The 72,089-nt window shown below is 39.0% G+C and overlaps 3 non-coding genes across 3 annotated transcripts; 2 read left to right on the plus strand and 1 right to left on the minus strand.

The window, feature by feature from the left end:
- Positions 1-21,832: 21,832 nt before the first annotated feature.
- LOC130959781 (small nucleolar RNA R71) lies at positions 21,833-21,939 on the plus strand. Its single transcript, XR_009078847.1, has one exon. It is a non-coding gene; the product is annotated as a small nucleolar RNA R71 (small nucleolar RNA).
- An 18,284-nt stretch (positions 21,940-40,223) lies between these two features.
- On the minus strand, positions 40,224-40,327 carry LOC130959197 (small nucleolar RNA R71). Its single transcript, XR_009078293.1, has one exon. It is a non-coding gene; the product is annotated as a small nucleolar RNA R71 (small nucleolar RNA).
- An 11,861-nt stretch (positions 40,328-52,188) lies between these two features.
- On the plus strand, positions 52,189-52,292 carry LOC130959630 (small nucleolar RNA R71). Its single transcript, XR_009078702.1, has one exon. It is a non-coding gene; the product is annotated as a small nucleolar RNA R71 (small nucleolar RNA).
- The last annotated feature ends 19,797 nt before the right edge of the window (positions 52,293-72,089 follow it).

The following is a 72,089-nucleotide window of genomic DNA, read 5'->3' on the forward strand; positions in this document are numbered from 1 at the left end:
TCCGAATAAAGTATGGACTATTATATATTGCCGGAAAGCTCTGGATGTCTACTTTCCAACGCCGTTGAGAGCGCGCCATTTGGAGTTCTGTAGCTCCAGAAAATCCATTTTGAGTGCAGGGAGGTCAGATTCCAACAGCATTAGCAGTCCTTTTGTCAGCCCTTTTCAGAGTTTTGCTCAAGTCCCTCAATTTCAGCCAGAAATTACCTGAAATCACAGAAAAACACACAAACTCTTAGTAAAGTCTAGAAATATGAATTTAACATAAAAACTAATGAAAACATCCCTAAAAGTAACTAGATCATACTAAAAACTACCTAAAAACAATGCCAAAAAGCGTATAAATTATCCGCTCATCACAACAACAAACTTAAATTGTTGCTTGTCCCCAAGCAACTGAAAATCAATTAGGATAAAAAGAAGAGAATATACTATAAATTTCAGAATATCAATGAATATTAATTATAATTAGATGAGCGGGACTTGTAGCTTTTTGCTTCTAAACAGTTTTGGCATCTCACTTTTTCCTTTGAAGTTTAGAATGATTGGCTTCTCTAGGAACTTACAATTTCAGATAGTGTTATTGATTCTCCTAGTTAAGTATGTTGATTCTTGAACACAGCTACTTTTGAGTCTTGGCCGTGGCCCTAAGCACTTTGTTTTCCAATATTACCACCGGATACATAAATGCCACAGACACATAACTGGGTGAACCTTTTCAGATTGTGACTCAGCTTTGCTAGAGTCCCTAGTTAGTGGTGTCCAGAGCTCTTAAGCACACTCTTTTGCTTTGGATCCTTTTTACCCTTGCCTTTTGGTTTTAAGGGCTATTGGCTTTTTCTGCTTGCTTTTTCTCTTTTTTTTTTCAAAATATTTTTTTTTCGTCAATTAATTTTTTTAATTTTTTTCGCCAATCACTGCTTTTTCTTGCTTCAAGAATCAAATTTATGATTTTTCAGATCATCAATAACATTTCTCTTTGTTCATCATTCTTTCAAGAGCCAACAATTTTAACATTCATAAACAACAAGATCAAAAATATGCACTGTTTAAGCATTCATTCAGAAAGCAAGAAGTATTGTCACCACATCAATATAATTAAACTAAATTCAAAGATAAATTTGAAATTCATGTACTTCTTGTTCTTTTGAATTAAAACATTTTTCTTTTAAGAGAGGTGAAGGATTCATGGAATTATTCATAATCTTTAAGGCATAGTTACTACATACTAATGATCATGAAGTAGAGACACAAAATATAGATAAACATGAAGGAAAAAAACCGAAAAAACAGAGAAAATAAGAACAAGGAATGAGTCCACCTGAGTGAGGGTGGCGCCTTCTTGAAGATCCAATGGTGCTTTTTGAGCTCCTTTATGTCTCTTCCTTGCTTCTGTTGCATGATCCCTAGTGATTTTGGTGTTCCTATCCTTAGTTGCTTCCAATAATTATGTGGAGGAACATGTATCCCCTGAGGTATCTCAGGGATTTCTTGAAGAGGGAATTTCTCATGCTTTCTTGATGTGCAGTCAAATGCTCTTTTACTGAGCTATGGACCCTTTACATGAAACTTTCCATCTCCCATGACTTGGAGGTGGAAGCTTTTTGTCTTTCCTTTTTCTCTTTTTTTTTCTTCTTTTTTTTTTTTGAGGTTTCTCTGAATTGTTGATTTTAGTTTCTCTTGACTTCCTCTTCAGAGTCCTTTCAAGTTCATGGTCTGCTTCAATAAGAATGTTCTTGTCCTTGCTCCTGCTCATATAGGGAAGAAGAGAACAAGAAAAGAAAGAGGAATCTTCTATGTCACAGTAAAGAGGTTCCTTATTGTTAGTAGAAGAAGAAAGGAATAAAAGTGGAGAATCCAATCACAATGGTGAGAATAGAGGCAGTGATTGGAGATGAAGAGAGGTGAAGAGAAGTGTTAGTAAATAAATAAAATAAATAGAAAGAGATGAGGGGGAGAGAAATTCGAAAATAATTTTGAAAAATGGGTTAGTAATTTTCGAAAATTAAAACTAAAATTTGAAACAATTAATTAATTAAAAAGAATTTTTGAAAAAGAGGGAGGTATTTTCGAAAATTAGAGAGGGAAAAGTAGTTAGGTGGTTTTGAAAAAGATAACACACAAACAAAAAGTTAATTAGTTAGTTGAAAAAAGACATTAAAATCAATTTTGAAAAGATAAGAAGATAAGAAGTTAGAAAAGATATTTTAAAATTTTTTTGAAAAAGATAAAATTTTGAAAAAAATATGATATAAAAGATATGATTTAAAAAGATATGGTTTTGAAAAGATAAGATTGAAATTAGTTTTGAAAAAGATTTGAATTTTAAAATCACAATTAATGACTTGACTCACAAGAAATCACAAGATATGATTCTAGAACTTAAAATTTGAATCTTTCTTAACAAGAAAGTAACAAACTTGAAATTTTTGAATCAAAACATTAATTTTTGATGCAATTTTCGAAAATATGATGTAAAGATAAGAAAAAGATTTTGAAAATATTTTGAAAAAGATTTTTGAAATTTTCGAAAATGATAAAAAAATGGAAAAGATATGATTTTTGAAAAAGATTTTAAAAAGATAAGATATTTTTTTTATTTTTGAATTTTTTTTTGATGAGAGAGAAAAACACTAAAAATACTCAATGCATGAAAATTTTGGATCAAAACACATGATGCATGCAAGAACACTATGAATGTCAAGATGAACACCAAGAACACTTTGAAGATCATGATGAACATCAAGAACATATTTTTGAAAAATTTTCAATGTAAAGAAAACATGTAAGACACCAAACTTAGAAATTTTTCATGTTTAGACTCTATGAATGCAAGAATGCATATGAAAAACACCATACAACACAAAACAAGAAAATATGAAGATCAAACAAGAAAGTTCATCAAGAACAACTTGAAGATCATGATGAACACTATGAATGCAGGAATTTTTCGAAAATTTTAGGCACGAAAAAGATGAACATGCAATTGACACCAAACTTATGACTTGACACAAGACTCAAACAAGAAACACAAAATATTTTGATTTTTATGATTTTCTAATTTTTTTTGTATTTTATTTGATTTTTTTCGTAAAATATATAGGAAAAATAAAATAAGAAATTCAAAATTTTTAATATGAATTCCAGGAATCTTCGCAATGTTAGTTTAAAGCTCCAGTCTAGGAATTAGACATGGCTTAATAGCCAGCCAAGCTTTTGTGAAAGCCCCGGTCCAAAACACTAGACATGGCCAATGGCCAGCCAAGCTTTAGCATACAGCTAATAATCAAATTAGCTTGCCTCTATGAAGATGGTTTTGAAGCCTCAGTCCAAAGAATTTAGACATGGCTTTACAGCCAGCCAGGCTTCAACATGCTTCATGAAACTCTAGAATTCATATTAAAAATTTTTTTGAATAATTTTCGAAAATAGGGAGAAGATTTTGAAAAGATTTTCGAAATTTTTTTTTAATAAAATAAAAATTACCTAATCTGAGCAACAAGATGAACCGTCAGTTGTCCATACTCGAACAATCCCCGGCAACGGCGCCAAAAACTTGGTGGACGCAATTGTGATTCATTCTTTTCACTTCAACAATCCCAGGTAATGGCTCCAAAAACTTGGTGTCAATGCCATGGTTCACAACTTCGCACAACTAACCAGCAAGTGCACTGGGTCATCCAAGTAATACCTTACGTGAGTAAGGGTCGATCCCACGGAGATTGTTGGTATGAAGCAAGCTATGGTCATCTTGTAAATCTCAGTCAGTCTTATCCATGTGGTTATGGGAGATTAGATAATTAAAAGATAAATAAAATATGATAGAAATACTTATGTAATTCAATGGTGGGAATTTCAGATAGGCGTATGAAGATGCTGTGCTCCTCTTGAATCTCTGCTTTCCTGCTGCTTTCATCTAATTCTTCTTACTCCTTTCCATGGCAAGCTGTTTGTAGGGCATCACCGTTGTCAATGGCTACATCCCATCCTCTCAGTGAAAAAGGTCCAAATGCTCTGTCACAGCACGGCTAATCATCTGTCGGTTCTCAATCAGGTTGGAATAGAATCCCTTGATTCTTTTGCGTTTGTCATCACGCCCAGCCTTCAGGAGTTTGAAGCTCGTCACAGTCATTCAATCCCAGAATCCTACTCGGAATACCATAGACAAGGTTTAGACTTTTCGGATTCTCAAGAATGCTGCCATCAATTCTAGCTTATACCACGAAGATTCTGTTGGGGAATCTAAGAGATATGCGCCCGGCCTATGGTAGAACGGAAGTGGTTGTCAGTCACGCGCGTTCATAGGTGAGAATGATGATGAGTGTCACGGATCATCACATTCATCAAGGTGAAGTGCAACGTATATCTTGGATTAAGAATAAAATTGATTTGGATAGAAAATAATAGTAATTGCATTGAAACTTGAGGTACAGCAGAGCTCCACACCCTTAATCTATGGTGTGTAGAAACTCCACCGTTGAAAATACATAAGTGAGAGAGGTTCAGGCATGGCCGAATGGCCAGCCCCCAAAATGTGGTCACTGGATCAAAATACAATCTAGGGATCAAAACCAAGATGATAATATGATAGTAAAGAGTTCTATTTATAATAAACTAGCTACTAGGGTTTACAGAGGTAAGTAATTAATGCATAAATCCACTTCCGGGGCCCACTTGGTGTATGTTTGGGCTGAGCTTGGTCTATCCACGAGCTGAGGCTTTTCTTGGAGTTGAACTCCAAGTTATAACGTGTTTTGGGCGTTCAACTCCGGATCATGACGTGTTTCTGGCGTTTAACTCCAGACAGCAGCATGTACTTGGCGTTCAACGCCAAGTTACGTCGTCAATATCCGAATAAAGTATGGACTATTATATATTGCTGGAAAGCTCTGGATGTCTACTTTCCACGTTGTTGAGAGCGCGCCATTTGGAGTTCTGTAGCTCCAGAAAATCTATTTTGAGTGCAGGGAGGTCAGATTCCAACAGCATTAGCAGTCCTTTTGTCAGCCCTTTTCAGAGTTTTGCTCAAGTCCCTCAATTTCAGCCAGAAATTACCTGAAATCACAGAAAAACACACAAACTCCTAGTAAAGTCTAGAAATATGAATTTAACATAAAAACTAATGAAAACATCCCTAAAAGTAACTAGATCATACTAAAAACTACCTAAAAACAATGCCAAAAAGCGTATAAATTATCCGCTCATCACAACACCAAACTTAAATTGTTGCTTGTCCCCAAGCAACTGAAAATCAATTAGGATAAAAAGAAGAGAATATACTATAAATTCCAGAATATCAATGAATATTAATTATAATTAGATGAGCGGGACTTGTAGCTTTTTGCTTCTGAACAGTTTTGGCATCTCACTTTTTCCTTTGAAGTTTAGAATGATTGGCTTCTCTAGGAACTTACAATTTCAGATAGTGTTATTGATTCTCCTAGTTAAGTATGTTGATTCTTGAACACAGCTACTTTTTGAGTCTTGGCCGTGGCCCTAAGCACTTTGTTTTCCAGTATTACCACCGGATACATAAATGCCACAGACACATAACTGGGTGAACCTTTTCAGATTGTGACTCAGCTTTGCTAGAGTCCCTAGTTAGTGGTGTCCAGAGCTCTTAAGCACACTCTTTTGCTTTGGATCCTTTTTACCCTTGCCTTTTGGTTTTAAGGGCTATTGGCTTTTTCTGCTTGCTTTTTCTCTTTTTTTTTTCAAAATATTTTTTTTTCGTCAATTAATTTTTTTAATTTTTTTCGCCAATCATTGCTTTTTCTTGCTTCAAGAATCAAATTTATGATTTTTCAGATCATCAATAACATTTCTCTTTGTTCATCATTCTTTCAAGAGCCAACAATTTTAACATTCATAAACAACAAGATCAAAAATATGCACTGTTTAAGCATTCATTCAGAAAGCAAGAAGTATTGTCACCACATCAATATAATTAAACTAAATTCAAAGATAAATTCGAAATTCATGTACTTCTTGTTCTTTTGAATTAAAACATTTTTCTTTTAAGAGAGGTGAAGGATTCATGGAATTATTCATAATCTTTAAGGCATAGTTACTACATACTAATGATCATGAAGTAGAGACACAAAATATAGATAAACATGAAGGAAAAAAACCGAAAAAACAGAGAAAATAAGAACAAGGAATGAGTCTACCTGAGTGAGGGTGGCACCTTCTTGAAGATCCAATGGTGCTTTTTGAGCTCCTTTATGTCTCTTCCTTGCTTCTGTTGCATGATCCCTAGTGATTTTGGTGTTCCTATCCTTAGTTGCTTCCAATAATTATGTGGAGGAACATGTATCCCCTGAGGTATCTCAGGATTTCTTGAAGAGGGAATTTCTCATGCTTTCTTGATGTGCAGTCAAATGCTCTTCTACTGAGCTATGGACCCTTTACATGAAACTTTCCATCTCCCATGACTTGGAGGTGGAAGCTTTTTTTCTTTCCTTTTTCTCTTTTTTTTTTTCTTCTTTTTTTTTTTGAGGTTTCTCTGAATTGTTGATTTTTAGTTTCTCTTGACTTCCTCTTCAGAGTCCTTTCAGGTTCATGATCTGCTTCAATAAGAATGTTCTTGTCCTTGCTCCTGCTCATATAGGGAAGAAGAGAACAAGAAAAGAAAGAGGAATCCTCTATGTCACAGTAAAGAGGTTCCTTATTGTTAGTAGAAGAAGAAAGGAATAAAAGTGGAGAATCCAATCACAATGGTGAGAATAGAGGCAGTGATTGGAGATGAAGAGAGGTGAAGAGAAGTGTTAGTAAATAAATAAAATAAATAGAAAGAGATGAGGGGGAGAGAAATTCGAAAATAATTTTGAAAAATGGGTTAGTAATTTTCGAAAATTAAAACTAAAATTTGAAACAATTAATTAATTAAAAAGAATTTTGAAAAAGAGGGAGGTATTTTCGAAAATTAGAGAGGGAAAAGTAGTTAGGTGGTTTTGAAAAAGATAAGAAACAAACAAAAAGTTAATTAGTTAGTTGAAAAAAGATATTAAAATCAATTTTGAAAAGATAAGAAGATAAGAAGTTAGAAAAGATATTTTAAAATTTTTTTGAAAAAGATAAAATTTTGAAAAAATATGATATAAAAGATATGATTTAAAAAGATATGGTTTTGAAAAGATAAGATTGAAATTAGTTTTGAAAAAGATTTGAATTTTAAAATCACAATTAATGACTTGACTCACAAGAAATCACAAGATATGATTCTAGAACTTAAAATTTGAATCTTTCTTAACAAGAAAGTAACAAACTTGAAATTTTTGAATCAATACATTAATTTTTGATGCAATTTTCGAAAATATGATGTAAAGATAAGAAAAAGATTTTGAAAATATTTTGAAAAAGATTTTTGAAATTTTCGAAAATGATAAAAAAATGGAAAAGATATGATTTTTGAAAAAGATTTTAAAAAGATAAGATTTAAAAAGATAAGATATTTTTTTATTTTTGAATTTTTTTTATGAGAGAGAAAAACACTAAAAATACTCAATGCATGACACATGATGCATGCAAGAACACTATGAATGTCAAGATGAACACCAAGAACACTTTGAAGATCATGATGAACATCAAGAACATATTTTTGAAAAATTTTCAAGAAAAGAAAACATGCAAGACACCAAACTTAGAAATTTTTCATGTTTAGACTCTATGAATGCAAGAATGCATATGAAAAACACCATACAACACAAAACAAGAAAATATGAAGATCAAACAAGAAAGTTCATCAAGAACAACTTGAAGATCATGATGAACACTATGAATGCAGGAATTTTTCGAAAATTTTATGCACGAAAAAAGATGAACATGCAATTGACACCAAACTTATGACTCGACACAAGACTCAAACAAGAAACACAAAATATTTTTGATTTTTATGATTTTCTAATTTTTTTTGTATTTTATTTGATTTTTTTCGTAAAATATATAGGAAAAATAAAATAAGAAATTCAAAATTTTTAATATGAATTCCAGGAATCTTCGCAATGTTAGTTTAAAGCTCCAGTCTAGGAATTAGACATGGCTTAATAGCCAGCCAAGCTTTTGTGAAAGCCCCGGTCCAAAACACTAGACATGGCCAATGGCCAGCCAAGCTTTAGCATACAGCTAATAATCAAATTAGCTTGCCTCTATGAAGATGGTTTTGAAGCCTCAGTCCAAAAGAATTTAGACATGGCTTTACAGCCAGCCAGGCTTCAACATGCTTCATGAAACTCTAGAATTCATATTAAAAAATTTTTTGAATAATTTTCGAAAATAGGGAGAAGATTTTGAAAAGATTTTCGAAATTTTTTTTAATAAAATAAAAATTACCTAATCTGAGCAACAAGATGAACCGTCAGTTGTCCATACTCGAACAATCCCCGGCAACGGCGCCAAAAACTTGGTAGACGCAATTGTGATTCATTCTTTTCACTTCAACAATCCCAGGTAATGGCTCCAAAAACTTGGTGTCAATGCCATGGTTCACAACTTCGCACAACTAACCAGCAAGTGCACTGGGTCGTCCAAGTAATACCTTACGTGAGTAAGGGTCGATCCCACGGAGATTGTTGGTATGAAGCAAGCTATGGTCATCTTGTAAATCTCAGTCAGTCTTATCCATGTGGTTATGGGAGATTAGATAATTAAAAGATAAATAAAATAGGATAGAAATACTTATGTAATTCAATGGTGGGAATTTCAGATAGGCGTATGAAGATGGTGTGCTCCTCTTGAATCTCTGCTTTCCTGCTGCTTTCATCCAATTCTTCTTACTCCTTTCCATGGCAAGCTGTTTGTAGGGCATCACCGTTGTCAATGGCTACATCCCATCCTCTCAGTGAAAAAGGTCCAAATGCTCTGTCACGGCACGGCTAATCATCTGTCGGTTCTCAATCAGGTTGGAATAGAATCCCTTGATTCTTTTGCGTTTGTCATCACGCCCAGCCTTCAGGAGTTTGAAGCTCGTCACAGTCATTCAATCCCAGAATCCTACTCGGAATACCATAGACAAGGTTTAGACTTTCCGGATTCTCAAGAATGCTGCCATCAATTCTAGCTTATACCACGAAGATTCTGTTGGAGAATCTAAGAGATATGCGCCCGGCCTAAGGTAGAACGGAAGTGGTTGTCAGTCACGCGCGTTCATAGGTGAGAATGATGATGAGTGTCACGGATCATCACATTCATCAAGGTGAAGTGCAACGTATATCTTGGATTAAGAATAAAATTGATTTGGATAGAAAATAATAGTAATTGCATTGAAACTTGAGGTACAGCAGAGCTCCACACCCTTAATCTATGGTGTGTAGAAACTCCACCGTTGAAAATACATAAGTGAGAGAGGTTCAGGCATGGCCGAATGGCCAGCCCGCAAAATGTGGTCACTGGATCAAAATACAATCTAGGGATCAAAACCAAGATGATAATATGATAGTAAAGAGTTCTATTTATAATAAACTAGCTACTAGGGTTTACAGAAGTAAGTAATTGACGCATAAATCCACTTCCGGGGCCCAGTTGGTGTATGTTTGGGCTGAGCTTGGTCTATCCATGAGCTGAGGCTTTTCTTGGAGTTGAACTCCAAGTTATAACGTGTTTTGGGCGTTCAACTCCGGATCATGACGTGTTTCTGGCGTTTAACTCCAGACAGCAGCATGTACTTGGCGTTCAACGCCAAGTTACGTCGTCAATTTCCGAATAAAGTATGGACTATTATATATTGCTGGAAAGCTCTGGATGTCTACTTTCCAACGCCGTTGAGAGCGCGCCATGTGGAGTTCTGTAGCTCTAGAAAATCCATTTTGAGTGCAGGGAGGTCAGATTCCAACAGCATCAGCAGTCCTTTTGTCAGCCCTTTTCAGAGTTTTGCTCAAGTCCCTCAATTTCAGCCAGAAATTACCTGAAATCACAGAAAAACACACAAACTCCTAGTAAAGTCCAGAAATGTGAATTTAACATAAAAACTAATGAAAACATCCCTAAAAGTAATTAGATCATACTAAAAACTACCTAAAAACAATGCCAAAAAGCGTATAAATTATCCGCTCATCATATAGCAAGCATCACCAAGTAATAATAATCACATAATTATTAATAATAATATCTGTCATACAAAAGATTTCAAATAAAACTCACATACAAATCCTATCCCTCTGTATAAAATAAAAATGTTAAGCAATAAGAGCGAGGGAACTTCTATGAAAGTAACTTAACTCATAAGTAAATTCTATAATCTCCCGCAGCTTCAAACTGGGTCTTCAAACCTGCGTCACTGAAAAGGGTGGAAGATTTTTGGGTGAGAACAAACCACACGTTCTCAGTAGGGAATGGGAATGCCATAAAAGTAATGATTAACATGCAAATAATTAACATACTCAAGGAAACTATATTTTTATCAAACCTTTTTGAAAATACTATTCTTGGTTTTACTTTAACTAACTATTTACCTCTTTCAAAAATCTAAGCTCAAAACAAATTCCAAAATATAAAACTGGTCACTTTAAACATTTTTCAACCACATAATTAATTTTCAATCACAACGTCAATTCTTACTCATCATCATACATTCACCAACTAATAGCACTAACAAAAGATTCAATTCAGCACACAAACAAGTCACAGCAAGGCAAACAGCACAATCACAGGGAAGTACAACGAGCAAACCCAATCAAATGCAAATGCACACACAAGGATGATGCATGTCTAGCCCTAGTGCAGGTAATGAGCTCATTTGTCGGTTACATACCCGCTCCCGACGTTACCCAGCAACCTCTGTCTGGGTAAGGCTTTCCTGTTGGCTATACCCCTGTGTACAGGAAATAACCCCTCTGCCACCACAGGGTCCACTGCACGCAGGAAATAACACATCAGCCACTGCAGGGATGTATGCCGAACCATCTTCTGTATACAGGAAATAACCCCTCTGCCACTACAGAAATGGAACAGGTGGTCACGGTACTCTGTAGCAGGAAATAACCTCTCTGCCTTACAGAATTAAAATATGGATCTGTACCGCAGGAAAGCGTTCTCAGTGGTTGCACCACCATCTATCTGACTGCCTTCATGCAGCAGATCATTACACAAATATCTCAGAAGTTGCCATAATGCAACAAATGAATATACACATCTCTTGGGTTGCCTCAAGCAACAAATAACCTTTCAACAGGTCCTCTGCTTTTTATTCTCTTTTATAATCATAAATACGCAAGCGGGACAAAACCCACGCCCTTGCCAATAATTTCATAAACTGAATATCTTTCCTCAAAAGAATCAGTGTAATTATCATCATAAGTTATCATTCTCATTATTCATTTCTAGTTCATATTCTTACACAATATCTCTCTCTTTCTTTATTCAATCATGTTGTACAAACCTTATGACTTCCACTTTTACAACCTCTTAACTCAAACCAATTTTAAAACCACTTTCTAGTTTAATTTTATTTCAAAAGACTCAAGAAAATCATTTATTTTAGATTCGCTAAATACTTTTCAAAACATCACCCTCTTACTAAAAGTCTTTTTCAAGTTTACTAACTTCCCAAAGACTCAAAAACCATCTCTCTTTATCATTCAAGTTCAAATATTATATAATCATTAAACTTCTAAAAAGTAATCCTTTATTTCAAACCCAAAACATAATTCTTTTCATATTAATTCAATCTCAAAACGTGGTTTCTTTCTTAAATAATTTATTTTTGAAGTATAAACCTTTCTTTGATAAACCGAATTCAAAATAAAATAATTCTTTTCTTAACTAAATAAAAGTCAAGTAATATAATTTTCCAAATTCAAAGGTTCTAAAATAACTTTTCAAATAAAACCTCATATTTTTTATAAAATTTCGGCAGCACCTCCCCTAAAACTCGGACTTAGCCACCCTGACGGGTTCCCTCTCTCTCAACAATTCAACAATCCTTTCCCAATAATTATCAAATACAAGATTCTCAAGCAACCAGAAAATCCACAATTTATAATATTTAACAAATCAATCATACTCCGCAATTTCTGCTAATCCATCAATCCAATCTCACCATTTCATATTTACTTTTCACTTATCATAAAATCCTTTCAAAATTAACCACAATCAATTCTCCATCCGTTTATCAGCAACTTCCATAACAGATTCTCAATAATCATCTCATCATAATTCAGTTTAAGAACTAACATCCTTTCATTAATTAAAATCAGAATTTTCCATCAACCATTATTGAAAATTAGCCCAGTCCAACGTCACAAAAATTATGAATAATTTCCCGAAAATCAGTCTTTAACCTCATGCAATATCGTTCACTATCAAATTACTAGTTCATTTTCAAAACTACTATTTTACCTTAAAAATTCAGGTTTCAAGAAAATTAATTTAGTAATCAAGTGAACCATTCAAAAGCTACCAACTTGTCATAATCAACTAAAATCGGAGTTTCCAGCAATTCTACAATAATCAGAAAACCAATAACAATTACAACCTCAAATCAAAGTAAATCTCATCAGTTAGTTACTCATGACAACAAAGCCAGTCAATATCACAGCCATAACCCAAACTCAATTCACATCCGCATCCAATTTCGATCATAACTCAGAGCAATCACCACAACTAACTTTTCTCAAATACATTACAATCGATAATTAACTCATCATAATTTAATTTAATAAGTAACATTAGCATTTACAACCACATTTCAACCAATTTGAACTCGTCACAAGTCTATGTCACAGCCATTCCATTATATTAGAATTCCAATTCAGCATCAAACAATTCAAAATACTTCATCCAAGATCAGAATTTTCAACAAATCCACTATCGTTACACTATATCAAATAACCAGCACATCATTCAATTCAATATAAATCCATCAAAGATCAGAATTTTCAGTCAGTTTGCAACCATCAAGCAAACCAGCCTATGGCAACCAGCTCAACATAATCAAATAACAGGAATCTCAGTAATTCCAAACAATTAGAAAATCGGTAATAGTCACAGCCTCAAATCAAAATCAATATCACCAGTTTAATCACCGTTCACAACCACATTTAATTCGAATCATAACTCAGAAAAATCACAATAGCTAACCATTCTCAAACACATTTCAAGTCATTCTTGTCAATTAAGAAATTCTTAACTATTATTAACCATTTGCACTTATCCAATAACTTTGTAGGCATTCTAAATTAAAAACGTTAAATCCCCTACCTCGACTAGCCGAAATTCGATAATCAAACGCAACAAAGCCTTCTTTTATTTTTAATTCGCAGTGGCAACAACAACCTTGAACCGAACCAATAGCAGCGGCATTTTTGATCACTTCTCAGCAGCAGCAGTGGCATGAACTAATCGATTCAGAACCAGAATAGTACTATTGACAAGCACCAGCGACCTCGGTGGCAGCTGCGGCGGTGTAGAGTAACTTAAAGTGACAATTTTCTTTAATACAAATAATCTCAACGACAGGCTTCACAATAGAGACAAATTGGGCGACAAGGAAGAATTAAAAACAAGGTGAAGCTTACCAAAATAGTAGTTGTTCTAACGGTGGTTTCCTGGGCAGCTCGAATGTTGGTTCCCGGTGGCAGAAAGCTCCGGCAACTTGCAGAATTCAGAGGCAGAGGCAGAACAGGAGCTAAAGATGAGTAGTGACATGGATAAATTGCTTCAGAATCAGAACAGTATCCTCGGCAAGCTCTAACAACCTTCCCGGCGACAGCTACGGCGGCGCGGTGGTTCGGCGACGGCGCTACAGCCCTTGTCGAGCTTTGGCGTCATCAACGGTGATGCATCTCAGTACCATTGCGTTCTGTTCAGCGACGGCCAAGCCTCCTTCCCAGCGACGGCGTTTGGGTTCCCTTCCTCACCGGCGGCTCTGATGGCAATAGCAAGGCAGAGCAACGGCAGTAAACCCTAGTGGCAGCAGCGATGGTCAGCGGCGCTCCTTGGATGACTACGCGTGCGATGGGTCCAACCGCGGTGGGGACAGCCGAGACGACGGCGACCGTAGCGGCTCAACGACCCCTCGGGAGCTCCGCCTCCTTTCTCGCACGATGACGGCAACTGCTCAGGGGAGACGACGACGCAGGCAAGATGCGGCGGTGGCGGCGAGCTGGACAGCGCAGAGTGCGGCAGTCCGGTGGTCACGTCACGGCGGCAGCGGAGCAGCATCTCTTCCCTCTGCCTGTTTCTTTCTCAGTTGTGTGTGATGTTTACGTTTAGGAAATGAAAGAGGGGAAACTAGGGGTGCGGCTGAGTGTGGTGAGGGAGTGAGGGTTAGGGTTTCCAATTTGGGAAATTAGGGTTAGAAATTAGGGATTTTATAAAGAAATATGGATAGATATGAATAGATATTTTGATAAAATTGGAGGGTAGAGTAATTTTAAAATCAAATATACTCTCTAAAAAATATTTAGGAACATTATTTATCAACATATTGCTAAGTTAAATCAATTATTTCTAATTTACATTATAAAATGAACAAGTTAATTATATTTTGTAAAGTACAATTTAAATTCAAATATCAATTTTCTAGATTAAATCTTACAAATCTCTATTAGTTTTCTATCTCTAAAACTTTAATTTCAATTTATAAAATAACCAATTATAATAAAAATTGTACATAAATATTATTTGACGTAAACTTAAAGTATTTATAAAAATTAATCTAATCATTTCTAATAAATTAATTTCTAAGAGTTCAAATTAATAACATAATTTATTCAAAATAGAATTTATTTAAATTAAATTATACAATTATTCTAATTAATTTAAACTTCAATTATCATGAAACTCTATTTAATCACCTTTAGCAAAATAATTTTCTTAAAATAAATCACAAATAACTAATTATTTGATTTTCAAAAACTAGGGTTGTTACAGTATATATGTGAATATTATGAATATGTTTACTTTTTGCCTCTTTGTTAGTTTTTAGTTTGTTCTCTTTATTTGTTACTATTTTTTTTGTTTTTGCCCTCTCTTGCTATCATGAATTCTCACTTTGGCTATGAGTGTAGTTACAATTATGTTGTAGGTGATGAGAACTATAATGAGAATGTGTATCAAGAATGGGATAATCAAAGGTGGGAAGAGCCATATGCTTATGATCAATCCTCATGGCAACAACCTCCACCAATGCACTATGAAGAAGAGCCATTCTATGATGCATACCAATCTAATGGCTATGGTGAATCCCCTTGTGACTTTCAAGAACCACCACCATATGCCTATGATTCATGTCCTCAACATAGCCCTCAACCATACTCACAAGCCTCTTTTCACCAAATACCTCCATGTGACCTTAATCCATATCCACCATACCAACCACCTTTTGAACCATATGAGCCATACATGGAACCACAATTCCAAGATTACTACTCCCAATAACCACTTCAATACACACCACCACCTTACCAAGAAGAACCACCTTCCTATAATGAACCCTTTCTCCAAGACAATGAACCCTCCCATCCACCCCAATCTCCAATGGATGACATCATTGATGTTCTTGTGCAAGGACAAGAGAAGATGACAAGGGATGTGCAATAATTCATGACCGCCTTGGACGAGGTGGTAAACCGGCTAGCATCCCAACTTTTGGACACTCAAGGAACTCCCATGGCTACATGCGGAGAATCAAAAGAAGAACATAGCATGAAGGAGAGATTGGAAACTCCTATGGAAAAGGAGGAATGCTACTTTGTGTTAGAACAATTGGAGGAACCTATGACCATTGAAGAAAAGGAAGAAGTGGTTGAAGACTTAGGAGATGCGGAACCTCCATGGGAACCTAGAGTTGAACAAAACCCCTCCAAGAAGATTGAAGTTGATGTTGAGGAGGAATGTGCACAACCTCCAAGGCATATTCCATATGAAGACTTGGAAGGAATGGAGCAAGAGTTGAGTTCCCGTGGTGATGAAGATCATACATCCAATCTTCTTGGTGGTGAATCTTGTGAACTTGAAGAACCTTCTCCCAATGAATTTAAAAGTGATGTGGAGGTAGATTTCTCTCAACCTCCCATTTATGACTTGAGTGATGGAGAAGAGTTAGATGAAGTTGATGAACAAAGGATTGAGAATGAAGAAGTTTATGAAGAGGTGGAGATTGACAAAGAAGCAAACAAGGGAGTAGAGCTTGCAAGCACATTGGAGATACCTCTCCCCAAGCCACCACCATCTATTCTCTCATTCAAGTGGGTAAATTCCTTATACTTAAGCTTTGTTATTCCCCTTGAATATGGTTTGCTTGAGACAGATGGTCAACTTAGAAAAATTAGTGGCTTTAAGAGTAAAAAGAAGATGGTTAGTGGTTGGAAGCATCATTCTAGGTTCATTATGGTCACATGTCCAAAGCTTGATAGCAAAGGTTGGTGTATAACTAGAGTACATAGGTCTAGGATGATGTTTGGTCATTTCTGTGAGAACTCACTTTGTTCACCACCCACATGGACTAATGATAATCAACTTGGAGATGGGTGTGAAAATAAAGTGTGGGATCCCGGATTACAAGAAGAGGATCAACATTGGGAACCCATGGTTTGTGAAGAACCCCATCAAAGCTTGGAGATATTGATCTTAAATGATGGAGCTTATTGGAAGTCCAAGCATTGGTGGAAGTTCCAAGATGAGTACAAGCACAAGCCACCTTGATGAGGAGCTCCCCATAAGTCCAACTTAAGGACAATAAATAAAAGTGCTAGGTGGGAGACACCCCACCATGGTAAAATCCTTTCATTTTCTCTTTTGTACAAATTGGTAGAATTAGTTTAATTTCATGTTTTGTTTAGTTGGTTGAGTTTAATTGGTAGTTTAGTATGTTAAATAAGGTTTATGGTGTTTTGGTAGCTGTTTGAAGGTTTAGAATGCTTGGATTGGTGCAAAAAAATATAGCAAAATTTTTTTTGAAAAAACAGAGCACCATCCACGCGTGCGCGCAGTACACGCGTACGCGTGCATCAAGCGTTTTGGACCATCCACGTGAGCGCGCCATGCGGGCGTACACGTGGATTGAAAAGTTCCACCCTCCATGCATTTTTCCAGAGAGTTGTGCCTGCGCCGCGCCAACGTTGTGCCTTTGGCACAAACCTATTTGCGCGCTCACGCACATGATGCGTATGCGCCACTCTCGGAATAAGCCATCAACGCGGACGCACTCTGTACGCGTACGCGTCGTGTCCATTACACCACCATCCACGCTCGCGCGCCATGCGTGCGTACGCGCAGATTTCCTTCCTTCACCACATTTCGTTTCTTCTCCTCTTTCTATTTCTTTCCTTCTCCTTTCTTCTTCCCTCCTCCTACCCCTCATCCAACAATTCCAAACACCATCGATAACCATTTATTTTAGTTAGTTATTAGTTAGTTAGTTAGCTAATTAGTTAGTTAGTTAGTCGATTAGTTAGTTTTAGTTAGTTTTCATTTCATTTTTTTCTTTTTCATTGTAAGTGTTGGATTGTTATTCTTGTTTACCATTAATTGCTGTTGAGTACTGAAAAGGGATGTTATCTTCACATCATTATGTTTACAATCTTTGTTGGATTCTATTGTTGAGGTTATATTTTGTTACTTGGTTTTAAGTTCTTCATGCTTACCTTTCGAAAAATACGAAGTGATGAGAATTGCCTTTGAGATTGTAACTCTTTTGAATTGCATGTTGTAGCTAGCCACCATGTGATTTGAACTCTCTCTTTGAGTGGGCAATTTCTTGATGGATGTTGTGTATTTACCTTAATGCATTGTATTTCTTGATTCTATGCATCCATATATGTTTGACTTGAATGCTTCCATGCTTCTCTAATGCTTGTTTTACCTTACAAGCTTACTTAAAGCATCTCAAGCACACTAGGATAAGTGAAGTGCATGCTTCTTTTGTGACATAACTTTTATGCTAATGTGTGTTCTAAACCGCACAATTTAGAATTCACACACTTATTTGTCACTAATGTCACACTAATTCACTCACCTCATTCTAGTGAATTACCTCATTCCAACAATGTATGCTTCCTTGCTTTTGTTTTCTCATCTTATGGTGTTATATTTTTGTTTTTCATGAACAATGCACCACAAGCAAACATGGAAGCGGAAGGAAGAACACGCAGCAATCCGGAGATTCGCCGTACCCCCTTGCTCATCTTTAAGTGCACCGAGGACGGTGCAAACTTTTAAGTGTGGGGAGGTCGTCCGACCAGTCGGCGATTTTGGGTGACAAATTTCTAATCCCAACACTTTTGCATTTCATTCTAGGATTTTATGGTTTTTACTTGCATTTTCTTATTTTTGCATATGTATACACAATAAGCTTAGTCAAAATAATAAAATTTTTCGAGAAAATTATCTATAGGGCACCAATTGATTTGAGTGAAAACTTTTCATAGAACTTGCTTGAATCATATATATTGTGGAACATGAATTTTGAGCTAAGAACACAAGCTTGCGAGATTCGAGCCTAATGGTGTGGTTACATCTTATAACCACTTATTTTCCTTCTTGTGTGCATTATTCTCTTTCTATGATTGTAATCTTTGATTTGTTTGATTCTTTATGTCCATTATTTTGTGTATTCATGCATTTGTATGATTGAGGCCATCATTTCACTGGCTCACTTATCCAAATAGCCCTACTTTTCATCTTCCATTGTTAGCCAATTTGAGCCTACGCTTAACCCACTTGTTCTTATTTTAGCACATTACAAGCCTTTAAGTGAAAAACAATAATTGTTCCTTATTTGGATCTTTGATTAGCTTAGGCTAGTGTGTGTGAGTATCATTCAAGTGTGGGAACCTTGGGACATTGGGTGAATAAAAGGGGTGCATTTTGTATTGTTATTGAAAATATTGGGAATTGGGTACATACTCATGTATTGATCAAATGTAAAACCTTATGCATTGAGGTTCTTGTATATAGAAAGAAAAAAATGAGAAAAAACAAAAGAAAAAGAAAAGAAAAATAATATGGAAAAGAAAAAAATAGAAAAAGAAAGAAAAAAGAAGAAAAATAATAAAAAAGGGACAAAATGCCCTAAAGCAAAGCTCAATAAGATCAATGCATATGCGTTGTGAAATGAAAAAAAGAAAATGCATGAGTATGTGAAAAAGTGAGTAGAATGGGTAGTTAGGTTAGAAATTAAATTGTATAGGATGTCATAGGTTAGGTGGGAAGTCTAAGCTTATCAAAGATTCAAACTTCAAGCTCACTTGACCATATATGCATCCTTGCTTGACCCTAACCCCATTACAACCTAAGGAAAAGACCTCATGATAGATGTATGCATGCATGAAATATATGTTGATTGTTAGAAGAAGAACAAATCTTGGAAAGCATGATTAGGGGAGAATTGAGAGAATCGACCCCAAACACTTGAGCGAATAGAGTGCAAATACATCCGGTGAGGGTTTGATGCTCAATTACATGTTTCCACCTATGATCATCTCTTCTCACGCAAGTTTGTAAAAATATTTAATAACTCAATTCAATTGTGGATTAGACTTGCTAGTCCTTAGCCCTTGTACATATATGCTTCTTGGGAATTGATTTATTTTGACCAAGCAATTGCATTCATTTAGATAGTTGCATATAGGTAGATTGCATTTAGTTAGTTTCCATTGAATAAACGCCATACCCTTACTTCATTCTTGGTTTAAGCATGAGGACATGCTTGGTTTAAGTGTGGGGAGGTTGATAAACCTCATTTTTAGGGTTTATCTTGTATTGAATTTAGAGTATTTTGATGACCTTTTCTCACATTTAGCCTATGAATTAGCATGGTTTTGTAATCTCTCCCGTATTTGTGCTTAAGTGTAAAAACATGCTTTTTAAGCCTTATTTTGATGAATTCTAATTCCTCTTTGATTCCATAAGATGCCTTGATGTATTTGCTAGTAATTCCAGGATTGAAATAGGCTAGGCATGGATCAAAGGGAGCAAGGAAGGAAGCATACAAGTAGAGAGAAGCATAAAAAGTCAAAGAAATGAAATCAGCCAAGCACGCGCACGCGCACAAGGCGCTCGCGCGCACATTGCAGAATCGGCCAGGGACGCGCACGCGTACCGTGCGCGCACGCGTCGAAGTCCGCACATGACTTCATTAAAGCAGCACGTGCCTGGCGATCTTGGGGAGTTTCTGAACCAACTTTGGCGCCAAAATGCACTAAAAGGACCAAGGATAGAAGGGGAAGGCAATCAATCTTCATTTAGCATCATTAGGATTAGGATTAATTAGTTTTAGAGAGAGAAGCTCTCACTTCTCTCTAGAATTAGGCTTAGGTTTAGGTTAATCTCTCTTCTTAGATCTAGGTTTAATTCATGCTTTAATTCACATTTCTTTTATCAAGTCTTAATCTTCTCCTCTTCCTCTTTCTAGTTATGTACTTTAATTCTTGTAATTCTTCATTTTGTTTTGGATAGGTTGTTGTTCCTTTGTTTTCTTTCAATAATGCAATTTGAGGTAATTCATGATAATTGTGATTTCCTTGAATTGTTGTTGTTAATTCTTTTCAATAATTGTTATTAGATTCTATTCTTGTTGTCAATTTGCTTTGCTTTTCTTTTGTGCCTTCCAAGTGTTTGATGAAATGCTTGGTTGGATTTTAGTGTAGATTTTGTTCCTCTTGGCCTAGGTAGAGTGATTAGTGAGTCTTGAGTTATCTAATTCCTTTGTTGATTGATAATTGGAGATTACTAATTGATTTGACTGCCTCTAAAGCTAGTCATTCCTTTAGGAGTTGATTAGGACTTGAGGAATCAAATTGATTCATCCACTTGACTTTCCTCCATGATTAGAGGTTAACTAAGTGGGAGCAATGGACAATTTGTTATCACAATTGAGGAGGATAACTAGGATAGGACTTCTAGTTCTCATATCTTGCCAAGAGCTTTGTTAGTTGTTAGTTTATTTCCTTTGCCATTTATAATTCTTGTCTATAATCTCAAAAACCCCAAAATAACTCACAACCAATAACAAGACACTTCATTATAATTCCTAGGGAGAACAACCCGAGGTTTGAATACTTCGGTTTATAAAATTAGGGGTTTGTTACTTGTGACAAACAATCTTTTGTATGAAAGGATTATTGTTGGTTTAGAAACTATACTTGCAACGATAATTCATTTGTAAAATTCTATACCATCAAAAATCCAATCATCAAATGCCGCCATCAATTCTAGCTTATACCACGAAGATTCTGATTAAGGAATCCAAGAGATATCTACTCAATCTAAGGTAGAACAGAGGTGGTTGTCAGGCACACGTTCATAGTTGAGAATGATGATGAGTGTCACAGATCATCACATTCATCAGGTTTAGGAACAAGTGATATCTTAGAATGGAAGCAAGCATGATTGAATAAAAAACAGTAGTAATTGGCCTTGATAACCTCCATGTGGGTAGGGTCCTTGGGTGTAATTGGGTCTTTGTGGGTAGTGGTTAGCAACCGCCAATGTAGTGTCCTCTTGAATTCGAGGGCACTCATTGGTATAGTGAGTAGTACAAGAACAAACACCATATATCCTTGCTGGTCCTTTGGTCCTAGGAGGTTAAGGTGGGGCATTTATCAAAGCTTAAGGGATTTGTTGCCCTTGGGTGATTTACCTCATCAAAATTGTCATCTCACCAAGGGTCTTAGTCAAAATAGCATCTCCGGAGGGAGAAACCTCGCTCACAGCTTTTGGTTGTGGACTTCTAGCCCTAGAGTGTTGAGTAGAATCCACTAAGTCCGATATAACTTCCCATGCTTCTGTTGCGGTCTTGTTTTTGGTCAATGATCCCCCACTTGCGGCATCCAAGAGAAGCTTATCTTGGTGGTGCATTCCTTGACAGAAATAACTGATCAAAACCAACTCATCTATCCGGTGGTGAGGGAAAGCTTCCAACAACTTCTTAAATCTCTCCCAATATTCATACAAAGTTTCCCCATCTCGTTGCACAATGTAAGAGATCTCTCTTCTCAGCTTGTCTATTTTCTAGGGAGGGTAGAACTTCTCCAAAAATTCTTTTCGCAACAAATCCCAATTGGATCTAACTTCCCCCGGCTGAGTATAAAACCATTCCTTTGCTTTTCCTTCCAAGGAGAAAGGGAAAGTGAAGACCAACACTGCGGCTTCATCCGCCCCATGTCTCCTCGCAGTTGCATATGCAACTTGGAAATTGATGAGCGGATAATTTATACGCTTTTTGGCATTGTTTTTAGGTAGTTTTTAGTAAGTTCAAGCTACTTTTAGGGATGTTTTCATTAATTTTTATGTTAAATTCATATTTCTGGACTTTACTATGAGTTTGTGTGTTTTTCTGTGATTTTAGGTAATTTCTGGTTGAAATTGAGGGACTTGAGCAAAACTCTGAAAAAGGCTGACAAAAGGACTGCTGATGCTGTTGGAATCTGACCTCCCTGCACTCGAAATGAATTTTCTGGAGCTACAGAACTTCAAATGGTGCGCTCTCAACGGCGTTGGAAAGTAGACATCCAGAGCTTTCCAGAAATATATAATAGTCCATACTTTATTCGGGAATTGACAACGTAACGTGGCATTGAACGCCAAGTACATGCTGCTGTCTGGAGTTAAACGCCAGAAAAACGTCATGATCCGGAGTTGAACGCCCAAAACACGTCATAACTTGGAGTTCAACTCCAAGAAAAGCCTCAGCTCGTGGATTAATCAAGCTCAGCCCAATCATACACCAAGTGGGCCCCGGAAGTGGATTTATGCATCAATTACTTACTCATGTAAACCCTAGTAGCTAGTTTATTATAAATAGAACATTTAACTATTGTATTAGACGTCTTTTGACCACGTTTCATCTTTGGTCTCAGTTTTGTTTTATTCTTCATCTTAAGAGGCTATTGATCACGTTTTAGGGGGCTGGCCATTCGGCCATGCTTGAACCTTTCACTTATGTATTTTCAACGGTGGAGTTTCTGCACACCATAGATTAAGGGTGTGGAGCTCTGCTGTACCTCAAGTTTCAATACAATTACTATTACTTTCTATTCAAATTCTCTTTTATTCTTATTCCAAGATATACGTTGCACAACACTTTGATGAATATGATGATCCGTGACACCCATCATCATTCTCACTTATGAACGCGCGTGATTGACAACCACTTCCGGTCTACCTTAGGCCGGGCGCATATCTCTTAGATTCCCCAACAGAATCTTCATGGTATAAGTTAGATAGATGGCGGCATTCATGAGGATCCGGAAAGTCTAACCTTGTCTGTGGTATTCCGAGTAGGATCCTGGGAATCCGGAAAGTCTAACCTTGTCTGTTGTATTCCGAGTAGGATTCCGGTATTGAATGATTGTGACGAGCTTCAAACTCCTGAAGGATGGGCATTAGTGACAGACGCAAAAGAATCAATAGATTCTACTCCAACCTGATTGAGAACCGACAGATGATTAGCCGTGCTGTGACAGAGCATTTGGACCATTTTCACTGAGAGGATGGGATGTAGCTATCAACCAAGGGTGATGCCTCCAGACGATTAGCCGTGCAGTGACAGCGCATAGGACCATTTTCCCGAGAGGATTGAAAGTAGCCATTGATGATGGTGATGCCCTACATACAGCTTGCCATGGAAAGGAGTAAGAAGGATTGGATGAAAGCAATGAGAAAGTAGAGATTCAAGAGGAGCACAACATCTCCATGCACTTATCTGAAACTCCCACTATTAATTTACATGAGTAATTCTATCCCTTTTTATTTTCTATTTTATTATTAATTATTCGAAAATCCATAAATCAATTTAATCTGCCAAACTGAGATTTACAAGGTGACCATAGCTTGCTTCATACCAACAATCTCTGTGGGATCGACCCTTACTCGCGTAAGGTTTATTACTTGGATGACCCAGTACACTTGCTGGCTAGTTGAACGGAGTTGTGAATTCAAATAGAGCCAATTATTAAATTTTATACAAGTACAAAGAGCATGGATCACAATTTCGTCCACCAAGTTTTTGGCGCCGTTGCCGGGGATTGTTCGATTATGGACAACTGACGGTTCATCTTATTGCTCAGATTAGGTAATTTTCTTTTCAAAAATCTTTTTCAAAATTTTTCTTTTATTTTTTGTTTTTCTAAACTTTATTTTCGAAAAAATTAATAAAAAAAAATCCAAAAAAATTTTGAAAATAAAAAAAATCAAAAATATTTTGTGTTTCTTGTTTGAGTCTTGAGTCAATTTTTAAGTTTGGTATCAATTGCATGCTTTAAAAATTTTTCCTTGCATTTTTTCGAAAATTCCATGCATTCATAGTGTTCTTCATGATCTTCAAGTTGTTCTTGATAAGTCTTCTTGTTTGATCTTGATGTTTTCTTGTTTTGTGTCTTTTCTTGTTTTTCATGTGCATCTTTGCATTCATATTTTCCAAGCATTAAAAATTTCTAAGTTTGGTGTCTTGCATATTTTCTTTGCATAAAAATTTTTTCAAAAATATGTTCTTGATGTTCATCATGATCTTCAAAGTGTTCTTGGTGTTCATCTTGAAATTCATAGCATTCTTGCATGCATTCATTGTTTTGATTTAAAAATTTCATGCATTAAGTATTTTTGTTGTTTTTCTCTCTCATAATTAAAAATTCAAAAATAAAAAATATCTTTTCCTTATTTCCCTCCAAATTTTCGAAATTTTGGGTTGACTTGGTCAAAAATTTTTAAAATTAGTTGTTTCTAACAAGTCAAGTCAAAATTTCAATTTTAAAAATCTTATCTTTTCAAAATCTTTTTCAAAAATCATATCTTTTCCATTTTTTTCTATTTTTTGAAAAATTCAAAAATCTTTTTCAAAATATTTTCAAAATCTTTTTCTTATCTTTATATCATATTTTCGAAAATTAGCTAACAATTAATGTGATTGGTTCAAAAATTTGAAGTTTGTTACTTTCTTGTTAAGAAAGGTTCAATCTTTAAGTTCTAGAATCTTATCTTGTAGTTTCTTGTTAGTTAAGTCATTTTAAAAATTAGATCTTTTTATCTTTTATCTTATCTTTTTCAAAAATATTATCTTTTTCAAAATTTGATTTCAAAATATCTCATCTAACTTCTTATCTTCTTATCTTTTTCAAATTTGATTCCAAATCTTTTTCAATCAACTAACTAACTTTTTGTTTGTCTCTTATCTTTTTCAAAACCACCTAACTATTTTTCCCTCTTCAATTTTCGAAAATATCTCTCTCTTTTTCAAAAATTCTTTTTAATTAACTAAATGTTTCATATTTTAATTTTAATTACATTTTATCTCTAAATTTCGAAAATTACTAACCCCTTTTTCAAAATTATTTTCGAAATATCCCTTCTCTTTTCTTCTTCTATTTAATTATTTGATTACTAACACTTCTCTTCACCTCTCTTCGTCTAAATATCCGAACCCATTCTTCTTCACTCTTCTCCCCTTTCTTTTTCTACTAACATAAAGGAATCTCTATACTGTGACATAGAGGATTCCTCTTCTTTTCTTGTTTTCTCCTCTTTCATATGAGCAGGAACAAGGATAAAGGCACTCTTGTTGAAATTGATCCAGAACCTGAAAGGACTCTGAAGAGAAAATTAAGAGAAGCTAAGTTACAACAATCCAGAAACAACCTTTCAGAAATTTTCGAACAAGAGAAGGAGATGGCAGCCAAAAATAATAATAATGCAAGGAGAATGCTTGGTGACTTCACAAAGCCAACGTCCAAATTTGATGGAAGAAGCATCTCCATTCCTGCCATTGGAGCCAATAACTTTGAGCTTAAGCCTCAACTAGTTGCTTTAATGCAACAAAACTGCAAGTTTTATGGACTTCCATCTGAAGATCCTTATCAATTTTTAACTGAGTTCTTGCAGATCTGTGAGACTGTAAAGACGAATGGAGTTGATCCTGAAGTCTACAGACTCATGCTTTTCCCTTTTGCTGTAAGAGACAGAGCTAGAATATGGTTGGATTCACAACCTAAGGATAGCCTGGACTCCTGGGATAAGCTGGTCACTGCCTTCTTGGATAAATTCTTTCCTCCTCAAAAGCTGAGCAAGCTGAGAGTGGATGTTCAAACCTTCAAACAAAAGGATGGTGAATCCCTCTATGAAGCTTGGGAAAGATACAAGCAGCTGACCAAAAGATGTCCATCTGACATGTTTTCAGAATGGACCATATTAGATATATTCTATTATGGTCTCTCTGAATTTTCGAAAATGTCATTGGACCATTCTGCAGGTGGATCCATTCACCTAAAGAAAACACCTGAAGAGGCTCAAGAACTCATTGACATGGTTACAAATAACCAGTTCATGTACACTTCTGAGAGGAATTCCGTGAATAATGGGATACCTCAGAAGAAAGGAGTTCTTGAAATAGATGCTCTGAATGCCATATTGGCTCAGAACAAAGTGTTGACTCAACAGGTCAACATGATCTCTCAAAATCTGAATGGATGGCAACATGCATCCAACAGTACTAGAGAGGCAGTTTCTGAAGAAGCTTATGATCCTGAGAACCCTGCCATGGCAGAGGTTAATTACATGGGTGAACCTTATGGAAACACCTATAACTCATCATGGAGAAATCATCCAAATTTCTCATGAAAGGATCAACAAAAACCTCAACAAGGTTTTAACAATGGTGGACGCAATAGGCTGAGCAATAGCAAGCCATATCCATCATCTTCTCAGCAACAGACAGAGAATTCTGAACAAAACACTTCTAATTTAGCCAATATAGTCTCCGATCTGTCAAAGGCCACTTTCAGTTTCATGAATGAAACAAGATCCTCCATTAGAAATTTGGAGGCACAAGTGGGCCAGCTGAGTAAAAAGTCATTGAAACTCCTCCCAGTATTCTCCCAAGTAATACAGAAGAGAATCCAAAAGGAGAGTGCAAGGCCATTGATGTGATCAATGTGGCCGAATGCACAAGGGAGGAAGAGGACGAAAATCCTAGTGAGGAAGACCTCCTGGGACGTCCCTCAAGCAAGAAGAAGTTTCCTATTAAGGATCCAAAGGAATCTGAGGCTCATATAGAGACCATAGAGATTCCATTAAATCTCCTTCTGCCATTCATGAGCTCTGAAGACTATTCTTCCTCTAAAAAGGATGAAGATGTGACTGGAGAGCAAATTGCTCAATACTTAGGAGCTATCATGAAGCTGAATGCTAAGTTGTTTGGTAATGAGACTTGGGAAAGTGAACCTCCCTTGCTCATTAGTGAACTAGATACTTGGATTCAGAAAACTCTACCTCAAAAGAAACAAGATCCTGGCAAGTTCCTAATACCTTGTACCATAGGCACCATGACCTTTGAAAAGGCTCTATGTGATCTGGGGTCAGGGATAAATCTTATGCCACTCTCTGTAATGGAGAAGCTGGGGATCATTGAGGTACAACCTGCCTTGTTCTCATTACAATTGGCAGACAAGTCATTGAGACAAGCTTATGGAATAGTAGAGGACGTGTTAGTAAAGGTTGAAGGCCTTTACATCCCTGCTGATTTCATAATCTTAGACACTAGGAAGGAAGAGGATGATTGCATCATCCTTGGAAGACCTTTCCTAGCCACAGCAGGATCTGTGATAGATGTCAACAGAGGTGAATTAGTCCTTCAATTGAATGGGGACTACCTTGTGTTTAAGGCACATGGCCATCCCTCTGTGACAAAAGAGAGTAAGCATGAAGAGCTTCTCTCAATTCAGAGTCAAGAAGAGCCCCCACAGTCAAACTCTAAGTTTGGTGTTGGGAGGCCACAACCAAACTCTAAGTTTGGTGTTAAGACCCCATATCCAAACTCTAAGTTTGGTGTTGGGACTATACAACATTGACCTGATCACCTTGTGGCTCCATGAGAGCCACTGTCAAGCTATTGACATTAAAGAAGCGCTTGTTGGGAGGCAACCCAATTTTATTTATCTAATTTTTATTTTATTCTATATTATTGTTATTTTGTGTTTTACTAGGTACATGATCATGAGAAGTCACGAGAAAATCATAAAAATTAAAAACAGAGTTAAAAACAGCAGAAAAAAATTCGCACCTTGGAGGAAGCACAGGCTGGCGTTCAACGCTAGTGAGATGCATCTGGCTGGCGTTCAACGCCAGAACAGAGCATCATTCTGGCACTGAACGCCAGAAACAAGCAATATTCTGGCGCTGAACGCCAGGAATGTGCCCAGAGAAGAAAAGCTGGCGCTGAACGCCAGTAACAAGCATGAAACTGGCGTTCAACGCCAGAAACATGCTTTACATGGGCGTTGAACGCCCAGAATGTGCACCACACGGCGTTTAAGCGCCAGAATGGTGTGCAAAGGCAATTTACATGCCTATTTGGTGCAGGGATGGAATTCCTTGACACCTCAGGATCTGTGGACCCCACAGGATCACCTCAGGATCTGTGGACCCCACAGGATCCCCACCTACCATATTCCCACCTTACCTCCTAATACTAGTTTTTGTGATTACTCTTCCCCATGTCACACTTCCCAAAACCCTTCACCAATCACCTCAATTTCTCTTCCCAATTACCCCCTTCACCACTCACATCCATCCACTCTTCCCCATAAACCCCACCTACCTTCAAAAATTCAAAAACATTTTCCCACCCATTCCCACCCTACATGGCCGAATACACACTACCCCCTCTCCCTATAAATACCCTTCCATTCTACTTCATTTTCACACAACACAAACCCCTCTTCTCCTACTTGGCCGAACCTACATCTCTCCCTCTCTACCAAATTTTCTTCTTCTTCTTCTCTTCTTTCTTCTCTTGCTCGAGGGCGAGCAATATTTTAAGTTTGGTGTGGTAAAAGCATAAGCTTTTTGTTTTTCCATTACCATCAATGGCACCTAAGGCCGGAGTATCCTCTAGAAAAGGAAAAGGGAAGACAAAAGCTTCCACCTCCGAGTCATGGGAGATGGAAAGATTCATCTCCAAGAGCCATCAAGACCACTTCTATGATGTTGTGGCAAAGAAGAAGGTGATCCCTGAGGTCCCTTTCAAGCTCAAGAAAAATGAGTATCCGGAAATCTGACATGAAATCCGAAGAAGAGGTTGGGAAGTCCTAACCAACCCCATGCAACAAGTCGGAATCTTAATGGTTCAAGAGTTCTATGCCAATGCATGGATCACTAGGAACCATGATCAAAGTATGAACCCAAGTCCAAAGAATTATCTCACAATGGTTCGGGGGAAATACTTAGATTTTAGTCCGGAAAATGTGAGGTTGGCGTTTCACTTGCCCATGATGCAAGGAGATGAACGCCCTTACACTAGAAGGGTCAACTTTAATCAAAGGTTGGACCAAGTCCTTACGGACATATGTGTGGAAGGAGCTCAATGGAAGAGAGACTCCAAAGGCAAGCCAGTCCAACTAAGAAGACTGGACCTCAAGCCTGTGGCTAGAGGATGGTTGGAGTTCATTCAACGCTCCATCATTCCCACTAGCAACCGATCTGAAGTTACTGTGGATCGGGCCATCATGATTCATGGCATCATGATTGGAGAGGAAGTAGAAGTTCATGAGGTCATCTCCAATAAAATCTACAAAATAGCCGACAAGCCCTCCAATATGGCACGGCTAGCTTTTCCTCACCTTATTTGCCATCTATGTTACTCAGCTGGAGTTATCATAGAAGGAGACATCCTCATTGAAGAGGATAAGCCCATCACCAAGAAGAGGATGGAGCAAGCAAGAGAGACCCCTCACGGTTCTCAAGAAATGCATGAGGAAGCTCAACATCAAGAAATCCCTGAGATGCCTCAAGGGATGCACTTTCCTCCCAACAACTATTGGGAACAACTCAACACTTCCTTAGAAGATTTGAGCCACAATGTTGAACAATTAAGGGTGGAACATCATGAGCACTCCATCATTCTCCATGAAATAAGAGAAGATCAAAGAGCAATGAGGGAGGAGCAACAAAGGCAAGGAAGGGACATAGAAGAGCTTAAGAACATCATTGGTCCTTCAAGAAGAAGACGCCACTAAAGGTGGATTCATTCCTTGTTCTTTATTTCTTTCTGTTTTCGGTTTTTAATGTTGTGTTTATCTATGTTTTGTGTCTTTACTTCATGATCATTAGTATGTAGTAACTATGTCTTAAAGCTATGAATAAATTCCATTAATCCTTCACCTCTCTTAAAAGAAAAATGTTTTAATTCAAAAGAACAAGAAGTACATGAATTTCGAATTTATCCTTGAATTTAGTTTAATTATATTGATGTGGTGACAATACTTTTGTTTCCTGAATGAATGCTTGAACAGTGCATATGTCTTTTGATCTTGTTGTTTATGAATGTTAAAATTGTTGGCTCTTGAAAGAATGATGAACAAAGAGAAATGTTATTGACAATCTGAAAAATCATGAAATTGATTCTTGAAGCAAGAACAAGCGGTGAAAAAGAAGGCTTGCGAAAAAAAAAATATAGAAAAAAAAAGAGAAAGCAAGCAGAAAAAGCCAATAGCCCTTAAAACCAAAAGGCAAGGGTAAAAAGGATCCAAGGCTTTGAGCATCAATGGATAGGAGGGCCCAAGCAAATAAAATCCAGGCCTAAGCGGCTAAATCAAGCTGTCCCTAACCATGTGCTTGTGTCATGAAGGTCCAAGTGAAAAAGCTTGAGACTGAGTGGTTAAAGTCATGATCCAAAGCAAAAAGAGTGTGCTTAAGAGCTCTGGACACCTCTAACTGGGGACTTTAGCAAAGCTGAGTCACAATCTGAAAAGGTTCACCCAGTTATGTGTCTGTGGCATTTATGTATCCGGTGGTAATACTGGAAAACAAAGTGCTTAGGGCCACGGCCAAGACTCATAAGTAGCTGTGTTCAAGAATCAACATGCTTAACTAGGAAAGTCAATAACACTGTCCAAAATTCTAAGTTCCTAAGAGACGCCAATCACTCTAAACTACAAAGGAAAAAGTGAGATGCCAAAACTGTTCAGAAGCAAAAAGCTACAAGTCCCGCTCATCTAATTATAATTAATATTCATTGATATTCTGGAATTTATAGTATATTCTCTTCTTTTTATCCTAATTGATTTTTAGTTGCTTGGGGACAAGCAACAATTTAAGTTTGGTGTTGTGATGAGCGGATAATTTATACGCTTTTTGGCATTGTTTTTAGGTAGTTTTTAGTAAGTTCAAGCTACTTTTAGGGATGTTTTCATTAATTTTTATGTTAAATTCACATTTCTGGACTTTACTATGATTTTGTGTGTTTTTCTGTGATTTCAGGTAATTTCTGGCTGAAATTGAGGGACTTGAGCAAAACTCTGAAAAAGGCTGACAAAAGGACTGCTGATGCTGTTGGAATCTGACCTCCCTGCACTCGAAATGGATTTTTTGGAGCTACAGAACTCCAAATGACGCGTTCTCAACGGCGTTGGAAAGCAGACATCCAGAGCTTTCCAGCAATATATAATAGTCCATACTTTATTCGAGAATTGACGACGTAACGTGGCGTTGAACGCCAAGTACATGCTGCTGTCTGGAGTTAAACGCTAGAAAAACGTCATGATCCGGAGTTGAACGCCCAAAACACGTCATAACTTGGAGTTCAACTCCAAGAAAAGCCTCAGCTCGTAGATTGATCAAGCTCAGCCCAAGCATACACCAAGTGGGCCCCGGAAGTGGATTTATGCATCAATTACTTACTCATGTAAACCCTAGTAGCTAGTTTATTATAAATAGAACATTTAACTATTGTATTAGACGTCTTTTGACCACGTTTCATCTTTGGTCTCAGTTTTGTTTTATTCTTCATCTTAAGAGGCTATTGATCACGTTTTAGGGGGCTGGCCATTCGGCCATGCCTGAACCTTTCACTTATGTATTTTCAACGGTGGAGTTTCTGCACACCATAGATTAAGCGTGTGGAGCTCTGCTGTACCTCAAGTTTCAATACAATTACTATTACTTTCTATTCAAATTCTCTTTTATTCTTATTCCAAGATATACGTTGCACAACACTTTGATGAATATGATGATCCGTGGCACCCATCATCATTCTCACTTATGAACGCGCGTAACCACTTCCGTTCTACCTTAGGCCGGGCGCATATCTCTTAGATTCCCCAACAGAATCTTCGTGGTATAAGTTAGATAGATGGCGGCATTCATGAGGATCCGAAAAGTCTAACCTTGTCTGTGGTATTCCGAGTAGGATCCTGGGAATCCGGAAAGTCTAACCTTGTTTGTTGTATTCCGAGTAGGATTCCGGTATTGAATGACTGTGACGAGCTTCAAACTCCTGAAGGCTGGGCGTTAGTGACAGACGCAAAAGAATCAATAGATTCTACTCCAACCTGATTGAGAACCGACAGATGATTAGCTGTGCTGTGACAGAGCATTTGGACCATTTTCACTGAGAGGATGGGATGTAGCTATCAACCAAGGGTGATGCCTCCAGACGATTAGCCGTGCAGTGACAGCGCATAGGACCATTTTCCCGAGAGGATTGAAAGTAGCCATTGATGATGGTGATGCCCTACATACAGCTTGCCATGGAAAGAAGTAAGAAGGATTGGATGAAAGCAATGAGAAAGTAGAGATTCAAGAGGAGCACATCATCTCCATGCACTTATCTGAAACTCCCACTATTAATTTACATGAGTAATTCTATCCCTTTTTATTTTCTATTTTATTATTAATTATTTGAAAATCCATAAATCAATTTAATCTGCCTAACTGAGATTTACAAGGTGACCATAGCTTGCTTCATACCAACAATCTCTGTGGGATCGACCCTTACTCGCGTAAGGTTTATTACTTGGACGACCCAGTACACTTGCTGGCTAGTTGAACGGAGTTGTGAATTCAAATAGAACCAATTATTAAATTTTATACAAGTACAAAGAGCATGGATCACAATTTCGTCCACCAAAAATCCTTAAGGTGCTTCTGAGGATCTTCCCCAGGCAATCCATTGTACTTGGGGAGCAACTTGATTGTGCCAGACTTAAGCTCAAAATTCGGATCCAAGGCTGGATATAGAATCTGAAGTGGTTGCAAGGCAAGATCAGGAGCTCTGGCCTCCTTCAAGGTAATCCTTCAAGGTGGGTCCGCCATGACGGTGTCACCTGAGTCACTCAAAGACAGTTCAGTACTCCCCACAGATGAATATAGAGTCTCCTCGTTGATTGGAGAATGATAGTCACGGATAGGTGGTGATAGTGAATGGGAATGGTCCTCAAGGGAGCCCGCTTCACTATTCATGAAAGCTAGCTGGCGTTGAGCTTCCCTTATACGAGTTAAAGTTCTTTCAATTTTCATGTCAAAAGTGGCAAAGCTCGGGTCTGGAAGCGACCGTGTTATTCAAATGAGGAGACAATGAAAGCATGCAATTATAAAAGGCAAAACAAAAGTAGGCAAGTAAGCAAGAACTAACTTAACACTCTATAACTACCAAAACTAACTAAAGAGGGAAAGTAGTATCTACAATTAATGCCAAGTAGTAAACCAAAAATCAACTATTCATACTATTCGCATATTTATACAACCAAAATCATGGCACTCATTGCACTAAAAGTGAAATTCCCCAGCAACAACGTAAAAAATTTGACCGCACCTAATCGTACGAGTTGGGATTTCTCAAAAATAGGACTAACATTGCAAGTATAGACCCAAACCCAACAATTGGTCGCCGATCAATTTGAAAATTTACAAGATGTGTCACAACTCAAAACCAATTTAAAAACCGAGAGTATTTAACTCCCAGGTTGTCTCCCAAGGAATCACTTAAGAGGCAATGAGTGTGCAAATTCCGGTTGTAGAGATCAAGGGGTCGTCAATGAAGAAATGAACATATAAAGCAATAAAAGAATATGCAAAATTGTATTAATTGAACTAATGAAAAAATTAAAGAACCGACTATATAATATAAACAAGTAAAGTATAAAAGAGATTAATATAGCAATGTATGGAAAATTGAAAGCATAGAAAGGGGTCTTGGCTTGGAGTGAGCTGATGGGTGAAAAATTAGAATCCCACACAAAACTCACCGGCAAGTATACCGGGTCGCATCAAGTAGTACTAACTCACAAGAGTGCGGTCGATCCCACAGGGATTGATGGATCAAGCAACTTTAGTGGGTGATTAGTTTAGTCAAGCTAACAATATTGAGTGATAATTGATGCAGCAGAAAGTAAATGACAGTGAATTAAAAGTTCAGAAGAAGTAAATGAGCAGAAACTTAAAGAGCAAGGAATGTAAATTGACAAATTCTTAAATAACCAGAAAGGTAGATTGCAGCAAATGTAAAGGAGATTGGGTGCAGAGAATTTAAAGAAAGCAGTAAAGCAAGCAATTGAATAGATCTTGAGAACAAGTGACAAGAAATTTAAAGTGCAGGAAAATCAAATTCAGATCACAGTAGCTTCAAATGAAAAATGGCAGAAAGTAAAATTGCAGAAGAGAAGATTCAAAAACTGAAATTTCATAAGCCAAATTGAATTCAATACTTGAAATATAAAGTGCAAAAAAATAAAAGTGTATCAAAGAGAGCTTTCTATTATATCCTACTCCTACTCCTATTGCTCTTTAGCAGAGCCAACCTCCTTTTTAAAATGGAACAGATGCCTTTTTTATAGGCTTTTACAAAATTAAAATGAAATTAAAATTAAAAACAAATTACAATTAAATAAAATTCCTATTCTATCTATCTCTTATGCCTTTGAGTGATGATAATGGGCTTTGCTTGCTTTGGATTTGAAGAAGAGTGGATCCGGATGGCTTGGTTTAAGTGGCATGGGTCAAGGTGCATTTGGTTGAATTTTGGTTGGAGGCATGCTCTAGTGGTGTCTTGTTGCTCACTAGCGCTCACTAAGTGAGCACTGTGCTCACTATTTGAGCGCTACTCCTTGGTTCAATGTGTCCCCCTCTTTGAACCTTGGCCAGCGCATGTTTGGTGCCTTGGTGAGTGCTTTTGGTGCTTTAAAGATGCCTATCACCTGTGCTTTAATTTTGTGGCAAATATAGATTATTATATATCGTTGGAAAGCTCTGAATGTTAGCTTTCCAACGCAACTGAAAGTGCATCAATTGGACATTAGTAGCTCAAGTTATGGCCTTTTGAAGAAGGCATGGTCATGCCGTCATAAGGCTTAAAGAAAAGCCCGAAAATGCTCACTAAGTGAGCACAGTGCTCACTTATTTGAGCGCTATTAGAGCGCTCCATTGCTGCCCCTTGGTTCCTTGGTTGAGTGGCACACAAATGCTCACTAGAGTGAGCATAGTGCTCACTAAGTGAGCGCTAGCCTTGTCTTGGCCTTGTTTCCAAGCTTAAGAGCGCCATACTTTATTTTCATGGGCCACACTTTTTAAAGCGTGGCCTAATGTCCAAAGCGTGCTCAATCTTCAAAGCATGCCCAAAATTCCTCTTTTCTTCTTTTTAGCTTATTTTGTGCTTTTTTGCTTCTTTTTTCACTTATTTCCTACAAGATTTATAAAATCAAAAGATCAAAGAAATATACCATTTAAGCACAAAAGCAAGCAATATTAGACATTATTCATCAATTTCTTATTTGAAAAAGCATAGAAAAACATGACATGATGACATGTCATCACAACACCAAACTTAAACCTTGCTTGTCCCCAAGCAAGAAAAGAATCATGCAATAGAGATTGACAATCCAAGGTAAGAAGAATATCAAGTCAATATTCATGGTAGGCTAGTTTTCTATGCATGCTACAATCACAAAAGAAATAAAAATGATTGATGCTTCTATCTAGGTTTATTTATGAAATCTTTTCCTTATATTCATCCTTGAATCAAGCTTTTGATTTTCTTATTAGCTTCTCCTTTTGGGTGCTTTGCCCCATGAGTTGATATCAAAGCTACGACTCTAAATGCTTTGTTTTCAAATATTACCACTTGATACGTAAGCATCACAAGCATTTAATTAGAGGATTTCATTAAGCTCATTTGTTTCTTTTCTTGACTCTCTAATCATTGATGCTCAGAACCTTGAGCTTTGAGGGAGTGCATTTGCACTTGAGCCTAACCTTGACTCTAAGTGTTTTGTTTTCAAGCTTTTTTCTTGATACATAAACACCACAAGTACTTAACAAATTAATTGTCATTGGTACTCAGAGCCTTCAGCTTTCCCATTCTTTCCCTTTTTCTTTTCTTGCCTTATTTGCATTTGCTTCTTTCAAGGTTTTCATGATTTCCAAAGATTTCACAAAATGTTCTAGATGAAAACTTCAATTAAATAAGATCTAATGCAGTTGAGCAACAATTAACAATACTAGCTTTTCAATATTTGTATGCACATGCTAAGTTCTTCTTTAATTCCTTGTTTGTTTATGATCATGATACTTTACTGCTTTGAACTTTACAAAACTCAAGTTGGTAGTTGATGAGCGGATAATTTGTACGCTCTTTGGCATTGTTTTTAGTATGTTTTTGGTAGTTTTAGTTGAGTTCTTAGTATATTTTTATTAGTTTTTAGTTAAAATTCACTTTTCTGGACTTTACTATGAGTTTGTGTGTTTTTCTGTGATTTCAGGTATTTTCTGGCTGAAATTGAGGGACCTGAGCAAAAATCTGATTCAGAGACTGAAAAGGACTGCAGATGCTGTTGGATTCTGACCTCTCTGCACTCGAAGTGGATTTTCTGGAGCTACAGAAGCCCAATTGGCGCGCTCTCAACGGCGTTGGAAAGTAGACTTCATGGGCTTTCCAGCAATATATGATAGTCCATACTTTGCCCAAGATTTGATGGCCCAAACCGGCGTTCAAAGTCACCTCAAGAAATTCCAGCGTTAAACGCCGGAACTGGCACCTAAATGGGAGTTAAACGCCCAAACTGGCACCAAAACTGGCGTTTGACTCCAAGACAAGTCTCTACACGAAAATGCTTCATTGCTCAGCCCAAGCACACACCAAGTGGGCCCGGAAGTGGATTTTTATGTCATTTACTCATCTTTGTACACCTTAGGCTACTAGTTTTCTATAAGTAGGACCTTTTACTATTGTATTAGAGAGCTTTTGATCATGTTTTGATGATTGAACCCACTTTGGGAGGCTGGCCATTCGGCCATGCCTAGACCTTGTTCTTATGTATTTTCAACGGTGGAGTTTCTACACACCATAGATTAAGGTGTGGAGCTCTGCTGTACCTCGAGTATTAATGCAATTACTATTGTTCTTCTATTCAATTCCGCTTGTTCTTGTTCCAAGATATCACCTGTTCTTCAACTTGATGAATGTGATGATCCGTGACACTCATCATCATTCTCACTCATGAACAAGGTGACTGACAACCACTCTTGTTCTACAAGCATATGAGGCTTAGTGAATATCTCTTGGATTTCTGATTGCACGATGCATGGTTGATCGCCTGACAACCGAGTGCTCGCCTGACAAACGAGCCAGCCATTTCGTGAGATCAGAGTCTTCGTGGTATAGGCGAGAACTGATGGCGGCATTCAAGAGAATCCGGAAGGTCTAACCTTGTCTGTGGTATTCTGAGTAGGATTCAATGATTGAATGACTGTGACGTGCTTCAAACTCCTAGCAGGCGGGGCGTTAGTGACAGACGCAAAAGAATCAATGGATTTTATTCCGGCCTGACCGAGAACCGACAGCTGAATTCCGCGTGCTGTGACAGAGCATATGCAATCGTTTTCACTGAGAGGATGGGAGGTAGCCACTGACAACGGTGAAACCCTACACGAGCTTGCCATGGAAAGGAGTAAGAAGGATTGGATGAAGACAGTAGGAAAGCAGAGAGACGGAAGGGAAAGCATCTTCATACACTTATCTGAAGCTCTCACCAATGATATGCATAGGTATCTCTATCTTTATCTTTATGCTTTATTCGTTTATCACTATACCCATTTGAGTCTGCCTGACTGAGATTTACAAGGTGACCATAGCTTGCTTCATACCACCAATCTCCGTGGGATCGACCCTTACTCGCGTAAGGTTTATTACTTGGACGACCCAGTGCACTTGCTGGTTAGTTGTGCGAAGTTGTGTTTATGCCATGGTATTGAGCACCAAGTCTTTGGAGCCATTACTAGGGATTGTTTATGTTTTGAAAAGTATTGATCACAATTTCGTGCACCAAGTTTTTGGCGCCGTTGCCGGGGATTGTTCTTGTGTATGGACAACTGACGGTTCATCTTGTTGCTTAGATTAGGTATTTTTTTTTCGAAATTCTTGAAGATGAATTCTAGAGTTTCATGATGATTGGTTGAAATCTGGCTGGCTGAGAAGTCATGTCTATTCTTATTGGACCGAGGTTTCAACTGATCATCACAATAGCTTGGTGATCTCTATCAATCTTGCTATTGGAGCAATGATCTGCTGAGGTTTGGCTGGCCTTTGGCCATGTCTAGTGTTTTGGACCGAAGCTTTCTTTGAAAGCTTGGCTGGCTGTGAAGCCATGTCTAATTCCTGGACCGGAGTCTTAGACTAGCATTGCACTGATTCCTAGAATTCTCATTAAGAATTTTGATATTTCCACTTAATTTTCGAAAAACACAAAAAAAATTCACAAAATCATAAAAACCAAAAATATTTGAGGTTTCTTGCTTGAGTCTAGTGTCTCATCTTAAGTTTGGTGTCAATTGCATGCATTCATTCATGTGTCTTAAGGATCTTCAAGTAATTCTTGATGATTTCTTACTCTGATCTTTGAATTCTTTTGACTTGAGTGTTTATGTGTCTCATATAGTGTCAGTAGTATACAAACTGCTAAGTTTGGTGTCCTGCATGCATTGTTATTTGATTCTTGTTGCATTTTGATTATAAAAAAATCCAAAAATATTTTTAATTTGTGTCTTTTCAAGTCAATAATACAGAGAATTGAAGATTCAGAACATACTGCAGAGGAATTATACAGAAAAAGCTGGGCATTCAAAAATGCCCAGTGAAGAAGACAGACTGGCGTTTAAACGCCAGCCAGGGTACCTGGTTGGGCGTTTAACGCCCAAAAAGGTAGCATTTTGGGCGTTAAACGCCAGAATGGATACCATTCTGGGCGTTTAACGCCAGGATGGCAAGAGGGGGAAGATTTTGTTTTCAAAATCAATTTTTTTCAAATTTTCAAAGTTTTTTTTTAAAATCAAATCTTTTTCAAATCAAATCTTTTCAATCAAATGTTTTCAAAATCAATTTCTTTCCTTTTTCAAAGATACTTACTAACAATTAATGATTTGATTGAACATTTTAAGTATGTTGCCTTTTCTGTTGAGAGAGGTTTTAATGTTTGAATCATATCTTTTCTTGTTAGGCAAGTCATTAATCTCTAAAATCATATCTTTTAAAATTGTTTTCAAATCAAATCTTTTTTAAAATGTTTTTCAAATCATATCTTCTCAATCACATCTTTTTAAAAAAGCATAACTTTTCAATCATATCTTTTTAATCACATCTTTTTCAAAATAAGTTTTCAATCATATCTTTTTAACTTCTAATTTCAAAATCTTTTTCAAAAATCGCTTGATTTCTTTTCCACTCTTATTTTCGAAAATCAATTAAGTGTTTTTCAAAATGTTTTCAAAATCTTTTACTTAATTTTCGAAAATTACTTCCCTTCTTCTCACATCCTTCTATTTATGGACTAACACTATCCCTTAATGTAAAATTCGAACTCCATCCTCTTTGACAAGTTCGAATTTTCCACTTCTGTCTTCTACCTTTCTTTTTCTTCTGACACCTCAAGGAATCTCTATACTGTGACATAGAGGATTCCACATTGTCTTGTTCTCTTCTCTTTCATATGAGCAGGAGCAGAGACAAAGGCATTCTTGTTGAAGCTGACCCTGAACCTGAAAGGACCTTGAAGCGAAAGCTAAGAGAAGCTAAGGCACAACTCTCTGCAGAGGACCTGACCGAATTCTTCAAAGAAGAAGAAGACATGGCAGCCGAAAACAACAACAATGCCAACAATACAAGGAAGGTGCTGGGTGACTTTACTGCACCTACTCCCGACTTCTATGGGAGAAGCATCTCTATCCCTGCCATTGGAGCAAACAACTTTGAGCTTAAGCCTCAATTAGTTTCTCTAATGCAACAGAATTACAAGTTCCATGGACTTCCAATGGAAGATCCTCATCAGTTTTTAGCTGAATTCTTGCAAATCTGTGACACAGTCAAGACTAATGGGGTTGACCCTGAGGTCTATAGACTGATGCTATTCCCTTTTGCTGTAAGAGACAGAGCTAGAATATGGTTGGACTCACAACCTAAAGAAAGCCTGGACTCTTGGGAAAAGCTAGTCAATGCCTTCTTGGCAAAGTTCTTTCCACCACAAAGATGGAGTAAGCTTAGAGTGGAAGTCCAAACCTTCAGACAGAAGGATGGAGAATCCCTCTATGAAGCTTGGGAAAGATACAAACAATTGATCAGAAAGTGTCCATCTGACATGCTTTCTGAATGGAGCATCATAGGTATTTTCTATGATGGTCTCTCTGAACTGTCCAAGATGTCTTTGGATAGCTCTGCTGGAGGATCTCTTCATCTGAAGAAGACGCCTACAGAGGCTCAAGAGCTAATTGAAATGGTTGCAAATAACCAATTCATGTACACTTCTGAAAGGAATCCTGTGAACAATGGGACTAGTCAGAAGAAAGGAGTTCTTGAGATTGACACTCTGAACGCCATTTTGGCTCAGAATAAAATATTGACCCAACAAGTCAATTTGATTTCTCAAAGTCTGTCTGGAATGCAAAATGCACCAAGCAGTACTAAGGATGCTTCATCTGAGGAAGAAGCTTATGATCCTGAGAACCCTTCAATGGAAGAGGTGAATTACCTAGGAGAATCCTATGGTAACACCTATAATTCTTCATGGAGAAATCACCCAGTTTACCACACCCAAACCTCTCATGGAAGAATCAAGAGAGACCTCAACAAGGTTTCAATAATAATGGTGGAAGAAACAGGTTTAACAATGGCAAACCTTTTCCATCATCTTCTCAGCAACAGACAGAGAATCCTAAGCAGAACCCCTCTGACTTAGCAACCATGGTCCCTGATCTAATTAAAACCACTCAAAGTTTCATGAATGAAACAAGGTCCTCCATTAGAAATTTGGAGGCACAAGTGGGACAGCTGAGCAAGAAAGTTACTGAACTCCCTCCAAGTACTCTCCCAAGCAATACAGAAGAAAATCCAAAAGGAGAGTGCAAGGCCATCAATATGGCCGAATTTGGAGAGGAAGGAGAGGAAGTGGACGCCACTGAGGAAGGTCTCAATGGGCGTGCACTGACCTCCACTGAGTTCCCTAATGAGGAACCATGGGAATCTGAGGCTCAAAATGAGACCATAGAGATTCCATTGGACTTACTTCTGCCTTTCATGAGCTCTGATGAGTATTCTTCTTCTGAAGAGGATGAGTATGTCACTGAAGAGCAAGTTGCTAAATACCTTGGAGCAATCATGAAGCTAAATGACAAGTTATTTGGAAATGAGACTTGGGAGGATGAACCTCCTTTGCTCACCAAAGAATTGGATGACTTGTCTAGGCAGAAATTACCTCAAAAGAGACAAGATCCTGGGAAGTTTTCCATACCTTGTACCATAGGCACTATGACCTTCAAGAAGGCTCTGTGTGACTTAGGGTCAAGTGTAAACCTCATGCCTCTCTCAGTGATGGAGAAGCTAGGGATCTTTGAGGTACAAGCTGCAAGAATCTCACTAGAGATGGCAGACAATTCAAAGAAACAAGCTTATGGACTTGTAGAGAATGTTTTGGTGAAAATTGAAGACCATTACATCCCTACTGATTTCATAATCCTAGAGACTGGGAAATGCATGGATGAAACCATCATCCTTGGCAGACCTTTCCTAGCCACAGCAAAGGCTGTGATTGATGTTGATAGAGGTGAACTGATCATTCAAGTGAATGAAGAATCCTTTGTGTTTAAGGCTCAAGGGTATCCCTCTGTCACCATGGAGAGGAAGCATGAAGAGCTTCTCTCAATTCAGAGTCAAACAGAGCCCCCACAGTCAAACTCTAAGTTTGGTGTTGGGAGGCCACAACCAAACTCTAAGTTTGGTGTTGAACCCCCACATTCAAACTCTAAGTTTGGTGTTGGGAGGTTCCAACATTGCTCTGAGTATCTGTGAGGCTCCATGAGAGCCCTCTGTCAAGCTACTGACATTAAAGAAGCGCTTGTTGGGAGGCAACCCAATGTTATATTTTATCTATTTTCTTTTGTTATTTTACTTTATTTTGTAGGTTGATGATCATGAGAAGTCACAAAATTAATTGAGAAAGCAAAAACAGAATGAAAAACAGGAAGAAAAACAGCACACCCTGGAGGAAGATGCTGCTGGCGTTCAAACGCCAGTAAGCCTAGCAGTTGGGCATTTAACGCCCAGTCTGGCACCATTCTGGGCGTTTAACGCCAGAAAGGGGCACCAGACTGGCGTTAAACGCCAGAAAAGGGCAAGAACCTGGCGTTAAACGCCAGGAATGGGCACCAGCCCGGCGTTTAACGCCAGAAATGGCTCAAAACGTGAATTTTGATGCCATTTCGTGCAGGGATGACTTTTCCTTGACACCACAGGATCTGTGGACCCCACAGGATCCCCACCTACCCCACCACCACTCTCTCTCTTCTTCCCCCATTCACCAATCACCTCAACACCTCTTCCCCAAAAACCCTTCACCTATCAAATCCCATCTTTCTCTTCACCACTCACATCCATCCTTCATAAAACCCCACCAACCTCACCCTTCAAATTCAAACCACTTTCCCTCCCAAACCCACCCATAATGGCCGAACCCCATCTCCCCTCTCTCCTGTATAAACCCTTCTTCAACCCTTCATTTTCACACAACCTAAACACCACTTCTCCCCCTCTTTGGCCGAACACACCACCATCTCCCTCTTCCTCATTTCTTCTTCTTCTACTCTCTTCTTTCTTCTTTTGCTCGAGGACGAGCAAACATTTTATGTTTGGTGTGGTAAAAGTGTTGCTTTTTCGTTTTTCCATAACCATTTATGGCATCCAAGGCCGGAGAAACCTCTAGAAAGAGGAAAGGGAAGGCAAAAGCTTCCACCTCCGAGTCATGGGAGATGGATAGATTCATCTCAAGGGTGCATCAAGACCACTTCTATCAAGTTGTGGCCTTGAAGAAGGTGATCCCCGAGGTCCCCTTTTCACTCAAAAAGGGTGAATATCCGGAGATCCGACATGAGATTCAAAGAAGAGGTTGGGAAGTTCTTACCAACCCCATTCAACAAGTCGGAATCTTGATGGTTCAAGAGTTCTATGCCAATGCATGGATCACCAAGAACCATGATCAAAGTGTGAACCCGGATCCAAAGAATTATCTTACTATGGTTCGGGGGAAATACTTGGATTTTAGTCCGGAAAATGTAAGGTTAGCATTCAACTTGCCTATGATGCAAGGAGATGAGCATCCTTACACTAGAAGGGTCAACTTTGATCAAAGGTTGGACCAAGTCCTCACAGTCATATGTGAAGAGGGCGTACAATGGAAGAGAGATTCAAGAGGCAAGCCGGTTCTATTAAGAAGGCATGACCTCAAACCCGTGGCTAGAGGATGGTTGGAGTTCATCCAACGCTCAATCATTCCCACTAGCAACCGGTCCGAAGTTACTCTAGACCGGGCCATCATGATCCATAGCATCATGAGTGGAGAAGAAGTGGAAGTTCATGAGGTCATAGCCCAAGAACTCTACAAGGTGGCGGATAAGTCCTCTACCTTAGCAAGGTTAGCCTTTCCTCACCTCATCTGTCACCTCTGTTATTCAGTTGGAGTTGACATAGAGAGAGACATCACCATTGATGAGGATAAGCCCATTACCAAGAAAAGGATGGAGCAAACAAGAGACCCCTCTCATCATGAGATCCCTGAGATGCCTCAAGGGATGCACTTTCCTCCACAAGACTATTGGGAGCAACTAAACACCTCCCTAGGAGAATTGAGTTCCAACATGGGACAACTAAGGGTGGAGCATCAAGAACACTCGATTCTCCTCCATGAAATTAGAGAAGATCAAAGAATCATGAGAGAGGAGCAACAAAGGCAAGGAAGAGACATTGAGGAGCTCAAGCACTCCATAGGACCTTCAAGAGGAAGGAAGAGCCGCCATCACTAAGGTGGACCCATTCCTTGATTTCCTTGTTCTTTATTCTTCTGTTTTTCGAATTTTAGTGCTTATGTTTATCCATGTTTGTGTCTTATGATCATTAGTGTCTTAGTGTCTATGCCTTAAAGTTATGAATGTCCTATGAATCCATCACCTTTCTTAAATAAATTGTTCTTAATTGAAAAAGAAAAGAATTGCATGAATTTTGAATTTTATAACAGTTTAATTATTTTTGATGTGGTGGCAACACTTTTGTTCTCTGAATGTATGCTTGAACAGTGCATATGTCTTTTGAATTTGTGGTTCATGAATGTTGGCTCTTGAAAAAATGATGAAAAAGGAGACATGTTACTGAGGATCTGAAAAATCATAAAAATGATTCTTGAAGCAAGAAAAAGCAGTGAATACAAAAAAAAAAGCAAACGAAAAAAAAAAACCGAAAAAAAAAGGGAAAGAAAGAAAGAAAAAAATGATGAAGAAAGAAATAAAGTTGTGATCCAAGGCAATAAGAGTGTGCTTAAGAACCTTGGACACCTCTAATTGGGGACTTTAGCAAAGCTGAGTCACAATCTGAAAAGGTTCACCCAATTATGTGTCTGTGGCATGTATGTATCCGGTGGTAATACTGGAAGACAGAGTGCTTTGGGCCACGGCCAAGACTCAATAAGTAGCTGTGTTCAAGAATCATCATACTTAACTAGGAGAATCAATGACACTATCTGGATTCTGAGTTCCTAAAGAAGCCAATCATTCTGAGTTCCAAAGGATAGAGTGAGATGCCAAAACTATTCAAAGGCAAAAAGCTAAAAGCCCCGCTCATCTAATTAATACTGATCTTCATAGATGTTTTTGGAGTTCATTGCATATTCTCTTCTTTTTATCTTATTTGATCTTCAGTTGCTTGGGGACAAGCAACAATTTAAGTTTGGTGTTGTGATGAGCGGATAATTTGTACGCTTTTTGGCATTGTTTTTAGTATGTTTTTGGTAGTTTTAGTTGAGTTCTTAGTATATTTTTATTAGTTTTTAGTTAAAATTTACTTTTCTGGACTTTACTATGAGTTTGTGTGTTTTTCTGTGATTTCAGGTATTTTCTGGCTGAAATTGAGGGACCTGAGCAAAAATCTGATTCAGAGACTGAAAAGGACTGCAGATGCTGTTGGATTCTGACCTCCCTGCACTCGAAGTGGATTTTCTGGAGCTACAGAAGCCCAATTGGCGCGCTCTCAACGGCGTTGGAAAGTAGACATCCTGGGCTTTCCAGCAATATACAATAGTCCATACTTTGCCCAAGATTTGATGGCCCAAACCGGCGTTCAAAGTCACCTCAAGAAATTCCAGCGTTAAACGCCGGAACTGGCATCTAAATGGGAGTTAAACGCCCAAACTGGCACCAAAGCTGGCGTTTGACTCCAAGACAAGTCTCTACACGAAAATGCTTCATTGCTCAGCCCAAGCACACACCAAGTGGGCCCGGAAGTGGATTTTTATGTCATTTACTCATCTTTGTACACCTTAGGCTACTAGTTTTCTATAAGTAGGACCTTTTACTATTGTATTAGAGAGCTTTTGATCATGTTTTGATGATTGAACCCACTTTGGGAGGCTGGCCATTCGGCCATGCCTAGACCTTGTTCTTATGTATTTTCAACGGTGGAGTTTCTACACACCATAGATTAAGGTGTGGAGCTCTGCTGTACCTCGAGTATTAATGCAATTACTATTGTTCTTCTATTCAATTCCGCTTGTTCTTGTTCCAAGATATCACCTGTTCTTCAACTTGATGAATGTGATGATCCGTGACACTCATCATCATTCTCACTCATGAACAAGGTGACTGACAACCACTCTTGTTCTACAAGCATATGAGGCTTAGTGAATATCTCTTGGATTTCTGATTGCACGATGCATGGTTGATCGCCTGACAACTGAGTGCTCGCCTGACAAACGAGCCAGCCATTTCGTGAGATCAGAGTCTTCGTGGTATAGGCGAGAACTGATGGCGGCATTCAAGAGAATCCGGAAGGTCTAACCTTGTCTGTGGTATTCTGAGTAGGATTCAATGATTGAATGACTGTGACGTGCTTCAAACTCCTAGCAGGCGGGGCGTTAGTGACAGACGCAAAAGAATCAATGGATTTTATTCCGGCCTGACCGAGAACCGACAGCTGAATTCCGCGTGCTGTGACAGAGCATATGCAATCGTTTTCACTGAGAGGATGGGAGGTAGCCACTGACAACGGTGAAACCCTACACGAGCTTGCCATGGAAAGGAGTAAGAAGGATTGGATGAAGACAGTAGGAAAGCAGAGAGACGGAAGGGAAAGCATCTTCATACACTTATCTGAAGCTCTCACCAATGATATGCATAGGTATCTCTATCTTTATCTTTATGCTTTATTCGTTTATCACTATACCCATTTGAGTCTGCCTGACTGAGATTTACAAGGTGACCATAGCTTGCTTCATACCACCAATCTCCGTGGGATCGACCCTTACTCGCGTAAGGTTTATTACTTGGACGACCCAGTGCACTTGCTGGTTAGTTGTGCGAAGTTGTGTTTATGCCATGGTATTGAGCACCAAGTCTTTGGAGCCATTACTAGGGATTGTTTATGTTTTGAAAAGTATTGATCACAATTTCGTGCACCAGTAGTCATAATGGCATAGCAACAGGTTACAGATCAAAATTCAGGCTATGCTTATCCATACACACATGTAAACAGAGAGGATAAAGACAATCATGCAATTTAAAGTGCTGGAAACAAATGAGAGGAAAAGGAACTTTACAACCTTGTAATTCATCTTCTCTCTCGTTGTCATTTTCCTCCCATTCTCCCCTTTCCCTTGCCAGACTCAGAATGCTTGCTCATTCTCAAGCAACAATTAGAACAATGGCTATGGGGCTAACATGGATCATGAATGTCTTACACGATGAAATGTTAGTAGTACATGTGTTTTAAGCAAGCAAAATTAATGATAACCATGAAGGCACAGAGAAACAGAGACATTGTGATTGCAAACATAGAGGGTGTGCATGATACATTGCATAAAGAAGGTAAGTGGCACACCAAACTTAGTGTGGCAGTCTCACTTGGAATTGATGCAAGTATCCAGTGTGGATTGGAAACAAATTTTGTTGCATAGCAACACCAAACTTAGAATGCAATCACATGTCCATTTTATTTGAACTAAGACTAAATGAAACTGTTATATGTTAAATACAATCACCAAGCCACGAATCTGTCATGAATAAGGATTTCTTGGTGATGTATTAACAAAAATAGTTAATAAAAGAAAGCATTAAAAATAAGAAAATGACTAAAACAAAGAGAAAACTAAAATTGTCTAACTAAAAGAAAGATAACACTGCAAATGGCCTTATGATTATGCAGACAAGTGGTGTTGCTGAATGAATTGCATAGAAAAATAGGTGGCACACCAAACTTAGAATCTTAGTGTGACACTTCCATGTAAAATTGATGCAATCATCCAAAGGGATTAAAAACAAATTATTGCAGGGAAACACCAAACTTAGAATGTAACCATATGCCAATTTATTGAAATTTAAACAAAGTAGACAGAGAAAATGAACAAAGCAAAGGAATGAAATGTTACCTAAGGTTGGGTTGCCTCCCAACAAGCGCTCTTTTAGTGTCATTAGCTTGACATGTTGTTCTTCACTTTCTTCCTCTTCTTCCAGTTTGTTAAGAGTAATGACCTCAAGGGGAGAGATGAACCAGCTAGTGTCCCCTGTCTTGGCCTCTCCTCAGCAAGCTTCCTTTTGTTAATGACTTGATTGAGCTTACTTGTTGGATCAGGAGTAGGATTGGTGCTCTTGCTAGTTGCCTTCACTTCTTTGGATTCAAGACTTGGTTGCTGTGTAATTATTGGAGTTTTATCTTCATCCAGAGCCTTTTGAATTGGTGGTTCAATGAGCCCTTCTTTTATGCAATTCTCTGCTTCACTTGAGTATGAGTTTCCTTGATTGTCTGTCTCACGTTCTTGTTCTTCCACTTCCTCTTTTGCACTCAACATTTGACTTAATAGCACCTTCATGGAGGAGGTTTGTTGTTCTTCCCAAGATTTCTTCATCTCCTCTTCATATCTTTCAATCACAAATTCAAGTGTTGAGAGTTTTTGGTTTCGGGGAGTTTGTGGAGGTTGTGAGTTTTCATGTTCCTTTGTCATCTCAAGTGGCTTCTGTATGTATGCATGTTTAGGTTCAAATATTTTCACCACCTCTTCCTTCTTTACTGAAAATTCACTTGACACAATAGCCTCTTCCTCTTGCTTTTCTACTTCCTCCTTCACATCCACCCAGTGGTCCTCATCTTCCTTGCTTAGCAATTCTTTGTTTCTCCTTATTTGCTCCAAATATCCATCCATCTTATTACAGAGGGTTTCTTGTTCTTTCCAAGAGTTTATGGATGCTTGTAGGTATTGTTCAAATGCTAGCTCAAGGGATGAAGGTTGAGAGAAATTTTGTGGGCATGGATGTGTTGTGGTTATGTTTTGAGAAGCATAGAATGAATTTTGTGAATTGTGGAATGCATTTTGTGGTTGGTATGGATCGTGGACTGAGTTGTATGGTTCTTGGAGGAAACTTTATGTTGAGGTGGTGGACGAAATTGTGGTCACATCAATGTAGTACTCTTTGTTATTGTATGGAATCATTATTATGGCTCTTTGCTATGAGTTGACACAACTCCGTTCAACTTAACCAGCAAGTGTACTGGGTCATCCAAGTAATACCTTACGTGAGTAAGGGTCGATCCCACAGAGATTGTTGATATGAAGCAAGCTATGGTCATCTTGTAAATCTCAGTCAGACGGATTATAATTGACTTTGGATTTTCGAATAATAATAAATAATAAATAGGAAATAAAGATAAATAACATAGGATAGAAATACTTATGTAAATTAATGGTGGGAATTTCAGATAAGCGTATGGAGATGCTGTGTTCCTTCTGAATCTCTGCTTTCCTACTGCTCAAATTACAGTTTTCTTACACCATTCCTTTCCATGGCAAGCTGTATGTAGGGCATCACCGTTGTCAATGGCTACATCCCATCCTCTCAGTGAAAAAGGTCCAAATGCTCTGTCACAGCATGGCTAATCATTTGTCGGTTCTCAATCAGGTCGGAATAGAATCCCTTGATTTTTTTGCGTCTGTCACTAACGCCCAGCCTTCAGGAGTTTGAAGCTCGTCACAGTCATTCAATCCCGGAATCCTACTCGGAATACCACAGACAAGGTTAGACTTTCCGGATTCCAATGAATGCCACCATCAATTCTAGCTTATACCACGAAGATTCTGATTAAGGAATCCAAGAGATATGCGCCCGGTCTAAGGTAGAACGGAAGTGGTTGTCAGTCACGCGTGTTCATAGGTGAGAATGATGATGAGTGTCACGGATCATCACATTCATCAAGTTGAAGTGCAACGAATATCTTAGAATAGGAATAAAGAGAATTAAATAGAAGCAGTAGTAATTGCATTAAAACTTGAGGTACAGCAGAGCTCCACACCCTTAATCTATGGTGTGTAGAAACTCCACCGTTGAAAATACATAAGTGAAAGGTTTAGGCATGGCCGAATGGCCAGCCCCCAAGGTCTAAGGACTAGGCGTCCAGAGATGTCTAATACACTAGTAAAAAGTTCTATTTATAATAAACTAGCTACTAGGGTTTACATGAGTAAGTAATTGATGCATAAATCCACTTTTGGGGCCCACTTGGTGTATTCTTGGGCTGAGCTTGATCTATCCACGAGCTGAGGCTTCTATTGGAGTTGAACGCCAAGTTGTAACGTGTTTTGGGCGTTCAACTCCGGGTCGTGACGTGTTTCTGGCGTTTTACTACAGACAACAACATGAAACTGGCGTTGAGCGCTAGTTTACGTCGTCAATTCCCGAATAAAGTATGGACTATTATATATTTCTGGAAAGCTCTGGATGTCTACTTTCCAACGCCATTGAGACCGCGCCATTTTGAGTTCTGTAGCGCCAGAAAATCCATTTCGAGTGCAGGGAGGTCAGATTCCAACAACATCAGCAGTCCTTTGTCAGCCTCCTATCAGAGTTTTGCTCAAGTCCCTCAATTTCAGCCAGAAATTACTTGAAATCACAGAAAAACACACAAAATCATAGTAAAGTCCAGAAATGTGAATTTAACATAAAAACTAATGAAAACATCCCTAAAAGTAGCTTGAACTTACTAAAATCTACCTAAAAACAATGCCAAAAAGCGTATAAATTATCCGCTCATCACAACACCAAACTTAAATTGTTGCTTGTCCCCAAGCAACTGAAAATCAAATAGGATAAAAAGAAGAGAATATACTATAAATTCCAAAATATCAATGAATATTAATTCTAATTAGATGAGCGGGACTTGTAGCTTTTTGCTTCTGAACAGTTTTGGCATCTCACTTTTTCCTTTGAAGTTCAGAATGATTGGCTTCTCTAGGAACTTAGAATTTTGGATAGTGTTATTGACTTTCCTAGTTAAGTATGTTGATTCTTGAACACAGCTACTTATGAATCTTGGCCGTGGCCCTAAGCACTTTGTTTTCCAGTATTACCACCGGATACATAAATGCCACAGACACATGACTGGGTGAACCTTTTCAGATTGTGACTCAGCTTTGCTAGAGTCCCCAGTTAGAGGTGTCCAGAACTCTTAAGCACACTCTTTTGCATTGGATCACGACTTTAACCACTCAGTCTCAAGTTTTTCACTTGGACCTGCATGCCATAAGCACATGGTTAGGGACAGCTTGAATTAGCTGCTTAGGCCTGGATTTTATTTCCTTGGGCCCTTCTATCCATTGATGCTCAAAGCCTTGGATCCTTTTTACCCTTGCCTTTTGGTTTTAAGGGCTATTGGCTTTTTCTGCTTGCTTTTTCTCTCTTTTTTTTCGCCATTTTTTTTTCGCAAGCTTTTGCTTTTTCACTGCTTTTTCTTGCTTCAAGAATCAATTGTATGATTTTTCAGATCATCAATAACATTTCTCTTTGTTCATCATTCTTTCAAAAGCCAACTGTTTTAGCATTCATAAACAACAAGATCAAAATTATGCACTGTTCAAGCATTCATTCAGAAAACAAAAGGTATTGTCACCACATCAATATAATTAAACTAAATTCAAGGATAAATTCGAAATTCATGTACTTCTTGTTCTTTTGAATTAAAAATATTTTTCATTTAAGAGAGGTGAAGGATTAATGAAATTATTCATAACTTTAAGACATGGTTACTAAACACTAATGATCATGAAGTAGAGACACAAAACATAGATAAACATATAATATAAAAACCGAACAGCAAAAAAAGTGAGAACAAGGAATGAATCCACCTTAGTGGCTTCTTCTTCTTGAAGGACCAACAATGTCCTTAAGCTCTTCTATGTCCCTTCCTTGCCTTTGTTGCTCCTCCCTCATTGCTCTTTGATCTTCTCTTATTTCATGGAGAATGACGGAGTGCTCATGATGTTCCACCCTTAATTGTTCCACATTGTAACTCAAATCTTCTAGGGAAGTGTTGAGTTGTTCCCAATAGTTGTTGGGAGGAAAGTGCATCCCTTGAGGCATCTCAGGGATTTCATGATGATGAGCTTCCTCATGCATTTCTTGAGATCCGTGGAGGGTCTCTCTTGCTTGCTCCATCCTCTTCAATGGGGATGTCTCCTTCTATGATAACTCCAGCTGAGTAACATAGATGGCAAATAAGGTGAGGAAAAGTTATAGGTGTTTCCATAAGGTTCACCCATGTAATTTACCTCTGCTATTGCAGGGTTCTCAGGATCATAAGCTTCTTCAGAAGCTGCCTCTTTAGTACTGTTGGATGCATTTTACCATCCATTCAGACTTTGAGAGATCATGTTGACTTGCTGAGTCAACACTTTGTTCTGAGCCAATATGGCATTCAGAGCATCAATTTCAAGAACTCCCTTCCTCTGAGGCGTCCCATTATTCACGGAATTCCTCTCAGAAGTGTACATGAATTGGTTATTTGCAACCATGTCAATGAGTTCTTGAGCTTCTGCAGGTGTTTTCTTTAGGTGAATGGATCCACCTGCAGAATGGTCCAATGACATTTTTGAAAACTCAGATAGACCATAATAGAATATATCTAATATGGTCCATTCTGAAAACATGTCTGATGGACATCTTTTGGTCAACTACTTGTATCTTTCCCAAGCTTCATAAAGGGATTCACCATCTTTTTGTTTAAAGGTCTAAACATCCACTTTAAGCTTGCTCAGCTTTTGAGGAGGAAAAAATTTATCCAAGAAAGCCGTGACCAGCTTATCCCAGGAGTCCAGGCTATCTTTAGGTTGTGAGTCCAACCATATTCTAGCCCTGTCTCTTACAGCAAAAGGGAAAAGCATGAGCCTGTAGACTTCAGGATCTACTCCATTCGTTTTTACAGTCTCACAAATCTGTAAGAACTCAGTTAAAAACTGGTAAGGATCTTCGGATGGAAGTCCATAAAACTTGCAGTTCTGTTGCATTAAAGCAACTAGTTGAGGTTTAAGCTCAAAATTGTTGGCTCCAATGGCAGGAATGGAGATGCTTCTTCCATCAAATTTGGACGTTGGTTTTGTGAAGTCACCAAGCATTCTCCTTGCATTATTGTTGTTGGGTTCGGCTGCCATCTCCTTCTCTTGTTCGAAAATTTCTGAAAGGTTGTTTCTGGATTGTTGTAATTTAGCTTCTCTTAGTTTCCTCTTCAGAGTCCTTTCAGGTTCTGGATCAATTTCAACAAGAGTGCCTTTTTCCTTGTTCTTGCTCATATGAAAGAGAAGAAAACAAGAAAAGAAGAGGAATCCTCTATGTCACAGTATAGAGATTCCTTTATGTTAGTAAAAGAAGAAGAGAATAGAAGAAGGAAGAGTGAAGAATCCAAACACAGGGGGAGGAGTGCGTTCGGATTTTTGGATGAAGAGAGGTGAAGAGAAGTGTTAGTAAATAAATAATTAAAAAGAATAAGAAAAGAGGGGGAGAATTCGAAAATTAATTTTTGAAAAGGAGTTAGTAATTTTGAAAATTAAAGATAAGATATGATTAAAATTAAAATTTAAAACAATTAAAAAGAATTTTTGAAAAAGAGAGAGGTATTTTCGAAAATTGAATAGGGAAAAGTAGTTAGGTGGTTTTGAAAAAGATAAGAAACAAACAAAAAGTCAAATAGTTAGTTGAAAAAGATATTAAAATCAAATTTGAAAAGATTAGAAAATAAGAAGTTAGATAAGATATTTTGAAATCAAATTTTGAAAAAGATAAAATTTTGAAAGAGATATGATAAAAAGATAAGATAAAAAGATGTGATAAAAAGATATGTTTGAAAAAGATTTAATTTTTAAAATTAAAATTAATTACTTAACTAGCAAGTAACTACAAGATATGATTCTAGAATTTAAAGATTGAACCTTTCTTAACAAGAAAGTAACAAACTTCAAATTTTTGAATTACTCACATTAATTGTTAGCTAATTTTTGAAAATTTGATATAAAGATAAAAAAAAGATTTTGAAAATATTTTGAAAAAGATTTTTGAAATTTTCGAAAAAGAGGAAAAATTGGAAAAGATATGATTTTTGAAAAAGATTTTTGAAAAGATAAGATTTTTAAATTTTTGAAAATTTGACTTGACTTGTAAGAAAAAACTAATTTTAAAAATTTTTGACTAAGTCAACTCAAATTTTCGAAAATTTGGAGAGAAATAAGGAAAAGATATATATTTTTTTATTTTTGAATTTTTTTATGATGAGAGAGAAAAACATAAAAAATGACCCAAAACATGAAAATTTTGGATCAAAACACAAGATGCATGCAAGAACACTATGAATGTCAAGATGAACACCAAGAACACTTTGAAGATCATGATGAACATCAAGAACATATTTTTTTTAAAAATTTTTTGATGCAAAGAAAACATGCAAGACACCAAACTTAGAAATTTTTAATGCATGGACACTATGAATGCAAAAATGCATAAGAAAAACAACATACAACACAAAACAAGAAAATATCAAGATCAAACAAGAGGACTTACCAAGAACAACTTGAAGATCTTGAAGAACACTAAGAATGCATGAATTTTCGAAAAATGCATAAAAATATTTTTTTAAAACATGAAATTGACACCAAACTTAAAAATTGACTCAAGACTCAAACAAGAAACACAAAATATTTTTGATTTTTATGATTTTATGATTTTTTTGGATTTTTATTAATTTTTTTGAAAATAAAGTTTGGAAAAACGAAAAAGAAAAGAAAAATTTTGAAAAAGATTTTTGAAAAACTTTTGAAAAGAAAATTACCTAATTTGAGAAACAAGATGAACCGTCAGTTGTCCATACTCGAACAATCCCCGACAACGGCGCCAAAAACTTGGTGGACGAAATTGTGGTCACATCAGTGTAGTACTCTTTGTTATTGTATGGAATCATTATTATGGCTCTTTCCTATGAGTGGACACAACTCCGTTCAACTTAACCAACAAGTGTACTGGGTCATCCAAGTAATACCTTACGTGAGTAAGGGTCGATCCCACAGAGATTGTTGGTATGAAGCAAGCTATGGTCATCTTGTAAATCTCAGTCAGGCGGATTATAATTGACTATGGATTTTCGAATAATAATAAATAATAAATAGGAAATAAAGATAAATAACATAGGATAGAAATACTTATGTAAATTAATGGTGGGAATTTCAGATAAGCGTATGGAGATGATGTGTTCCTTCTGAATCTCTGCTTTCCTACTGCTCAAATTACAGTTTTCTTACATCATTCCTTTCCATGGCAAGCTGTATGTAGGGCATCACCGTTGTCAATGGCTACATCCCATCCTCTCAGTGAAAAAGGTCCAAATGCTCTGTCACAGCACGGCTAATCATCTGTCGGTTCTCAATCAGGTTGGAATAGAATCCCTTAATTCTTTTGCGTCTATCACTAACGCCCAACCTTCAGGAGTTTGAAGCTCGTCACAGTCATTCAATCCTGGAATCCTACTCGGAATACCACAGACAAGGTTAGACTTTCCGGATTCCCATGAATGCCGCCATCAATTCTAGCTTATACCACGAAGATTCTGATTAAGGAATCCAAGAGATATGCGCCCGGTCTAAGGTAGAAAGGAAGTGGTTGTCAGTCACGCGCGTTCATATGTGAGAATGATGATGAGTGTCACGGATCATCACATTCATCAAGTTGAAGTACAACGAATATCTTAGAATAGGAATAAAGAGAATTTAATAGAAACAGTAGTAATTGCATTAAAACTTGAGGTACAGCAGAGCTCCACACCCTTAATCTATGGTGTGTAGAAACTCCACCGTTGAAAATACAAAGTGAAAGGTTTAGGCATGGCCGAATGGCCAGCCCCCAAGGTCTAAGGACTAGGCGTCCAGAGATGTCTAATACACTAGTAAAAAGTTCTATTTATAATAAACTAGCTACTAGGGTTTACATGAGTAAGTAATTGATGCATAAATCCACTTCCGGGGCCCACTTGGTGTATTCTTGGGCTGAGCTTGATCTATCCACGAGCTGAGGCTTCTATTGGAGTTGAACGCCAAGTTGTAACGTGTTTTGGGCGTTCAACTCCGGGTCGTGACGTGTTTCTGGCGTTTTACACCAGACAGCAACATAGAAATGGCGTTGAGCCCCAGTTTACGTCGTCAATTCCCGAATAAAGTATGGACTATTATATATTGCTGGAAAGCTCTGGATGTCTACTTTTCAACGCCGTTGAGAACGCGCCATTTGGAGTTCTGAAGCTCCAGAAAATCCATTTCGAGTGCAGGGAGGTCAGATTCCAACAACATCAGCAGTCCTTTGTCAGCCTCCTATCAGAGTTTTGCTCAAGTCCCTCAATTTCAGCCAGAAATTACCTGAAATCACAGAAAAACACACAAAATCATAGTAAAGACCAAAAATTTGAATTTAACATAAATACTAATGAAAACATCCCTAAAAGTAGCTTGAACTTACTAAAAACTACCTAAAAACAATGCCAAAAAGCGTATAAATTATCCGCTCATCATGAGGCAAAATCAAGTGATGGAGGATTATCATATGAGAAACTGGGAGGCAAGGATGGACAATTTTGCATGAATGAATTGAAGGTTTGCTCAAGTGATGATGGCTCTCGATTAATGGAGTATGACACATTGAGTGCTCTTTGATTTTGATCCTCCCAGTTACAACTTGAGGAATTGTGGAACTCATCACAGTATGGATCATCTTGTTGCCTTGGGGGACAATCTTGCATGAATTTGTTGGAAATACACTCTAGTGAAGATGTCTCTTGATGAAAACAGTATGGGTCACTAAGATCTCTTTGATTTTGACTCTCCCAGCCACAATATGAGTAGTTGTTAGACTCGTCAAAACCTGGATCATATTGTGTCTCTGGGAAATGTCCCATTTCAACTGATTGTTCACACTCTTGTTGACATGTCCAGATACCATGAGGGTGATGATATAAATCATCTTGTGGTTTTGGATCATATCTCATGTGAATTGCTTCATCATTTATCATTTCTTGGTGATACTCCCAGCCACCATAATGACTTGAATCATTTTGTGGTGGTGGGAAGTATCCCATAATTCTCTTACTCATCTTGTGGTTCTGAAGTATATCTCCATTGATTGGAGTGCTCAGAATTTGTATCTTCTTGGTGATATTCCCAGCCACCATTGGAAATTGGTGATGGTGGGTAATATACCATAAAATATGTTTGATCATAAGATGAGTTGAACTCCATTTGAATTTTGTAAAACACAACACCAATAAAAATTGAAATTCATATCTCAGAGAAGAATTTCTTAGTAAGGCAATAACTCAAACACCTTGGTGTCAGCTTAAAACAGTGAATAAAAACAAAGAAAATGCTTAATCTAGACTTCTCATCCACTTAATCATTGTTGATCTAAATCAATCCCCGGCAATGATGCCAAAAACTTGATGGGTGAAAAATTAGAATTCCACACAAAACTCACCAGCAAGTGTACCGGGTCGCATCAAGTAGTACTAACTTACAAGAGTGAGGTCAATCCCACAGGGATTGATGGATCAAGCAACTTTAGTGGGTGATTAGTTTAGTCAAGCTAACAATATTGAGTGATAATTGATGCAGCAGAAAGTAAATGATAGTGAATTAAAAGTGCAGAAGAAGTAAATGAGCAGAAACATAAAGAGCAAGGAATGTAAATTGACAAATTCTTAAAGAACCAGAAAGGTAGATTGCAGCAAATGTAAAGGGGATTAGGTGCAGAGAATTGAAAGAAAGCAGTAAAGCAAGCAATTGAATAGATTTTGAGAACAAGTGACAAGAAATTTCAAGTGTAGGAAAATTAAATTCAGATCACAGTAGCTTCAAATGAAAAATGGCCAAACGTAAAATTGCAAAAGAGAAGATTCAGAAACTGAAATTTCATAAGCCAATTGAATTCAATACTTGAAATATAAAGTGCAGAAAAATAAAACTGTATTAAAGAGAGCTTTCTATTCTATCCTACTCCTACTCCTGTTGCTCTCTAGCAGAGCCAACCTCCTTTTTAAAATGGAACAGATGCCTTTTTATAGGCTTTTACAAAATTAAAATGAAATTAAAATTAAAAATAAATTAAAATTAAATAAAATTTCTATTCTAACTATCTCTTGTGCCTTTGAGTGATGATAATGGGCTTCGGTTGCTTTGGATTTGAAGATGAGTAGATCCGGATGGCTTGGTTTATGTGGCATGGGTCAGGGTGTATTTGGTTGAATTTTGGTTGGAGGCATGCTCCAGTGGTGTCTTGTTGCTCACTAGCGCTCACTAAGTGAGCACTGTGCTCACTATTTGAGTGCTACTCCTTGGTTCAATGTGTCCCCCTCTTCGAACCTTGGCCAACGAATGTTTGGTGCCTTGGTAAGTGCTTTTGGGGCCTTAAAGATGCCTATCACTTGTACTTCAATTTTGTGCCAAATATAGATTGTTATATATCATTGGAAAGCTCTGAATGTCAGCTTTCCAACACAACTAGAAGCCCAGTAATTGGATATCTGTAGCTCAAGTTATGGCCCTTTGAAGTCATATGGCTTAAAGAAAAGCCCGAAAATGCTCACTAAGAGAGCATAGTGCTCATTTCTTTGAGCACTATTAGAGCGCCCCACTGCTGCCCCTTGGTTCCTTGGTTGAGTGGCACGCAAATGCTCACTAGAGTGAGCATAGTGCTCACTAAGTGAGCGCCAACCTTGTCTTGGCCTTGTTTCCAAGCTTAAGATCGCCACGCTTTATTTTCATGCGTGGCCTAATGACCAAAGCGTGCCCAAAATTCCTCTTTTCTTCTTTTTAGCTTATTTTGTACTTTTTTGCTTCTTTTTCTACTTATTTCCTACAAGATTTATAAAATCAAAAGATCAAATAAATATACCATTTAAGCACAAAAGCAAGCAATATTTAGGCACTATTCATCAATTTCTTGTATGAAAAAGCATAGAAAAACATGACATGATGACATGTCATCATGAGCTAAGGATCCTTTCCTTGTTGGAACCACAACTATGCCAATTATGTTGGATTAATCTCACTTGATCAACCCTCACATTGGTAGGTAAGTTAAATGAGCATAAGTGTTCTTAACCCACAAATCCTAAATTGCTTGCTAATTGCCTTAGCAATAACTTAGCATTAATGGGAACAAGAACAATTAACAATCCAAGGATTGATACTAAATGTTGGACATTCCAACTCTAGGAACTCAATTGCTCACTTTACCCAAGCCAAGAGACAAAAATTTAGCCTAAATCCATGTTTGACATTTTGTCAAACACTTGGTGGGCAAAAAGTTTAAACATGATAAAAATAAGAAAAGGCTTGGAAGTAAAAGCAATAATTGATTTCAATCAACAAGAATAGCATAGGGAAGCATAGAATAACACCAAACATCAAACTCATCAACAAGAAAGTGAAATTGCAAAAGCGAAGCAAAATTGAACTATAACTTGAATGAGAAGAAAGAGTAATGACAATATAACTATAAAGAATAATAACAACAGAATACTTACAATGAGATTAGCAAAATCCAATGATCAAAAATGGAAATGGCACTTGGAATGTAAAATCCTAATGAAACCCTAATGGAGAAGATGAGAAAAACTTAGAGAAAAATAAAACTAAAAAAATTTTCTATTCTACTCCTAAAACTATACTGATGATATGCTATGTTATTTTCTTCATTTCCCCTCCAATACAAGCTAAAAGATTTTAGAAATGGTCCTCCAAAGCCCCCAAATCGCGAGTCACGTGCCTTTCTAATGAAGTCATGCGCGGACACCTGTGCGGACGCACACTCTGCGAAAATTCCCTCCTGTGCGTACGCACGAGTGCTTGTGCGCACGCACACTAGGCGATTCTTGGCGGGATGCGCGACACATTCGAATTGATCCACGTGCTCTGCTTGGGCTCCTGTGCAGACGCACAAGAGGTTGTGCGCACGCACGCATCTCTGAGCTCACCTCCTTTGATTCTTCAAGTTTCCACCACTTTGCAAGCTCTTCTTCTATTTTCTCCAACCCATTCCTATCTTATACACCTGAAATCACTCACAAACATATCAAGGCATCGAATGGAAGGCAAATGAAATAAAAATAGATCAAACTAAGCACAAAAGAGCATATTTTCATAATCAAGCACAATTTGGAAGGAAAGTTCAAAAGCATGCTATTCAAGGGAATAAGTGTGAGTTTATGTGATGAAATCCATTCAATTATAACCAAAAATAATCATCAAATATGGATTCATCAATCTCCCTTAGCATTTTTCTTTGTCCTTGAAGTAGCAAGGTGAGAGAGTCATCCATTGGGGCTTGGGGTGAATAGGAGGGTACATTATTTTGGAGAAAGGGTTCATAATGGGAAAGTAGTTCTTCTTGGTCAAAATATGGAGGTGGTGGATATGAATTGTGTGGCTCTTGGGAGTATTGATGTTGTGGTGATTCCATATATAGCTCATATGGCTCAAAAGGTGGTTGGTATGGTGGATATGGATTAGGATCATATGGAGGTGTTGGTGAAAAGGTGCTTGCGAGTATGATTGATGACTATGTTGAGGGCATGGCTTATAGGCATATGGTGGCAGTTCTTGATAGTCACAAGGAGATTCACCATAGCCATTTGATTGGTATGCATCAAAGAATGGATCTTGTTCATAGTGCATTGGTAGAGGTTATTACCAAGAGGATTGATCATATGCATATGGCTCCTCCCACCTTTGATTGTCCCATCCTTGATGCATATTCTCATTGTAGCTCCCATTGCCTACAACATAGTTAGAACCAAACTCATAGCCAAAGTGAGAATTCATGATGAAAAGAGAAAACAAAAACAAAAGCTAACAAGAAATAATGAAACAAAGTCCTAAAACTAGCAAAAACTAACAAGCAATCTAAAAATCAAGCTATTCACAATGTTCACATATGTACAATAACCAATAACAAGGCACACGTTTGCAATTCTCCAGCAATGGCGCCATTTTGATGAACGAATTTTTGTGTGGTAAAGAATTTCACAAATGAAATCTTGTTGCAAGTATAGTTTCTAAACCATCAAAGAATCCTTTCAGACAAAAAATTGTTTGTCATAGGTAACAGACCCCGTAAAAATAATAACCGAAGTATTCAAACCTCGGGTCGTCTCTCAAAGGAATTGCAGGGAAGTGTTCTTGCTATTGGTTATGGGATGTATATTTTGGGGTTATGAATAGGAGAACAAGAAAAGTAAATTGCAAGAATTAAACTAGTAGCTAAGAAAGCTCTTGGCAAGGTATATGAGAACTAGAAGTCCTATCCTCATTATCCTCCTCGATTGTGATATCAATTGTCCATTGCTCCCACTTAGTCAACCTCTAACTATGAAGGAAAGTCAAGTGGATAAATCAATTTGATTCATCAAGTCCTAGTCAACTCCTAAGGAAAGACTAGCTTTAGTAGAATTCAAATCAATTAGCAACTTCTAATTATCAATCAACAAGAGAATTTGATAACTCAAGTGTCACCAATTACTCAACCTAAGCCAAGAGGAGAAAATTATACTCTAGCATCCTTCCAAGCATTTAATCAAACACTTGGAAGGCATAAAAGGAAAGCGTAGTAGAATGACAACAAGAATGAAATCTAATAACTACTAATTGCAAGGAAATAAACAACAACAAAACAATTAAGCAATAAGAGAAATCAAAACATGAATTGCATTAAAAAGAATTAGAAGAACAAGAGTGCATCAACATAAAAGTAAAGAATTACAAGAATTAAAGTACAAAACTAGAGAGAAGAAGAGTAGAGGAGCAAGAATTGATAAAGGAAAAGTAAATCAAAGCATGAATTAAACCTAGATCTAGAGATAAATTAAACCTAATCCTAATCCTAGAGAGAAGAGAGAAGCTCTCTCTCTAGAAACTAACTCTAAACTACTTCTAAAACTAAAGTATGACTAATTGGTAAAGGTGTGCTGATCCCCTTCTAATCCTTGGGTTTAATAGCATCAGAAGTGAGTTGGATTTGGGTCCGGGAAGCCCAGAAATCTCCCCCAGCGGATTCACTTTAATGAGGTCACGTGCGAGCATCGACGCGTACGTGTGGGTCACACATACCCGTCGCTTGACAATTTGCTATCCATGCGTACACGTCATGTACGCGTACGCGTCGCCATGTGACTTCACTTTCCACGTGTGCGCGTCGATCTCAGCATCCCAAATCCTTGTTTTTCCATGAGTTCTCCACTTGCATGCTTTTTCTCTTCATTCCTTTGATCTATTCCTAGCCTTTCCAAACTGAACTCACTAACAAACACATCAAGACATCTAGTGGAATCAAAGGTGAATTAAAATCAACCAATTAAGGGCATAAAAAGCATGTTTTCACACTTAAGCACAATATAGGAGACAATCATGAAATCATGCTATTTCATTGAATAAATGTGGGTAAAAGGTGATAAAATCCCCTAAATTAAGCACAAGATGTACCACGAAATAGTTGTGCATCAGCATGATGCACGCGTACGCGTCCCTTGCAAGTTTTCCAATCTCAAGTTCGAAAGTATCACAGGTGCTCATTCGAAGAGAGTGTTGCGTTCTTTGCAAATGAACGTTGATCCTCCACCCACGCGTGCGCGCCATGCATGCGTACGCGTGGATTTTCAAATGTGTTATCCTGCACGTAAGCGCCATGTACGCGTACGTTTCACTTGTTAACGTAGTGTTCATCAAATGAACGTAGCGTTCTCCTGCACCTTGCTTCTTTGTTTTTTCTTTTCATCATCCTTTCACCTGCCATCTATCAAACAAGCAATCAAAGCCTAGCAAAAATCATAAGGTTTTGCATTATTCATAATAATCACCTAATTCTTGCATAAATCTCATGATTTTGTACAAAATTAATAATATTTGATTGATTCTAGATAAACATGAAATTCCACTCCAATCACTTACTTATTGTGCAAGAAAGTGCATGAAACCTAATGAAAAAAAGTAAAAATGCTAGTAAAACTAGTCTAAGATGACTTGTCATCACGTACGCGTGACCAAGAGAACATTGGTGTGCAAACATTGCCTCAAATGTTGCCTCCAACGTCCTCAGTGAGATCTCAAATTTTGGAGTTGGAAAACTTGCTGCAACGCGTATGCATCGATGACGCGTACATGTGGAAGCAAATTCTAGCTATTCTCGCAAACGCGTGAGTGATGCGCATGCGCAAAATGTTGTTTTGACGTGTACGCGTGGGCGACGGCACGTGTGGATGAAAAAATGTTGGTGGATGAATGGTGCACGGAATTGTGATTCACACTTCTCACTACTCCAGTGCCACTAACCAACAAGTGCACTGGGTCATCCAAGTAATACCTTACGTGAGTAAGGGTCGATCCCACGGAGATTGCTAGCTTGAAGCAAGCTATGGTTATTGTTCCGAGGGTTACCTGAAACGTGTAGCTCGGTCGTCTGGAGAGGCCCGAGGTGGGGGTCCGGGACCCGAGCTTAATATGTAGAGTGGTTGGTGGTTGTACCTGCAATGACACTCCGATGCTTAAGTTAGCATGGGTTCAAGCAGATATATGTAGAATGTAGAATGAATGCCATACCTGGGTGCTCCAGTGTATTTATAGTAGTTGGCCGTGATCTTCCCTGGATAAGATATTCTTATCTTATCTTATCTTTGGGAGTTTTATCTCTATCTTTGTGGAACCGCCTTTTCTAGGCCCTTTCGGCCTTTAGGTTTTGGGCTACGTTCCTTTTGATGGGCCTTCCTTTGCTTGATTGTCCGAGGTCCGACCTTTAGGCGTGGGCCTTAGGAAGAGGTCGGACCTTTTATGAATTTGCCGAGTTTGGAGGAGTTCGGTCAGGGTATGAACAGTGCCCCTGCCCGAGTTCGTCCTTTTTGGGAGGTCGAGCTCGGGCACAGTAGTTTTTCAAAATTTCAAAAAGTGGCCGTTCCTGCATTTATTGCGTTTTACCGTTTTTCCTCGATTTCCGTTCGGGCTCTGTGAAGGCTTTATTTATTTGCCCCTTTCCTCCTTTTTTCTGCGTTCACCGTTTTTCTTTATCTTTTTTCGAGCATTGCTTCTTCCTTCTCTTTGCTCTGCTTCCCCGAATCTCTCTGTGTGCCCTCGTCTCATTTTTCGGAGCTTGTCGTCTTCGTTTTTTCCTTCCAGGTTTGTTCCCATGCTTCTCTTTTCTTGTGCACATATGCTTCTGTTCTTTGTGTGGCCTTTGTTTGTTTCTTTTTTCTTTATGCCTGGGTTGCCCCGAAAAGAGGCGCCGCCATTGCTTTGTTGTTTGTATATAGGGGGGGCTCTTTTTGTTTTCTGGTACTTTGTTCCGGGTTGCCGTATTTTCTTCGTTGGGTTTTTGTTTCTTGCTTTATGTGATTTTTGCTTGCTGTTTGTATTTCTTCTTTGTAGGTAAGAGTTTTATGTCTCGAAAGGTTCTTCAAGCGATGTCGACCAAGATTCCAAGTGGTCTTGGTTGGGTAGACCCTCTTCCTCTGAAAGTCCCTTCTGTGGTAGATTCTGAGTATTTAGCTAGGTTTCGTAGGCACTGTAGCATATGTGAAAATAGAGAGTCTGAGAGGGATTATGAACTAGTAGCCCCGGATTCCGAGGAGAGAGTGTGCTTCCCGCCGCTAGATAGTTCCGAGAAGCTCTTCTTTTATGCTTATGATTGTTTTTTCTCTAAGCTGAGTGTCCGACTTCCCTTTACCGACCTGGAGTCCGAGGTGTTATGGTCTTGTAACCTTGCCCCTACGCAGCTCCATCCAAATTCTTGGGCGTTTCTAAAGCTGTTTCAACTTTTGTGTCAGTTTTTGGGCGTCGCTCCCTCTATTTCTCTTTTTTCCTATTTGTTTGTATTGACGAAGCCGGGGTCGGGTGGAGGGAAGGTATCTTGGGTCTCTTTTAGGGCTAACCAGGGAAGGAAGTTTTGTACCCTGTATGATGAGTCCTTTCATGATTTTAAGAACTTTTATTTCAAGGTCCGGGCTACGGGAGACGTCCGACCTTTCTTTCTAGATGAGAGTGGGGAGCCTTCTTTTCCTCTTTGTTGGCAGGAGAATGTAGTGTCTGCTAAGTATACCTTTGAGAGTCTAGATGAGGTGGAGCAGGCTTTTATGGGTGTGGTGAGCAGTTTATGGGGTCGGGCACCTCACTTGGACACGAAGAAAATGTTGGGAGATCCAAGCCTTCTCCGTTCCGAGTTAGGTAGTTCCCGACCTCTCCGAGATTCATCTTTTTAGTATTTTGGTTTTGCTTGTTTTGGTGGAATTTCTGTTGTGGTGATCGTTTTTCTTTTATTTCTGCAGAGATGTCCTCCCAGGCGGATTCCATGAAGTTCCTTCGTCGGGCGAAGAAGTCTGTGGCTGCTCGAAATATCGAGGCTGGGGAGGCTTCTGCCCGATCTTCTCCGCAGAAGACTACTGTGGGTGTTACTACTCGGTCGAAGACTATTCCGACTCCCCAGTTCCGAGCTATAACTCAAGATCCTCCGACCTCTGGACCTGGTCACTCTTCCCCGCCTTCGTCCTCGGGTCCTCCTCCCAAGAAACAGAAGACCTCTCAAGAGCTTGCGGGTTTTAATGACAAGGATTTTGATGCTCTTGGTTGGATTGAACAGCATATTCTCCCTCAGACTTTTATTTCTACTGATGATGTGTCTCTGGAGCACCATTTTCAGTATATGGCGCGGAGCTGTGTCCGGATGGCCAGTCTTCATGCTGCTATCGCCCGGGAGTTCAAGAAATCCCCCATTGGTGCGACCAGCTCCCGACTTGAGAAGGCTCAGTCTGAGTTCGAGAGGATTAGTGAGCTGAAGGCTGCTAGGATTACTGAGCTGGAGGCCTCTTTGGAGAAAGAGAAAGCTAAAGCTACCGCGGCTGTGGCGGCAGCGAAAGCATCTGAGGAGATGGCGAAGGCGGCGACGGAGAATTATACTCGGATATACGCCGAGCTTGTGGAGACAAAGGAGAAGTTGCAATCTGCTCAGGATGATTTTTACGAGCTAGAGGGTCATGTGGCCAAGGGTATGGATGCTATGTTTGGAAATTTGAAGGCTCAGGTCCAGGTTCTTGCTCCTGACCTGGATCTGAGCTTATTTAGTACGGGTAACGTCGTTGTGGAGGGAAAGATTGTTCCTGCTCCCGACGAGGATGAGGTTCCGGTGTCCGACCCCAATGTTCCGGTTGCGAACCCGACTTCACCTTTGGCCGGGGATGGATCTGGCGTGGAGGTTTTAAACCGGGATGACGGTGCCGTCGATGCAGTCCCGATTTCTATGTTTCAGCCTTCTGTTGATGTGGAGTCCGGAAAGGACCTTGATCCTCTGTAATTTTTATTTTTGGTTCTTTGCCCGGCCTGTGGGCTCTTTTGTTTTTGGATGGTTTCTGTGAACGCTTTGGACGCCTTTCTGCTATTAGCTACTTTGTAGTAACTTTTTTAGCTTATTATGCGGTGTTTTGCTTTTTTGTCCCGCTTTTATGCTTTTTTAGTTGTTTTTGGATAACAACTTTTTAGCTAGCGCTTTGAAACTTTTGTTTTACCCTTGTTTGCGCTTTGGCTTTTCGTTCCGCTTTTGTGCTTTTTAGTTGTTTTGGATAACAACTTTTTAGCTAGCGCTTTGAAACTTTTGTTTTACCCTTGTTTGCGCTTTGACTTTTCGTTCCGCTTTTATGCTTTTTAGTTGTTTTTGGATAACAACTTTTTAGCTAGCGCTTTGAAACTTTTGTTTTACCCTTGTTTGCGCTTTGACTTTTCGTTCCGCTTTTATGCTTTTTAGTTGTTTTTGGATAACAACTTTTTAGCTAGCGCTTTGAAACTTTTGTTTTTCGCCGTTTTAAGGCTTCTTTCTTGGATCCGGGCTTTTTCTCGGACCTCGGGCTTTCGAGTACCTCCTTTTGTTGGGTCCGACCTTGTCGTTGGTCGGCCTTTTAAGTTATTTTTGTAATCTCTTTTTATTTGGCTTTTTGAGCCTTTTCAGAGTTGCTTTATAACTTCTCACATTAATTTGAACCTCGTCGCTTTATCTTTGCCGACCTTGTGTGGTCTCTTGGCAAATGATTTTTTGCGTTTTGCCGAGCATAAATTAATGCGCCTTGGCGAGGTACTTTCTAGGATTCGTTTCATCATGAGGAAGAAGAAAAGAAAAAAGAAAAATTTGATTAGTATTAAAAAAGAAAGAATATTTACAGAGTGTTTACCCTTGACTAGGTCGGGTGTCCTACTTTAACCGGGTGTCTCATTAAAAAACCCTTGTAGGGAAAAAGAGTACACCTCGGGTTAAATTTTTCTAGCTGTAGTAGCGTCTTAGATTACAGGCGTGCCAGGCCCTGGGCAGCTCATTGCCTTCTAGGTCGGATACTTTGTAATAGCCTGTCCCTAAGACTTCTGTTACCTTGTAGGGTCCTTTCCAATTTGCAGCTAGCTTTCCTTCTCCCGACTTTTGTGTTCCGATGTCATTTCGGATTAGAATCAGGTCGTGAATGGAGAAGCTTCGCTTTATTACCTTTTGATTGTATCTGAGGGCCGTTCGCCGTTTTAAGGCTTCTTCTCGGATTTGGGCTCTTTCTCGGACCTCGGGGAGGAGGTCGAGTTCTTCCTTTTATGCCTGCGGGTTACCTTTTTCGTTGTAGAAGATGGTTCTAGGTGACCCTTCCTCTATTTCGACAGGAATCATTGCCTCCATCCCATAGGCTAGTCGGAATGGCGATTCTCCCGTTGTAGAGTGTGGAGTTGTCCGATATGCCCATAGCACCTGGGGAAGCTCTTCGGCCCATGCCCCTTTGGCTTCTTGGAGTCTCCGTTTTAACCCGGCCAAGATAACTTTATTTGCAGCCTCTGTTTGTCCATTGGCTTGTGGGTGCTCGACTGAGGTGAATTGCTGTCTGATTTTTAGTTCGGCCACCAAGTTCTGAAAACTTGTGTCTGTGAACTGTGTTCCATTGTCTGTTGTGATGGAGTAGGGGACTCCGAACCTTGTGACAATGTTTTTGTATAGGAATTTGCGACTTTTCTGAGCCGTAATGGTGGCTAAGGGTTCCGCTTCGATCCACTTTGTGAAGTAGTCGATCCCTACTATGAGGTATTTGACTTGCCCCGGTCCTTGGGGGAACGGGCCGAGTAGGTCAAGTCCCCATTTTGCGAAGGGCCATGGTGCGGTGATGCTGATAAGGTCTTCGGGTGGTGCCTTGTGAAAATTGGCGTGTTTTTGGCAGGGGGGGCATATCTTCACAAATTCCGTTGCGTCTCTTTGCAAGGTCGGCCAGTAGAACCCGGCTCGGACTACTTTCTTGGATAATGCCCGAGCTCCGAGATGGTTCCAACACATGCCTCCGTGGACTTCTTCGAGGACGCTTTTTGTTTCTGAGGTTGGGACGCACCTAAGGAGGGGGTTTGAGAATCCTCTTCTGTATAATACGTCGTGAATTAGCGTATAATTCTGGGCGTCTTTCGTGAGTCTTTTGGCTTCCTTTCTTTCGGCGGGGAGAGTTCCCGACTTCAGGTAGTTGAGTATGGGGGTCATCCATCCTTGCTGTTGGCTGGATATATTTAGCGTTTCTTCCTCTCTTAGCACGGAGGGAGATCGTAAGGTTTCCTGGAGGAGACTTCTGTTGTTGCCTCCGGGCTTGGTGCTGGCGAGCTTTGAGAGGGCGTCTGCCCGGGCGTTTTGTTCCCGAGGTATGTGCTGGATCTGTATTTCTGAAAAGTGGCGTAATTGTGCCTGTGTTTGGTCCAGGTATTTCTTCATAGTTGGGTCTTTGGCCTGGTAGCTTCCATTTACTTGTGATGTGACGACCTGGGAGTCGCTGAAGATCGTGATTTTCTGGGCTCCGACCTCTTCGGCTAGCTTTAGACCTGCTAGTAGGGCCTCATATTCGGCTTGGTTGTTCGAAGCCTGGAACTCGAATTTTAGGGATAGTTCTATCCGTGTTCCTTGGTCGCTTTCGAGTATAACCCCGGCTCCGCTTCCTGTTTTATTTGAGGACCCGTCGACATACAGGTTCCATGAGAGTGGGGTTCCAGGGGTCTCAGTGTATTCTGCGATGAAGTCGGCTAGATATTGAGATTTTATGGCAGTTCGGGCTTCATAGTGGAGGTCGAACTCGGACAGTTCCACCGCCCATTGTAGTATTCGTCCTGCCAGGTCTGTTTTTTGCAGGATGTGTCTCATGGGTTGGTTTGTCCGGACTTTGATGGTGTGGGCTTGAAAGTAGGGACGGAGCCTCCGAGCTGTGAACACTAGGGCGTAGGCGAATTTTTCTATCTTCTGATAGTTTAATTCGGCCCCTTGTAGTGCCTTGCTTACAAAGTATATGGGGCGTTGTCCTTGGTCATTCTCTCGTATTAACGCTGAAGCGACTGCTCGATTTCCAACCGAGAGGTATAGTACGAGTTCTTCTCCTTTTAAAGGTCGGGTTAGGATTGGTGGCTGCCCGAGGAATTCCTTGAATTCTTGGAAGGCTTTTTCGCACTCCGGGGTCCATGAGAAGGGTTTCCCTTTCTTTAGGAGCGAGTAGAGAGGTAGTGATTTTATCGCTGATCCTGCCAAGAATCTTGATAGGGCGGCTAGCCTTCCATTCAGTTGCTGTACTTCTTTGACACACGTCGGGCTCTTCATATTGAGTATTGCTTGGCATTTGTCTGGGTTCGCTTCGATGCCCCTTTGAGTCAGCATGAAGCCCAAGAACTTTCCGGCTTCTGCGGCGAAGGTGCACTTTGTCGGGTTAAGTCTCATGTTGTGTTTTCTGAGGGTGCCGAAGACACTGGTGAGGTCGGTCAGCAAGTTTCTGTCTTCTTGTGTCTTTACCAGCATGTCGTCGACGTACACTTCCAGCTGTAGTCCGATGTGCTCTGAGAACACTTTGTTCATTAGCCTCTGGTAGGTTGCCCCTGCGTTCTTCAGCCCGAAGGGCATTACTACGTAGCAGTAGTTTGCCTTTGGGGTTATGAATGAGGTCTTTTCTTGGTCGGGTCCGTACATCGGGATTTGATTGTATCCCGAGTATGCGTCCATGAAGGAGAGATATCTGTAGCCAGAGGCTGCGTCTACTAAGGCGTCGATGTTTGGTAGTGGATATGGGTCTTTGGGGCAGGCTTTGTTGAGATCCGTGTAATCGACGCACATCCTCCATTTTCCGTTAGGCTTTTTTACCAGGACCACGTTTGCGAGCCATAGGGGGTATTTTACTTCCCTAATGAACCCTGCATCTAGCAGTGCTTGTACTTGTTCTTCTATCGCTTGCATGCGTTCGGGTCCGAGCTTCCGGCGTCTTTGTTGGACAGGTCTGGATCCCGGGTATACTGATAGTTTATGGCACATTAGGTCGGGGCTTATGCCTGGCATGTCGGAGGCTTTCCAGGCGAAGAGGTCGGAATTCCCCTTTAAGAGGGTTATGAGTTCCTCTTTTAGGCCTGCCTCAAGGTTTGCTCCTATGTTTGTTATCTTTTCAGGTGTGTTCCCAATCTGGACTTTTTCGGTTTCTCCCTCTGGTTGTGGCCGAAGATCTTCTCGGGTTTGAACTCGCCCGAGTTCTATTGTGTTGATCTCTTTCCCTTTTAGGCTCAGGCTTTCGTTGTAGCATCGCCGCGCTAGTTTTTGGTCACCTTTTAGGGTGGCGATTCCTTTTGCGGTAGGGAACTTCATACAGAGGTGTGGGGTCGAGACTATTGCTGCCAATCTGTTTAGGGTTGGTCGCCCAATGAGGGCATTGTATGCTGAAGTGACGTCAACTATAATGTAGTCGATGCTTAATGTTTTAGATTGCTCGCCGCTTCCGAAGGTAGTGTGTAGCGAGATGTACCCTAAGGGATGGATCGGGGTGTCCCCTAGCCCAAATAGGTCGGTGGGATAGGCCTTTAGCTCTTTTTCTTCAAGTCCGAGCTTGTCGAAGGCCGTTTTGAACAGGATATCTGCTGAACTTCCCTGGTCAATCAGGGTTCGATGTAAGTTGGCGTTTGCTAGGATAATGGTGATTACCATTGGATCGTCGTGCCCGGGTATTATCCCTTGAGCATCTTCTCGGGTAAATGAGATAGTAGGTAATTCGGGCAGGGGACTGTCTTCTCGGACATGATAGATTTCTTTGAGGTGTCTTTTTCGTGAGGATCTGGATGTTCCACCGCCTGCAAAACCTCCATTTATCATGTGTACGTGCCTTTCGGGGGTTCGCGGGGTTTGTTCGGCCCGACCTTCGTTATCTCCCCGCCTTCTTTTCCTGGTCTCTTCTCCTTTCTCTGCTATGTATCTGTCGAGCTTTCCTTCTCTGGCTAGCTTTTCTATAACGTTTTTTAGGTCGTAGCAGTCGTTAGTAGAATGACCGTAGAGTTTGTGATATTCACAGTACTCGGACCGATCTCTCCCCGCTCTCTTGTGTTTTAGAGGTCGGGGCGGGGGGATCTTTTCGGTGTGGCATACTTCTCTGTAGACGTCTACCAGGGAGACTCGGAGGGGGGTGTAGTTGTGGTACTTCCGTGGCTTGTCCGAGTTGGGTTCTTCTTTCTTCTTCTGTTCCCGATCTCGATCTCGGAGTGGGTAGGTTGATTCCTTCCTAGAAGAGTCTCTTAGCTGGGAGGTTTCCTCCATGTTGATATATTTTTCTGCCCGCTCCTGCACCTCGTATAGGGAGGTCGGGTATCGTTTGGATAGGGATTGGCTGAACGGTCCCTCTTTTAGGCCGTTTGCTAGTCCCATGATGGCTGCTTCAGTGGGTAAGTGTTGTATGTCCAGGCAGGCTTTGTTGAATCGCTCCATGTATTCTCGGAGGGTTTCTTGGTTACCTTGTTTGATCCCGAGTAGACTGGGGGCATGTTTTGTCTTGTCCTTTTGAATAGAGAACTTTGTTAGGAATTTTTTGGTCAGGTCTTCGAAGCTGGTGATTGATCTTGGTGGCAGGTTTTCGAACCACTTCATGGCTGACTTGGTGAGAGTGGTGGGGAAGGCTTTGCACCGAATCGCGTCGGAGGCATCGACTAGGTACATTCTGCTTCTGAAGTTGCTGAGGTGGTGACTTGGATCGGTGGTGCCGTCGTAGAGATCCATATCGGGTGGTTTGAAGTTTCGCGGTACCTTCTCCTTTATGATCTCTTGCGTGAAGGGATCATGGTTGCCTTCGGGGGTGGTGCCGCGTTCTGTCCGGCCTTTCAGGTTGGCCTCTATTTTCCGCAGTTTTTCTTCTAATTCTCTGCACTTTCGAGTCTCCCTCCTCAGATCTTGTTCAGTTTCTTTCTGTTTCTTTATGTCCTCTTCGAGTCGTTTCAGTCGGTTTTGTTGTGCCTGGACTGCTCCTAGAATTTCCGAGCTCTTTTCTTTTTCAGGATTTTGTGGATCTTTGTTTGGGAGTGATGTCTTTGGGCGATTCTGTTTGTTTCCTCCTGGAGTGCGTGGTGATAGAGGGCTGTCCGGACGTTCTCCGGTGTCAATTTCTTCCTCTTGTTCAGATGCAGCGCGGTCATTGTTGTGAGGGTCGTCCGCCATGGTAGAGGGATGACTTCCAGGTCCCCGGCAACGGTGCCAATGTTCCGAGGGTT

Source organism: Arachis stenosperma, chromosome 10, assembly GCF_014773155.1.
Source record: "Arachis stenosperma cultivar V10309 chromosome 10, arast.V10309.gnm1.PFL2, whole genome shotgun sequence".
Classification (NCBI taxonomy): domain Eukaryota; kingdom Viridiplantae; phylum Streptophyta; class Magnoliopsida; order Fabales; family Fabaceae; genus Arachis; species Arachis stenosperma.